Source organism: Antechinus flavipes, chromosome 1 (assembly GCF_016432865.1).
Source record: "Antechinus flavipes isolate AdamAnt ecotype Samford, QLD, Australia chromosome 1, AdamAnt_v2, whole genome shotgun sequence".
Classification (NCBI taxonomy): Eukaryota; Metazoa; Chordata; class Mammalia; order Dasyuromorphia; family Dasyuridae; genus Antechinus; species Antechinus flavipes.
The window spans coordinates 516,351,620-516,423,708 of record NC_067398.1 but is presented as its reverse complement, the minus strand read 5'-3'; the positions used below and the strand labels follow the sequence as shown (position 1 = coordinate 516,423,708).

The 72,089-nt window shown below is 32.8% G+C and overlaps 1 pseudogene; it reads left to right on the top strand.

Moving 5' to 3' along the window:
• The first annotated feature begins 38,042 nt into the window (after window positions 1–38,042).
• Window positions 38,043–59,229, top strand: LOC127547017 (insulin receptor substrate 1-like; annotated as a pseudogene).
• The last annotated feature ends 12,860 nt before the right edge of the window (window positions 59,230–72,089 follow it).

The following is a 72,089-nucleotide window of genomic DNA, read 5'->3' as shown; positions in this document are numbered from 1 at the left end:
CAATTTTACTAATCTCTGCTCTTATTTTCAGAATTTCATATTTTTTATTTAATTTTTTAAAATTAGTTTTTTCTAGCTTTTTTAATTGCTTACCCAATTCCTTTGTCTTCTCTTTCTCTATTTTATGCAAGTAAGCATCTAGAGATATAAAACTTCCCCTAAGAACTGCTTTGGTTATATCCCATAATTTTGGTATGCTGTCTCATTATTGTCATTCTCTTGGACAAAATTATTGCTTATGTCTATGATTTGTTGTTTCACCCACTGAATCTTTAGGATTAGATTATTTAATTTCCAATTAATATTTGGTTGATTTTTTCCTGTCCCTTTATTATATGGAATTTTTATTGCATCATAATCTGAAAAAGATGCATTCACTACTTCTGCCCTCCTGCATTTTATTTTGAGGATTCTTTGCTCTAATACATGGTCAATTTTTGTGTAGGTGTCATGTGCCATTGAAAAAAAATTATATTCCTTCTTATCTCCATTCAATTTCCTCCAAAGATCTATCATACCTAATTTTCTTAAAATTCTATTTACCTTCTTAATTCCTTTCTTATGTATTTTGTGGTTTGATTTATCTAGTTCTGAGAGAACAAGATTGAAATCCCCCATTAGTAAAGGGGGGGGGTTAATTTTTCTTGCAGCTCTCTTAACTTTTCTTCTAGGAACTTGGATGCTACACCACTTGGTGCTCATCTGTTTTGTATTGATATTACTTCATTATCTATGTCCCCTATAGCAAAATATAATTTTCTTCCTTATCTATTTTAATAGATCTGTTTTTTTTAAACTTTTGTTTTATCTTAGATCAGGATTACTATCCCTTTTTCAGCTCAAGTTTCAGCTCAGAATCAAAACAGATTCAGTTCCAGCTCTGTATGTATCACTGCTTTTAATATGTTTCTTGTAAACAACATATTGTAGGATTCTGGCTTTTACTCCAGTCTGCTTTCCATTTCCATTTTATGGGAGAGTTAATCCCATTCACAATCACAGATAAAATTACTAGCTCTATCTTCTGTGGTTCTTTTTCATTTTTCTCTTTCCCCCATTTCCCTCTCATCAATGTTTTTGCTTTGACCACCACCTCCCTCAATCTGTACTCCCTTTTTACAACCTCTCCAACCTCTTTTATCTCATTCTGCTTCTACTTCTGTTCTGTCTTCTATTAGTTCTCCCTTTCTTTTCCCCTTTCTCTTTCTACTTCCCTATAGGATGAGACAAATTTCTCTGTGATCTAAATATGTCTCATATTCTCTTTTGAGCTAAATTCGATAAGGGTAAGATTCACTCAATGCTCATCCTGCTTACTTTTCTCCACATCTCTAATAAGTCTTTGCTTACTCTTCATATTACATAATTTACACAATTTTATCTCCTCTCCCCTCTTCTTCCAGTATAGTCTTTTTTTTTCCATTTATAGCTTCTTTTCTATATCATCACAGTAAGGTCAAAATTTAGCTACACCATCTAAGTGTACCCCTAATAAATATACAGTTCTCAAGAGTTAAACATATCATCTTCCCATATAGACATGTAAATATTTTAATCTTTAAAAAACAAAGATTTTTTTTCTTGCTTTTTTACCTTTTTATGCTTCTCTGAAGTTCTGATTTTAAAGATCAAATTTTCTGTTTATCTCTGGTCTTTTCATCAAAAATAAATGAAAATCCCCTATTTCATTGGATGTCCACCTTTTCCCCTGAAAGTGAATGCTTAATTTTGCTGGGTAGTTGATTACTGGCTGCAGTTCAAGTTCCTTGTCCTCTTAAAATTGTATTATAGCCCTTTCAAGTGGAAGCTTTTAGGTCCTCAATAATCCTGATTGTAGCTCCTCAATATTGAATTGTTTCTTTCTGGCTACTTACATTATTTTCACCTCAATATTATAATTCTGTAATTTAGCTACAATATTCTTTGAAGTTTTCACTTTGGGGTCTCTTTCAGGAGATGCCTTTTGAAAGATTTAAATGGCTATTTTACTCTTTGGTTCCAGGACATTAGGGCAGTTGTCCTTGATTTCATGAAATATGTTGTCTAGATTGACTTTTCATCATGTTTTTCAGGTAGTTCAGTAATTCTTAGATTGTCTTTCTTGGACCTATTTTTCCAGGCCAGTTGTTTTTCTAATAAGTTATTTTACATTTTCTTCTATTTTATTTTCATTTAAAAAAATTTTTTTTTGATGATTCTTATCTCATTGAGTTGTTTTCTTCCATTTGTTCAATTCTAATTTTCAGTGAATAATTTTCTTTAATTAGCCTTTAAACCTTATTTTGTATTTGGCCAATTTAATTTTTAAATGAGTTTTTTGTTCATTGTTGTTTTTTTTTTTTTTTCCATTTCTGAAATTCTCTTTTTCAAAGAGTTGATTTCATTTTCCATTTTTCCATAACTATTAAGGAATGATTTTCTTCAAATAATTTTTCTGTGTTTCCTTTTCCAGAGCTCTTATTTCCTTTCACCATTTCTTTTCTAACTCACTTTTAAGATTCTTTTTGAATTCTTCCAAGAGAACCTTGGAAGATGGAAATCAATTTATATCACTCTTTGAGGTTTCACCTGGATATTATTTGTTTTTAGTGTTCTCAGAATTTGAGATCTGTTCTCTGTATTTATAAAAGTTATCTATGGTCAGAGTTCTTTTTGCTTTTTTGCTCATTTTTAAAGGTTGAGGTCTGATCTTAGAACAAAGGGGAAATTATTTCAAGCTTCCTCTACAAGCAACAGTGGCTTTTAGCTGCCTTGGGGCTGGTGTGGCTGGCTTTCTTCCTGTGCTGAGTGGGTGTGGCCTAGTCCCATGTTTTCCAGTGTTTCAGAAGCTCACTATTTGCCTTCTGTATTTGCATTGGATGTCTCAGAGCTAGTGTGCTGATCCACTGGCTTCTAAACCAGGATGGAGTAGCCATTGTTGCTGTATTTTGGCTAAGAGCCTTCCAGTAGATTTTCAAATAGTGCAGATGCCACAGCACTCTGAGTCCCTGTGCTATATCTGTTTTGCTTGCCTCCTCCCATGCCCAATTGAAACAGATCTTGTCTGAAGTTGTTCCAAATATCTTCTGCTAGAAATTTGTTTCACTTCAATTACTTGCAGTTTCTGTCACTTCAAAATCCATTCAGAGGCTTGATCTTATGTTGATCTGAAGGAAGCCAAGAAGAACTCAGACAAAGGCCTGTCTACTCTCTATCATCTTAGCTCTATTCCCAAGCCATTACTCTTGATAGCAATGTTCTTGTTTGTGCATAAATTGCTCACAAAGGTTTCCTGAATTTAAAAATATTTGTTACTGTATGAAAATGAAGGAAAATATTTATGACCAATATTTCCTAGTATATGTTCTGTATAAATACAAAATGTATAATCAATGCAGCACTGTCACTTTTAAGTATTGAGTACATTAAGATACATATGCATAACTTAATTCAACTTCAAACTATAGTTTTAACTGGGAATTTGTAAGAGTTTATTCTAAATGAGATAATTGCTTTATTCCCTATGCAAAAAAAGGAATGAAGGTGCTGAATATTCTCAACTGAAGGAATATTCAATAATTCTTGCCTTTTAAACCACAAACCTTAGTTTGCCATTTCAATTTTAAAATATCTTTGTCATATTCTGGCTAAAATTTAGGATAGATATGAATCAACAACAACAGTCACAACCACAACATATTATCACAAAATTATAGTGGGTTTTGTTCTTGTTCCCGTTTGTAAACCACTGACGTAAATTACATACAAATTTTACACATTAAAGCAGTCTCTGGCATTGGAAACATACAATTTCTTAAATACTATAAGCAATTTGTGACCACACTGATCTCTGCAATATTGCAGATTTAAATCTCTCTGTACCTAATCATCCTTTGAAATTTTCATCCATTTACCCTAGAAATTTTCCATTTAGGATCCATCCAACATAGAAGGCTTCTTTAATTTATACCAACATCATATGAGTACTGCTGGAACTCTCTAGTTGTTCACTTTCATTTCTCTGGCTTTAACTTGATCAGACCAACTTTCTTTCTTTCATAAAATGTTTTGAACCTTTAAAAAGCTTACCATTTAATGCACATGAATAATAAAAATAAAAATAATCCACCAAAATGTTAAATTAAATATTTATGGCATTTTATGTTTTGCAAAATATTTTACTTATCTCATGTAATCCTTTGAAAAATCCACTGAGTTAAGAACAATTATTATTCCCATTTTTGTAGATGAGAAAATTGAGTTTCAGAGATATTAAATGTCTTGCCCATGTCTCCACATCTAAGGGCTTCCTGGTTTCAAGTTTAGTATTCTATTCACTTCTTCTCTTTATGGAAACCTCTATAATAAAGGTTCATTTATCTATCTATCTATTTATTTTTACCCATTTCTATTTAAAACTTTTTTTTACATTTGTTTTTAATTTTTTTTTTAGCTTTAGCTTCTCTCCTTTATTCTCACCTATAATTAAGAGACCACATGTGCATTCATGCTTCCATAAGTATTCAGATACAACCAATGCATTCTCTAAGTAAGGATTGGATTTTTCATAAGGCCTTCAAAGTATTCCTGGATTATTGTATTGCTGAGAATAGCAAATCATTTATAGTTGGTCATCCCAGAACATTGCTATTACTTTGTATAAAATTCCATCACATATACTGCACTTTATTGAGCCATTCTTTAATTGTTAGGCATCCACTCAATTTCCCATTTTTTGACCTGCAAAGAGAACTGCTATGAATAGTTTTGTACATACAAGTCATTTTCCTTTTTTTATACAATTTTTTGATGACACCTCATTTTCCTACTTTCTTTTGGAATAACAGATTGGCTGTATGTTGTGATTGTAATTTGAGTGTTTCTATACTTCTTAAGTACTGAAACATTCAAGAGATAGTGAATGAATACTCTTTCCAAATATTATACTGTTGGAATACACAGGAGCCACCTTACAGTGGCTGCTGGAGATCCAATCCAGACCTGCAGAATGGATTTCCTCTTGTGAGAGGATGATACAAGGAGATTGAGAGACAGTTGCTGTTGTCTGATCTCTGACTGAGAGGCTGTTGCATTGTCTGACCTCCTTCCTCTTCCCTCTGCCTCCAATTTATCTCATTCCCAGTTCACAACACTTGTCAGCAGAGGCTGCCTTGCAACTCCTTCAGATGTTATGATCCACAGCTGTGGAGGCTCTGAGAGAATTGACCTGCTCCTTAACATTATACTTTATACAAATTTTTTTTTTCTCCTAAAAAACTAAACAATTAGTACTTTTGAACAGTACTCTCAAAGGTGTTACATTCATGAATGGTCACACAACAATGTTTTGCTACTTCCAAATTGTTAATAAGGATAGAGCAGAAACATTCTATAATGAACAAAAGAAACAGGTTGAGAGTCAGAAAGCCTCTGTAGGCATGTAGGTGCAATAGTAGATTAATAGGCCTGGGATCAGGAAGACAAGTTCAAATTCAGCTTCTGACATTTACTGCCTGTGAGATTCTGAGCTATGTCATTTAATCTCTCTTTCTTCAGTTTACTTAGCTATAAAATAGAAATAATAATGCCATCTACCTTGCAGAGTTTTGTGAGAATATAAAGAGATATTTCAACTTTTAGAAGGCCATGCAAAAATGGGAAATATTTTAGCATAGGCCTAGCTATAGTGATGGATATGGTGGTGGCCAGGGTAGCTGAGTTCAAAGAAGCTTACATCAAGTGGTGAAATTTTTAGCTTTCATAACTCAGATAGACTATCTACAAAGACATAAAGAGTTATGACCTGCAGCCACAATGAAATACACATACAAACACACACACACAGGCAAAAAGATCATAGGTATAGAACTAAATGGAACCTTATGCCTTCATTTAATAGATGAGGAAAGTGAAATCAAATGAAATGGCTTGCTTTAAATCACACAGATGTGCTCTGGGCTTGGAATAGTGCTTGTCTAAAGTCAAGTCCAGCACTCATGACAACATACCATAGATTTATGAGATATTATAATAAATATTTTATGCAGATAACATGATTATGTAGTTTGTCTTCTTTCCTATGTAGTTTTGGCTGAGCACTATCCTGTTCATATTTACTTTTTCCAAAGCAGAAAGATGGAAACTGAAAATATACATTATTATATTTTGAAGGAACATGGCTGAGTAGTTAAAATTAATCAAGCATTTAGGGATGTATATAGATATAACTGTATAAGCACATATAGTTATATGTGTATATTTAACATATGGATATATAGGCTTGTATGTGTATATACATTTTTATATACACATTTGAATAGATCTGTATACATACATATACAAACACATATATGGTGGGTGATGAGAGAATTTCAATTTTCTAGGATAGAAGTATCATATTAGTGCCACAGGGCACCTGCCATCTACAAAAATTCTGAGCTGCTTGAATTAGATTAAAATATAATTGGAAAATAATTAACAAAATAAATAAAATTACAATAAAATATAGATAATTTTAGATTTAAAATGAAATTAAAATATACCTCCAGGGATCATTATATATGGATTCTTGCATAGTTCTCATTTCTATTTGAATTTGCCTTTATTAGTCTAGAGTGATAGTTTTTTAAGAATCACAAAAACAACCCCTCAAACAAAATATCACTTCATTGAAGTGGCTCAAATAGTCATTAGAATTTCAACTCCTTAAGAGCAGAGATTACTTCATTCTTTGTATTTATATCTCTAGTGCACAGCAGTGTCTGAGACATTATAGTCATAGATTTCAGACTTTTTTTTAAATTTGTATACTTAAATATGAGCAAATACTTCTTATGCATATCTAGCACAAGACTTTTAGTTCATTTGACTGGTTTACTTACTTCACCATGGACAGTTTTCCTATATTTATGTAATATTGAGAATAAGCAAAACAGAAAAAAAAGGGCTGAAAAAAGCAAATATCTTATTATAAAAATTGTGATGCCATGAAGGAGAAGACCTGTGGAAAGAGCCTGAATTTGTACATAAAAGTCCTAGTGGAGATGTCAAAACTCATTATCATCTGTGATTTTTCTTCCTATTCAGTGAATTCCAAAGGAACCTGTGGTGCTCTGGTTCTAACCTCAGGGCACTGAGAATAAAGGGCAGAGATCATTCAGAAAGCAGTCATAGTTATTGGAAAAGACTATGCTTGAATATATAGACTTATAGTAAATGCTCTAATCTGCTGCTTATCTCTTGAATATCAATGGACAACTTCAATCAAAATTACAGCACCTTTCCTTAGAAAGGCATTTGTACTCTGGTCTTTGTCCATTAATCAGTAGTTAGAGGTTCTGCTCCTTTCTAGCTTTTGAGTAATATTTGGTATGTGAGTGGGAGGAAGGGGATTTGTGGAGGAGGTTGCAAGCACTGAGTATATGTGTTTTTAAATTATCCTTGCAATAAAGACACTGTTATTGAGACCTCCAGCCATGGCAAAAGGAAAGTCATCCCTAAGGAAAAAACTTCAATTTTAAGAGAGGCCTACTCCTGAAATGTCATCCTCTTCACAATAAACTTTTGACAGCAGGTTCAACAATTTTAAACATAATATAAGGGGGCAATTCAGGGAGAAGCAACTGTAATTCTGCTAACTTCTACTCACCCACACATTTATAGGAGAGTGGGGTTTAAGTTATCAAAAGCTTCCAAAAACTTTACTAAAACAACAACTTTAATTCAATGTGAAGACAAGCCCATCTTTCAACCCATTTATCCAGCTGAAATTTTTTAAGGATAACCAATTGTCTTGTTTGACATTGAGATGCATACTTTTGAAATTCAAGAGTAACATGGAGTCTTCTCTGGGGAATCCCAAATATCCTTATTGGGGATGAAGAGAATATTTTTTTTTTTTTTTGTTTCAAAGGGTTTCTCCTAAAGCAAATATCTCACCTTCAAAATGTGATGTTGTTGGAAGTCAGAGCCACAATATATATAATAAGATTACTACAAGACCCTCCATTTTCCCCTTGTGTGTGGTAAGTTTTGACCAATCTGAATTAATCTAAATACAGAATTTAAAAAGCAGGTGTGCTGTGGCACAGCTGTAAATTTCAATTTAAATGCCAGTATGATACAGTCTATAATCTAGCTAAAAAAAGGATCATATATCCAGCTGCAACTGCCTAAAATGTTCTCTCAATCTCTTTTTTAAACACACATTTTTGAATCAATTCAGTTCTTTCATCTTGTTACTTTCAGTTTGCTCTGAAAATCTCATTTTTTTAGTAAGCAACCCCAATTCAGAAATCAAAAGGTCAACATCTTGAACAAACCTTTCTGGATTTTTTTCCCATCAGATTTTGACATTTTTATTATCTTTCTTCTTATCTCAATATAGAAGTGAGTCTCCCAATTGGTGTAGTGAGGTGTGGAGTACATGGCAAGCTATGATCAAGTGAATACTAATTTTTTCCAAAATAAATTCAAAGACATTAATACATTTTGGCCTTATATGTTTTGTGTGGCCTTTTATCATAACCCTCAAATACATTATGCATGTAATTCGTAATTTTGCCTTCCTTCATGAATCTATCATGATTTTTTTCAGTTCATCTTGACAGATTTTTTGAGGAACAAAGTTTTATCCAGAGTCATTTGTGGAAGGTAATGTCTTGAAAATTAGGAAAGCTATTTTATTTAAAGTGAGGAAAAATACATGTTTTTGTATGATTTTTCAAGGCTATACAAAGGAACACAGTATTTTGTATAATTAAATTCAACAAACATCTATTAAATACTCTGTATTGAAACAAACTAAAACATAAAATTGAAACAAAACAAAAAACTTAAATAATATATACTTTCAAGGTACTTCTACTAAATGATTATCACACATATTAAATATATTAGAAATTTGGTGCTTTTTTTTTTTTTTTGCCTTTTACCCAAACTGTTATTATGTAAATGTCTTATATGTCCATGGTTATTTGCATGGTATCTCTCTCATTAGAATAGCAAGTTCTTGAGGAGAATGACCATAGTTTTGCTTTTCTTTGGAATACTAGTTCTTAATATAGTGCCTAAATGATCATAAGTTCTGAATAAATGTTTTTTTTTTTTGATTGACTGAAATCATCACCATTTTTCTTCTGTTTCAATAGCCAGTGAAATTATTACCCAGTAATTATTGAGTACTACTGGGAGAAAAAACAGAATAATTTAGACTTAACCAATATAAAGGCAGGTTATATATTTCAAGTAGGCAGTTGATACTCCCTAGGGATTCTTATATTAAACTCGTTATTACTTGCCAAAATCTGAAGTTACTCTTTTGAATCTGTATCTTCTCAATCCCACAAATCAACCCCAATGTACATTTACTCTCATTATCTCTTACATCACTGTTCAAATTACAACCATCCTGTGTTTCTCTTTACCTTGGGTTTCTTTTTACTTTAAAATATGTATTTTTCCATATTTATTTGTCTCAATTTCCTATCACATATTACCAGATTGATATTATTTATATTCATTATTGAAACAAATTATCACTGACAAGATGCTGTATGTGCTTACATCCACAATACCCTTAATTATGCTTCTTATACTGACCTTTCCCATGCTTCATAGACATTTAACAATGCTTGGAGAAATAATGATCTTTTTCTATTTTATTTTTAAATTGTGGATTCTAAGTAAGGAAAAGGCTTAAGACTGATAATGTATTATATAGTTTCTTAAATGTTATCTAGACTAACTTTTTTTATATCACAGTGAGTTGGTTATGTAGAAAGAATGAAGCAAAACAGATAAGAAGCCTGTGTGGTGAATCAATGAAAAATTAAAAATTAAATCAAATCCCATTGTTATTGGAAAGGATGATGCAATCTATTGTAGTTTTGATTGACACAAATTCACATGATCCATAGTTACAAGTTTTTCTTCTCTGTCACCATTTCTTACTGCTATAGTCTTAGATGTTATACCTACCCTTTCAGTATTCATATCCTCCTCTACCCTCTCTTTCATTCTGCTGTTTGGAATCTGAGTTCTATTGTTAACTACTTGACCTTCCTATTAAATCTTTTCTTCTTGTTGTAATCACATAAAACTGGATTTCCCTCAGGGAGAAGGAGAGGAAATTATCCCTGACTTCCTTGTCTAGTATTTTATGTGCATCACTTATTCATTTTCCCTACCAATACACTTCAAGCATAGAAACTGGTCAAAAGACGGTTAAATGGAGATATACTTCTTTGTCCCCATTATTCCATATATACCCCTCCCACTGTCATTCACCAACCTTTACTTTGACATTCTCTTTCCTTCCCTTTTTCTCTGTTTCTCTCCCTCTCTTCTTTTTTTCTCTCTCCCTTCATCATCCCTGTTTCTCCTTCCTTCTCTCCTTTCTCTTTCTCTCTCTGATTGTTTCTCTCTGTCTGTCTCTTTCTGTGTGTCTCTGTGTCTCTGTTTCTTTCTCCCCTACACACACACACACACACACACACACACACAAAATTATATAATTATAGATAGATACATATTACCATAGTCTTATTATCCAGATATCCGTTTTCTATTGGCATCTAATTCATTTGCTTTGTAATAATAATAGGTTCAACATCTGTATAAGTTTTTCTTTGCACCCTAGTTTATGACTATGTACAAGGTGAATTCACTTTATATATTGATATTTCCAATTTCCCCATTGTGTTAAATGAATTGCATTATTCTCTTTATTAGTAAAGATAAACACATTGGGCTTTAGAAAATATGATTTTGGGTGGTTATATCTCTAGAAAATCCAACCTTGGGCTAGCCTTATCTGGGGATTTTTTTGCTAAGTATATGATGACTTGAGTGCTAAAAAAAATTCAGATGTACTATTTAAGCCTTTGTTCTATTAATCTAGAAACTCTGTCACAAGAGGAAATAAGGTTAATCTCATGATTTATTATTAGTGAATCTATGCCTGTTTTAAATTATTGCCATTTCCCTTTTTCAATGATAATCAAATTCTTCTGTAATAACATGACCTGAAATTTTACCTTAAATTCCACATGCATGTACTGGCATTTATTTTAAATGTAATTTTGGTAGAAGATTCTGGTAAATTGGCAGAGGTCAGAAAAATTCATGCTATTCTTATTTCCCACACAAACAAATAATTTTACACCTCAGGGAGAATATAGACTGGTGAAAAACAAAGAAGACTTGGGGCAGAAAAAAGATTCTTTTGGGACACCCCAGAAGACCAACAGAAAGTTCTCAGTTAACCCGTCTGAAGTACAAACATCTCCTGGCTAGCCTCGTTGAAATTCCCAGTAGGAATCCTGGGGCTCATAGGTTTTGTCTGAAGCTCTTGCCCTGGGTGAGAAAGAACCATCATATTGAGTGCAAAAGTAGGGACACTGCTATCTGCAGGCACTTGTAAGAGTATGGAGCTTTTGGTTTGGGATTCCAGGTTAGAAGGAAGAGCTGAAGTGAAGGTATCATTACCCTCACCCCAGGGTTAGAAGTGCTTATACCAATAGTTCTCATTAAATAAATAAGTTAGAAAAGAAGAAAGAACTCAATTACAGAAACTCCTTGGGAATGGAGAAGACCAGGTTCATGTTCAGAGAACCGTGAAGTTTAAAAAAAGGACCTTTTCTATCCCAAAGAGTAACCTTAAAAAGTCACTTGGCCAAAAATCAAAGAAAGAAAAAATAAGAGTAATTGGACTAAATGGAAGCTTGAAAAGAACCTTGATAATACAAGAAAAAACACCCATCACCATCTCATCATAGAGATTATTTGTGGAAAACAAATCATTGTAAAATTTTCCAACTCTCAGATCAAAGAGGAAAGAAGAAAAAAAAAAAAGAAAAAATCAACATGCTGGAGTTATAATTAAAAAGTACAGTATTTATCAGTAGCCATAATAAAAGATCACAAGTCCTGGAATAATATATGCTGGCAATTGGAGGAACTAGGTCTGTGGCCAAAAATATCATATGTAATGAAATTATCAATAATATTAAATTTTTAAAAGGACATTCAAAGAACTTGTCAATTTTCAGAACTTTTTCCCAAACACAAAATTAATAGAAATTTTAACATATAAGAGTCAATATCAAAGATTAATTCCAAGGAACTCAATATAAACAAATTATTTATATATGACTTATATGTAAGATTGTTATCACTAATTAGGAAGCTCAAAAGCTAGATTGAGGCAGAGTTGAGTCTATGTGAATGAAAAACCAAACTGTCTAGAAAAAGTAAAAATAGTAATTATGTTATACAGATGGATTATAGTGAAAGAACTGACCAGAGGAACAATGGGAGGGAGGAGGGCACATAGTTCTCAAAATCTAATCACATCAGGAACTGATTAAATAGCGAACATTATATATATACCATTGAGCTATATGCTATATATACCTCCAAAAATCTATAAAGAAATAAAGGGAGAAAGGAAAAGGATAAAGTGAGATACAGAAGAATGCACAGATATATGGTATTGGGGACAAGGTATGTAGATTAATGGGCCAGGAATAAAGGACAAAGTGGGATATAGAAGAGTCTGTAAAGTTATGGAAGTGGGACAAGGTGTCCTAATTAATGAGAAATGGATAAAGTCAGGAAAGGATGGGCATAGGATAAGGTGGGGTACAGAAGGGTGTTTAGATTAAGTATGGAGACTGATGGGAATAACATAGAGAGGGAAGAAAAGGTTGGAGGAAGAAGATAAAAAAAAAGATTCATGGGTGGAAAAAGGTTAAATAATAGCAAGGCAAATAAGGAAAAGAATTAAAGCAGAAATTACCAAGGACAAGAAAAAATAGATATACACAAACACAATACCAAGGTTCAAGAATAATTTTTTTTACAAAAAAGTAGGACTAGTAATCATTGATCTTGGACAAAGTCAGACCTTTCTTTAAAGATTTAATCAAGAGAAAAATCTATGTTATATGTCAGCAACATTAATATTGCTTAGGTGCATGTTTACATATGAGTAAATGCATATGTATATGTGTGTGTGAGTACATGTAGGTATGTTTGTAGGTGTGTGTATGTGTGTATGTAGATATATGTCTATTTGTGGCATTGTGGGTGGGGATGAATGTATGTGTTTCTGTGTGTGTGTGTGTGTGTGTGTGTGTGTGTGTGTGTGTGTGTAAATATATCTGTGCTTAATTGTAGCCTGTTTAGGAGAGATGGGGGAATGAAAGGGGAAAAAAAGAATAAAGTAAAAAGTATATAGCAAATAATAAAAGAATAAACTACAAGAAAACAAAAGAAAAATGGACCTTCATGAATATGATCTTTTTATTATTATGCATGATTTCTTGGATTGTATCAAATGCTTTTTCTGCATCTATTGAGCGAATCATATGGTTTTTAATTTGTTTATTGATATAGTCAATTATGCTAATAGTTTAAAAAACATAAAATTAAGGAGTGAGAAAGAGGGTTTCATTAAAGAATGGGAAAAAAGAGCAGAATAAAAAGAAAATTTCATATAAAAGCCGCACAGAAGCAAAAGAGTTTATAATGGAAGGGATTATGGGAATGTGGTGGGCAATTATGGAACCTTACTCTCATTTAAATTGATCCAGAACCCAACAATATATTGTTTACCAGAAAGCTTTTTCACTATTAGCTCAGAAAGAGTATTCATAGGTGTGAGTTGACATAGATGAGATTTGAATATTTTGGATATTTATCTAAAAAACAAAATTAATGGATGAGATAGAGGAATGCACTGGAAAAGAAGGATAGGAAGATTTAGAATGGGGTAAAATATCTGACATAAAATAGGTGTGAAAGAACTTTTATAATGGAGGGGAAAATGGTGGATATGGTGATGGAAAGTGTGAACCTTACTCTTACCTTAATTGAGTAACAGATAGAATAACACAAACAATGAATTGGATAAGCTACCAAGGAAACTAGGAATAGAAGAGGGCAAGAGAAGGAAGGGGGTGATAGAAGACATTTTGGGTAAATTAAAAACTAGAAGCAAAAGACTTTTGAGAAGGTACATGCTGAAAGGGAAGAGAAAGAGGGAAGGAAGGAGAGAAAGAAAGACAGAGACAGAGTCAGAAGCAGAAGAGAGCTACAGAGAGATATAGAGAGAATAGAATAAACAATTTGAAATAAAAAAATTCATAATAATCGTAACAAAAATATTATATCAGATATATAATAGAATATAAGAATTAGTGGGTCAAAGGACAAATCATATAAACACTTGATAATTTTATTAAAGAGAATATTACAACAATGAGACAATATTCCAAAATTTGTAGATGCAATCAAAGAAGTACTTAGGAGAAAGTTTTCATTTTTAAAAGCTTATATCAATAAAATAGAGGGGAGAAAAAGAGATCAACAAATTCAGTGTGTAATTTTAAAAAAAAGTAGAGAGAGAACAAATTAAAAATCCTTAATAGCAAATAGCTTATCCTTAGCAAATCCTTAAAATCAAAGAAGAGATTATTATTGAACTTGAAAGCAAGAAACCATTGAAGTAATAAATAAAAGTAGGAGCGGCTTTTATGATAGAGATAATACACTGGTTAATTTGATTAAAAAAATAAAAGAACTAATTATTCTGAATCAAAGGAGAAAATTGTGAATTCTCCACCAATGAAGATAAAATCCGAGCAATTATTATGATATATATATGATATATTATGCTCAAATTTATGTATGTATGTGTATAAATAAATATTTATGTATGTAAGTATATGCGTGGGTTGTGGGTATGAATTTAGATGGAATGAATGAATATATACAAAAATATATATTGCTCAGAATAAAGGAAGAGGAAATAGAATACTTACAATACTCTTATCTTATAAGAATATAAAAATAAACTGAATAAACCAAAAATGAATTCCCTAAGACAAAATTCCCAGGACCAGATGGATTCTAGGGGATTCTACCAGACATCAAAAGTACACCTAATTTCAATACTATCCAAATGATTTTTGGGGAAAAAAAGTAAAATAGTAGCCCTAACATTTTTTAATGACACAAATATTGTAATGAACACTTAATAAAGAGGGACAAAAGAAGAATAAGAAATTTAGAACAATTTTCCTTAATGAACATTAATGAAAAGTTTTAAATCACTACCAAGGAGATTATAATAATATATCATAAGAATCATATATTATCACAAGATGAGATTATATACTACAAGTGCAGGACTGATTCAATATTGAGAAAATGATCAACTTAATTGATGATATCAACAGAAAAAAGCAAACAAAATTCATGATTTTTGCAGAAAAAGATTTGATTCTTATTAAAAAGCAGTAAGAAAATATCAATAAGTGGAAATTTCTTTAAAATGGCATATTTTGTTCATCTAAAATCCTTAGCAAACTTTAAATATAATGGTGATAAGATAGAGAAGCCTTTCCAGTAAAATCAGCGTGAAGTAATGGTGTCTATTATCACTATTACTATTCAATATTGTACCAAAAATGTTAGCTACAACAATAAGAGGACAATAAAACATCATATAAATTAGAATAGTAAATTAGTAAACAAAACTGTCATTTTTTTGCAGATGATTTGAATGTATAGTTAAAGAACACTAGAGAATCAAACAACTAATTTAAACAATGAACACCTTTAGTTTAATTGCAGGATATAAAATAAACCCATATAAATAATTAGCATTTCTATATATTAGCAACAAAGTTCAGCCAGATGAGATAGAAAGAAAAATTCCATTTAAAATAACTGTGAAAATCATTATATACTTGAGATCTGCTTTCCAAGACAAGCTATATGACTGCAATTAGAAAATTATTTCCACATAAATAAGGTCACATTTTAACAATTGGATAAATAATCATTGTTAGAGTGAGACGATATAATATAAATGACAATTCTTTCCTAAATTAATCTATTCACTGTTATACCAATCAAACTACCAAAAATTATTTTCTAGAGTCAGAATAAATAATTAAAAAAACTTTTTTTTGGAAAAATATAATATCAAGAATATCAAGTGGAAAAAAAAATGTGAAAGAACATGGCTTAGTAGGACAAAATCTAGAACTGTGTTACAAAATGAAAATCTTCAAAAAAAAAAATCTGGCACTAGATAAGAAATGAAGTTGCAGAGCAATGGAATACATTAGATACACACAATAAAGCAAAAAAAAAATGATCATAGTAATCTAATGTTTGATAAATATCATGACCCAAACTTTTGAGGCAGGAACTCTCTTTTTAACAAACTTATTGGGAAAACTCTAAAGGAGTTGAGTAAAAAATTGATATGCACCAATATTCACACTGCATAACAAGATAAGATCAAAATAGGTACATGATTTAGATATAAATGGTGATTACATAAGAAAAACAATTTTACCTTTTATACCCATGAATAGGGTAAGATTTTATGACTAAAGTAGAGATGGAGAATATTACATGATATAAAATGAGAAATTTTGATTACATGAAATTAAAGTTTTTATATAAAGAAAACTAATACATCTAATATTATACAGGAAGCAGGAAATGAGAAAAATTGATAGCACATTATTTTATAAAGCCTTCAATTATCAATATATAGAGAACTGAGTCAAATTCAAAAAAAGATTCATTTACCAATTTGCAAATGGTCAAAGGATAAGAAGATTTTGTTTGCAGAAAAAGTCAAAGCTATTCATAGTCAAATAAAATATTCTAAATCACTATTGTTTTGAGAAAGGTAAATTAAAACAACTCTAAGAACCTTTGAGATTATACTATGGGAAATGATAAATGATGGAGAGGATGAAGAAAAAAATTACATAAATATGTTGGTGCAATAGTGGACTGATCCTACTCTTACAGAATAAAATTTGGAACTAATCCTAAAGGACTATGAAACTACATACCCTTTGACTTAGCAATGACATTACTAGGTCAATTTTTTCAAAAAGATCAAAGAAAAAAATAACCTATATGTGCAAAAATATTTATGGTGGCTCTTTTTATAGTGGCAATTGCAAATTGCAGGGATGGTCATCAGTTGGAAAATGGATGAAAAAGTTGCAGTATATAATTGTTACAGAATGCTACTGTGCTAAAGGGAATGGTTTCAGAAAAACATGGGAAGATTTATATGAACTGATGAAAAGTGAAGCAAGTAGAAAGCATGTTGAAGTATACTTTTTAAATTTTATTTTTCTAATCTTTATCATTCTTTTCTCTAATATGGATAATAGGAAATGTTTTGTATGATTTCACATGTATAACCTATATTACATTGCTTGCTTCCTTAAGGAGAAGTAAGGGTATGGAAGGAGGGAAAGGATTTGGAATCCAAAATTTACAAAGAAAATGTTAATGTCTTTCATATAATTGAGAAAAATCTTACAAAAAGTGGGGGGAAAGAAACTTGAGTCAAGCCTTGAACATTAATGATTTTTTTCTTTTGACTAAGGCAACTGTGGTTAAGTAACTTGTCCAGGGTCACACAGCTAGGATGTGTTAAGTGTCTGAGGCCTGATTTGAACTCAGGTCCTCCTGACTTAAGGGTTGGTGTTCTATCCACTGTACCACCTAGCTGTCCCCATTAATGATCTTTTAATTATTTTTCTCTCTCCTCTCCAATTCATAGTTGGAAAAACAGAAGGAAATGAAAACTCCATCACTGAAAACTTCTCTGCACTAAATATCATGTAACATTCTGCATTCTACCTTGACTACTTTTCTGGTTTCTGATCATTCTCTTAAGTTTTCTTTTCTCTGATCCTTCAATTAAATATCTTTGAAAAAGTATAGAAGAAAAAATTCTTTTCACTTTAAACCTGCATGACTGTAATTTCCACAAAGACAACATGCTTAATTCCACTTCTTCCTATTAAATGCAATTAATATTATATAACACTGACAGAAAAAAAAAAAAAAATTCAGTCCTTACCTGTGAATACTGGATGAAGAACAGTGTCAGGGCTCATATCAGACCTTCAGCACCATCTCATCTGAATAACTAGCTCATTGTGATTTTTTTTCCATACTCTTTTATTTTATCCATTGTAACTCTTATCTTTGGGGTAACTCATCAATCACATTCAGTTTAAATGAAAAAGGCAGTTCTTGAACTGCCCAGAAAAATAATTTTCATTTAATATCCATAGTTAACCAATATACGGAACATGAAATTTTATTCTCCAAATCTTCAAGAGACAGACAGACTAAAAAAGCAAAACCAATGAGGGGACACTTAAAAAGTTGAACAAGACACTGAATTTGTTCTCTTCTCTTTTTTCATATTCATTTTCCCCTCTAACATTTGATAGCAGCCCCAGTTAAGGGAAATCACTGGGGTTTTCCAGTGTTTATAAAATTCAGAATCATTCTTTTGATTAATTTTTTACCCTTCATTGTTCTCTTCTTCACAGGTTTCTGCATTTTTATTCATTTTGACATTGATATCCCTTTACAGTATTTCCTTATTGCCCCCACCCACAACCTGCATCCATCTGCTTCCTCTTGGACATCTAAAAGTCCTAGAGGTATTTCAAATTCAATTCATTATTTTTCCTTCTAAATCCGTGCTACTCCCTCCTTTTAATTGCACTGTCACAGTGAAAAGCACCAACATCAGTTACCCAGGCTGACCAATTTTCTGTCACACTCAATCCTCACTCTCACTTGCCCTATATATCTACTTTTAGGCTAAATTTTGTCATTCTAACTCTCCATCTCATGTCTTCATCTTTCCTTTTAGATGTGAACCACTATGTCAGGCTCTCATCAGTCCTTGCATAGACTAATGAAACAACCTTCCAACTGGTCTGTCTCCTTCAAGTCCTTTTGAATTTCAATCTGTCATTCATTCAACAGTCAAAGTAATTTTTACATATTGTAAGCCTGATAGTATAACCCATCTTCCACTTAAGGAGCTCAAATGCCTCTCCATAATCTTCAAGATAAAAAATAAACTCTTATTTTTGACATTTGTAGCTAAACCTTGGTGTTTCCTACCTTCCTATGCTTCGTAGATGTTATATTCAGAGATACTGACCTGTTTATACCTCTTTGAGCATGACACTGTCTCTCCTCTTTATTACTCTTCATGGGCTGTATTCCATGCCTGGAATGCTCTGTCTCATCACTCATGCCTCTTATTATCCCTGGTTTCTTTCACTACTTAACTTAAATTTAACTTTCTTCATGTTGATATATTTCTTCCCTGATCAGAATGCATGCTCTTTATGAACAAGGACTATATTTTTATTTGTCTTTATCTTATTTCTTTCTATAATTGGAACAATGCCTAACATTATTAAAGTATTTAATAAATATTTGTTGATCAATAACTAGCATTTACATAGCACTTACTATGTGCCATATACTATGTTAAGCACTTTAAAATTATTATCCTATTTAATCTCTACAACAACTATGGGAGGTAGGTGTCATTATTATGCTCATTTTGTAGATGGTGGATGCAGTTGAGGAAGCTGAGGCAAATGGGTTAAGTGACTTGTCCAGTTACACAGAAAGAAATCATCTGAGACTGAATATATATATATATATATATAAGATTGTCATTTTTCCTCTTATTTTCTTCTTATCTATTCTAATTTTTTTTTAATGTTACATAACCTTTCAACATATATTTCTGGGACAGGAGTAGTCCATGAACCTAAAGATTCTTTTCAAATGTCTTCTTAACCCACTGTGCTATTTTTAATTTTGTCTTAACTTCAGCAGTGATAAAAATATTCCTAAACTCTCCAAGTCTTAAATGTTTTGAGCAAAATATAATCTTTCAGTTCAATCCTATATCATTTGACAAGTGTAGCTAGTGATTACTGTTGGCCAATTTTGTGATCACTATGGCATAATATTGTATTATTCACTATTGAATAAGGATTTTGGTTCTTAGAAGCATTTTTAGACCACCATTGCCACCCAAAAGAGCAATGACAAAATAAAGGCAAGATAAGTAAGTGACTTGCATAAAATCATAGAGAAACTTGGGTATAGAGTCAGAAGAAGCTGAGGAGTTTAGCAGATGAGGTATCTAGCTATCTACAAACATACACATCTATGCATATATGTGTGTGTGTAGATATATATGTACATATGTATGTGTGTTTATTTATTTACATATATGTAAGCAAATAAATACACACATACATATGTACATATATAGGGAACATAAAAATCACTACTATATAATTATTTTGAGTAAAGTTAGTTACAATTTAAAATGCCATATATAAATTTCAGTTATAATCATCATTCAAATTTTCCTAATCTTGGATTTAGTAACTTGTTTCACTTTTTTCCCCCTTAAGTACACCAAGCTGTTTGCTTTTCCAAAATTCTTTAGGCAGATATTATATTTAGTATTTCTTTTGAATCCTTCATATTAAATACTATATTCAAAGGTGCCATGTAGTTGTTATTCAATAAAGGCTAAGAACAAAATGACTTGATTTTGTACTGGATAAAATTAAAAAAAAAACCACACAGAGAAGGAACCTATAATTTCAAAGTTGTTTATTTTGGAATGAAATTAAATTTCAGTGTAATAATTGTGTTTATTTTTGTTTCAGATTGCTCATATTATATCATTCTTATCAATTACATGTAAAATATTTAATTTTAAAAATTGAGTTCCAAATTTTGTCCTGCATTCCCCATCACATTTATAAAAGAGAAACAATTTGACATAGATTAGACAAATGAAATTATACAAAGCATATTTCCATATTCACCTTGTTGCAAAAGAAAACGCAAATCAAAAATACAAACAAAATAAAAGAAGAAAATGAAAAATAAAATTAAAAAATTTATGCTTCAATTTCCTTTCATATTCTATTAGATCTTTATTACAAGTAGCAATTGTTCATCACAAATCCTTCAGAATTGTCTTGGATCATTGTATTGGTTAGAATTGCTGTTGACAGTTGAACATTGTATGATATTTCTGTTACTGTGTATGATATTTTCCTATTTCTGCTCTCTTTACTTTGTATCAATTCACATAACTCTACCCAGATATTTCTGAAACTAATCTGCTCTTCATTTCTTTTAACACAATAGCATTTCATAATAATCATATATCATGGCTTTTTCAGCCATTCTCCAATTTGATGGTTATCCCTATAATTTCTTATTCCCTATCATACTAAAAAAAGAGTTTTATAGATATATTTGTACAAATTGGCCTTTTTCCCCCCTTTGATGTCTCTGGAATATAGGCTTAAGAGTGTATTGATGTGTTAAAGTAAATGCATGGTTTTATAGTCATTTGATCACAGTTTCAAATTGTTTTCCAGAATGGTTATCATAACTCCACCAAAAGTGCATTAGTATCCAAATTTTTCCACATCCTGTCCAGTATTTGCCATTATTCTTTTCTATCATATAAAGCAATCTGATAGGTTGATAAGCATGGTGCTTTATAGCTGTTTTAATTCATATCTCTCTAATTAATAGTGATTTAGAACACTTTCCCATGTAACTATAGATCACTTTGATTTGTTTTTCTGAATGCTGCCTATTCATATCTTTTAAATTTTTATCAACTGGATGTGTGTGTGAATTCTATTCTTAAAAATTTTACTCAGTCTTCTATATATTTGATAAATGAGGCTTTTAGGAGAGTAATTTGCTATTAATTCCCTCACTCCACCTCAGTTTTCTGCTTTAATTCTAATCTTTACTTCATTGGTTTTCTTTGTATACAAAAGCTTTTAAATTTAATGTAATGAAAATTATCTATTTTATACAATATAGTGTTCTCTATCTCTTAGTCATAAATTTCTTCCTTAGCCAGAAATCTTAGAAGTAAAATTTTCATGCTCCCTTAATTTTCTTCTGATGTGTCCCTTTACATCTAAATCTTCTAGCCATTTTGATCTTATCTTGGCATATGATGTGAGTTGTTGTTCTCTTCTTAGTTTTATAACATTGCTTTATAGTTTTCCAAGTAACTTTTGTCAAACAGTGAATTCTTTTTTCCTAAACTATGGATCTTTGGATTTATCAAACACATTAGATTAGTACTGTCATTTTCTGTTGTATGTTGTGTACCTAATATATTCCCTGACTCACTACACCATTTCTTAGCCAGCATCAGATTATTCTGATGATTACTGCTTTGAAACACAGTTTGAGATCTAGTGCTAAGCCATCTTTCTTCACAATTTTCATTAACTGATTTCTTGATATTCTTGACTTTTTGTTCTTTTAGATAAATACTGTTGTAGTTCTATATTATATGTTGCTTAGTTTAATTGGTTTGGTACTGAAGAAATAAATTAATTTAGGTATAAATGTCATTTTTGTTATATTGACTTAGTTATTAATTATTAATTTTGCTGCTACAAAAAACCTACTACAAAATTTTTTGCACATTTGGATCTTATGATTTCTTTGGGATACAAACCTAGTAATGGTACTGCTGGCTCAAAATGTATGTACAGTATTATAGCCTTTGGGGATTGTTCAGCATTACTTTCTACAATAGTTGTATCATTTCATAACTCCAAAAACAATGCACTACTGTACCAATTTTCCCACATCTACTCCAATATTTATCATTATCTTTTTCCGTCCTCTTAGCCAATCTGAGAGGTGTGAAGTGGTATCTCAGAATTGTAATAATTTACATTTCTCTATTCAATAGTGCCTTGGAGCATTTTTTCGATATAATTATAGATGGTTTTAATTTCATCAGCTGGAAATTGTCTATTCACGTCCTTTAATCATTTATCAATTGGGAAATGATTTGCATTCTTATAAATTTGATACAGTACTTTATATGTTTTAGAAATGAGACCCTTATCAGAAATATTGGATATAAAGACATTTTCCCAGCTTTTTATTTTCCTTTTAATCTTGTTTTTTTGAATTTTGTTTGTGCAATTTTTTTTTTTAAATTCAATGTAAAGAAAGTTGTCCACTTTGGCTTTTTTAAATGTTCTCTAGTCCTTCTTTGGTCATAAGATTTTCCCTTCTCCAAAGATCTGATAGGTAAATAATTCCTTGCTCTCCTAATTTTTTCATCCTTTATATCCAAATCACGAACCCATTTGAAGTTGTTTAGAAGTTTAGTTTAGAAGAAGTTTTAATCTTTTTTCTTATGACTAAAACTACCATTTCTAGTACAATGTTGAATAATAGTAAGCATAATGGGGTATGAGATGTAGGTCTATGCTGAGTTTCTGACACATTATTTTCCAGTTTTCCAACCAGTTTTTGTCAAATAGTGAGCTCATATTCCACAAGCTGGAGTTTGGGAATTTGGGAGTTATCAAATACTAGATTACTATGGCATTGATTATTGTGTCAGTTATGTCTAATCTGTTTTACTGATCTACTACTTTATTTCTTAGCCACTAATATATGGTTTTGCTTATTGTTGCTTTAAAACATAGTTTTAGATTAGACACTGCTAAGACATCCTCCTTTGTATTTTTTTTTCATTAATTCCCTTAGTTCTATAAAATGTTTTGGCATTTTGATTGATATGGCATTGAGCAAGTAGATAAATTTAGGCAGAATTGTCATTTAAATTGTATTAGCTTGGCCTAACCATGAACAATTGATATTTTTTCAATTGTTTAGCTCTCTTTTTATTTGTGTGAGAAGAGTTTTGTAATTGTGTTCATATAGTTCTTGAATTTATCTTGGCAGATAGACGCCTAAGTATTTTTTTTTTTATCTACAATAATTTTCAATGGAATTTCTCTTCTGTCTCTTGCTGAAGGGATTGTCTGTAACATATAAAAATGTTGAAAGTCTGTGTGGGTTTATTTTATATCCTGCATTGATAATGTTGTGAATTGTTTTAGGTAGTTTTTAGATGATTTTCTAAGATTCTCTCAGTTCATTATCAGATCATCTGTTTTAGTTTTATTTCCTCATTGCTTATTCTTATTCCTTTAATTTTTTTTTATTATGACTAAAGCTACCATTTCTAGTACAATGTTGAATAATAGTAAGCATAATGAGCATCCTTGTTTCCCCCCTGTTCTTTTTGGGAATGCATCCAGTTTCTCTCCATTAAAAATAATACTTGCTGTTGATTTTAGAAGGAAAGTTCACTTTATACCTACATTCCCTAGTGTTTTCAATAGTATTGGATGCTAAATTTTGTCAAAAGCTTTTTCTGCATCTATTGAGGTTATCGTGATTTCTGTTGTTTTTGTTATTGATATTACAGTAATAGTTTTGCTGATATTGAACTAGCCCTGAAATTCTGATATAAATCCCATATGGTCAGAGTGTAGTTTTCTGCTAATAAATTTTTGCTAAAATAATTTCTGCTAATAATTTACTTAATATTTTTGAATGGATATTCATTAGTAGATCTTTAATTTTCTTTCTCTGTTTTGGTTTTTCCTAATTTAGGTATCAGTACTACTACATTTGTGTCATAGAAGGAATTTGGCAGAACTCCTTGTTTACTTATTTTTCCAAATAGCTGACATAGTATTTGAATTAATTTTTCTTTAAATATTTGGTAAAATTCCCTTATGAATCCATCTGGCCTGGAAATTTTATCTTAGGGAGTTCATTACTGACATGTTCAATTTTTTTCTAAATAATACTATTTAAGTCATTTATTTCCTCTTCTATTAATCTGGGCAATTTATTTGTAAATATTCATCCATTTTGGCTAGATTTTCAGACTTGCTGACATACAATTAGGGAAAATAGCTTGTAATTATTGCTTTAATTTCTTTTTCATTGGTAGTAAATTCACCCTTTTCATTTTTGATGCTTGTGATTTGGGTTTTTTCTTTTGTTTTTCTTATCAAATTAAACAATAGTCTATATATTAAGTTGTTTTTTGTTTCAATAAAATGACTTAGTTTTACTTATTAGTTCAAAGGTTTTCTTAATTTCAATTTTTTAATCTCTCCTTTGATTTTCAGAATTTCTAATTTGACACTTAATTGGTGGGGGTTAATTTATTTTTTTCTAGCTTTTTAGTTGCATGTCTAATTCATTGATCTTCTCTTTCTCTATTTTATTCATGTAGCTATTTAGAGATATACAATATTCCCTAAGAATAGCTGCATTTCATAGGTTGTTAACTCATTATTGTCATTCTCTTGGATGAAATTGTGTATTCTTTCTTTTTTTTTTTTAATTTTTTATTTAATAATTACATTATATTGACACTCATTTCTGTTCCGATTTTTTTTTTTCCCCTCCCTCCCTCCACCCCCTCCCCTAGATGGCAAGCAGTCCTTTATATGTTGGATATGTTGCAGTATATCCTAGATACAATATATATTTGCAGAACCGAACAGTTCTCTTGTTGCGTAGGGAGAATTGGATTCAGAAGGTATAAATAATCCGGGAAGAAAAACAAAAATGCAGATAGTTCACATTCGTTTCCCAGTGTTCTTTCTTTGGGTGTAGCTTTCTGTGATTTGTTGTTTGAACCACTCAATTTTTAAAATTAGATTATTTAATTTCCAATTGGTTGTTAGTCTATCTTTTCCTGTTCCCTTATTAAATACAGTTTTTATTCATTGTGGTCTGAAAAGGAATCATTTACTATTTGTAACTATCTTCATTTGATTATGAGGGTTTTATGCTCCAACACATGGTAAATTTTTCTGTAGGTGCTATGTATTGTGGGGGGGGTGGGAGGGGGAGGAAGTATATTCCTTTCTGTCCCTCTTCAGTTTTCTCTAAAGCTCTATGATATCTAGGTTTTTATTATCTACCATTGTTTCTTTTTTATTTTGTGGTTAGATTTATCTGCTTCTAAGAGGAAAAGGTTGAGTGTAATGGGCTGAGGCTTGGGTTGGTGTACTGAGGTCCCAAGCACGTGAGGCTAAATAGTAATTGGACCATACTCTATTAATATATATGCTTGGAGAAAGAATGGCCCCGCCCACTCTTTGTGCAAGTCCTGATGTGTTGTATAGGAAATGATATTTTTGATGGGTGAGGGCAAGGGAGTGGAAAGGGAAGCAGGAGAGACTGCTGGCTGGCTTCCTGTCTCAGCTGCCCATATTGCTATCGCAATCCTTATTCACCTCTTCATTTCAATAAAGATTGAAGATTTTTCCCTTAACCTGAATTCCTGACTCCGGCTGATTTTAAATACGTGGTCATCACAGTTGAGGTCCCTCACTAATATAGGCTGGCTATCTATTTCTTCCTGTAACTGATTTAAAATCTCTAGGAATTTGATTACTGTAACACTTGGTGCAAACACATTTATAATAGCTACTACTTCATTATTTAAGGTACCCTTTATTAAGATGTACTCTCCCCCTCTCTGTCTCTCTCTCCATCTCTCTCTTTTACTCTCTTTCATTTTTTTTTTTTTTGGCTGAGGCATTTGGAGTTAAGTGACTTGTCCAGGGTCACACAGCCAGGAAGTATTAGGTGCCTGAAGCCAGATTTGAGTTTAGGTCCTCCTGACTTCAGAGTTGGTGCTCTATCCTCTGTGCCAACTAGATTCCCTGTTCCTTCTCTCTTTTAATAAGATCTAATTTTTTTTTTTTGCTTTATCTCTAATCAGAATTGCTATCCCTGATTTTTTTTTTACTTCAGTTGAAGCATAATGTATTGTGTTCTAGCCTTTTACTTTTATTCTCTATGTGTCTCTTGTGTCAAATGTATTTCTTGTAAACAATATATTATAGGATTCAGCTTTTTAAACCACTCTTCCATTTACTTCATTTTTATGGAAGAATTCATCCCTTTCACATTAACAGTTATGATTCCCAGCTTTGCATTTGCCTCCATCCTAAATTCTCCCCCTGTATATATTTTTGTTTTTTCTTTCTACCCTCTCCTGAGAGGTTTTTTTTTTTTTTTTTGGTTTGTTTGTTTGTTTTGTTTTTGTTTTTGTTTTTTGTTTCCCCATCACTTCCACCACAATCTTATCTCCTTTGGTCCCTTCCCCTTCTTTTAGTAGGGCTTTTTTAACCCGCTCTATCCATTTTTTCTTCTATCAAAGCTTCCCCCCTTTTCTTATCTTTTTTTTCTAGTGTTTCTGCCTTTCCTTTTATCCTGCCCCTCCCTTTTCTTTCCTCTTTCTCCTCCTACTTCTTTATAGGATTAAATAAATTTCTATATCCAACTAAATGATTAAGTTATTCCCCTTTTAGGAGAAACTGGTCAATTCAAGCTTCCGACAATGCTCACCCTGCTCCTGTCTTTCCCTTGAGTGTAATAGTTCTTCCCTTTCCTCTTTTATTTTTTTTTCCATTACAGATCTTTTCCCACCCCCTAATGTCTGTTTTTTTGATATCATCACATCAGAGTCCATTCACTACCATACTCTCCATCTATGTGATTCCTCCCTCTGTCTGCTCCAGTGACAGATACAGTTCTCAAGAATTGCAGATATAATTTTCCTATTTAGGGATGTAAACAATTTAACTTTTAAATAATATATATTTTCCCTGTTTAACCTTGTTTGTCTTGATTCTTGTCTTTGCAGATTATATTTTCTGTTTATTGCTGTTTTTTTCAATAGAAATGATTGAAAATCTGTTGGAATCTTTGCAAACTGCTAACTCATTAGAGTTGATAGATTATTGATCTGATCTTACAAGAAGATGTTTTGGGCCAGAACCTGAAACAAGGTACTAAGTAGAATTAATTGATACAATGCTAGTGTTTACACTTTTACTCATTGGAATTCATAAGTATGGGAGATTCACAAAGTTAACTATGTAACTTTGTGAATTCAAACCTCCCTTGAAACTCTTAGGGCCAGAGAACACTCTGGGAAGAAACCCATAATCCCTCTCTCTCGCATCCCACAATCCCTCTCTCTCGAAGGAGCATAAATAGAGCTTCAATGGGCCAGTCAAAAGAGGTTTTTCAGAGTGAAGAAGCTACGAGTAGGGAATTCAGCTGAATTACATGGAAAGGGGAGCGTCAAGTCAGAAGATTAGGAATCGAGAGTGGAACTGAATTTAGATTGAGAGGGGAGCATCAAGTGAGTTCAGCCAGAAGCCCTCTCTGAGTGAGGAGTTTTACTTCGGAACATTGACTGGGGTAGGAGAGGAGCACTCTAGGAGACTGAAAGCCAGAAGCCCTCTCTCAGAGGCAAGACAGATTCAACTTGGTGCTGGCTCTGGAGGCTGAAGAAAACAGAGGCAGAAGCAAAGGACAAAGCTGCAAGAGCTCTTGGAACCAAGCAGACAGATAGGCCTCTAAGCTAATGGGGCTGTATTGGAGGCAATAAAAGATCTGAACTTTTATCACCTGGCTGCATTTTGGGTTTTATTTTCAACTGCAACTAAGGCTGCCTCCAGAAAACCTCTCCCGAGAAACCAAACTCCCCCAGAGAAAACCTTTATATTATTTTAAAGAAGAAAAAGAACATCACAAAAGTCTCTTAAAGTTTTCTTTGATGTGACAAAGAATCTGAAGGGATAATTAGAATTGGGAGATGGATGAACAAGTAAGGTAAACAAATTTAATGGATTATTATTTTGTTGATCCCAAAGCAGCTTAATGATTAGTCATGATTCTAGAGGACTAGTGAAGCAACATGCTACTTATACTTCTGGAAGAGAAATGTAGGATTCAAGATACACAATGGGATAATTTATTATTTTTTTTTCTTTTTAGATTTGACCAAAGTGGAAATCAGTTTTGATTGACTTTACATGTTTGCAATGAATTTTATTTTTGTTGTATTCTCCTTTGGATGGGAGAGTAAGTTGGGAGACTAAGAGGATGATTTGGCTGATTAAAATGAATTTTGAATCACATCATCAATGTTTACTTACTTGTATACCATTCAAAGATCATTTAAACTCTTTCCCTCAACTGCAATGTAGGGTCTATAATACCTATAATTCTGAAATTGCAGGGTTATTATGAGGCTTGCCTAATATGTTCAACTCTATGAAAGCATAAAATACCATTTTTAATATTTGTCTGGTTTCATCTATAAAACAGGCAACTAATAAGTCCAAATAATTTCTTTGATATCCATTTTTCTATTCCCTTTGAATTGCCAAATGACAAATTTCTTTGCATGGCTCTATGTTCTGAATTCCTCAACTTTTCTACTCTCATTTGCTTCTTTTTAGTAATCAACTACTAATATATACTCTATTATTCTGTTTTAATACACATTTAAATGTTTTACTTCTCATGTTTCTATGAAGTATGTATAAATTTTATTCATCTTGCATTAGAAAGGATAGAGCTGAGATATAGTTGTGCTGAAATCATTCCTTGCTTGATTGTTGAGAGTCAATTAATAGTGGCTCCAGTATGAGCATTTGTTCCTCAGAAATCAAGAAATCGGGACTTGATTTATTGAATGTCCACATTTCAGAAAGTATTGACAATGCAGATTAAAATTATACACATAGAGAGCAATCCATTTTTCTCCCCAAGAGATGGCTATTGAACATTTACCGGCACGTACTAAAATATAAGTTTCTTAAGTGTTTCCTGCTGTTTTCCCAAAAGGGTAAATATGAGTTTTGTTTCATCTATTTCTCATCTCCTTGCTCTTGTTATATTTTTCCACTTGAATTTAAGAACCAAATCCAAGTGATATCAGCCAGCCAGGCCTTTGCAAAACAACATAAATGTATAAGCCTAATTCAGGCTCCTAACTCCTCCATTTTGGGCCATTTTTCCTATCATTTAAAATTTAAAAATATTCTTCTTATTCTTTTTTTTTCTTGTAATTTATTTTCATCACTTCACTTAATGACAAATTTTCATATTAGTTTTTGTGCATCTAGACATTCTGCTCTAGTGTTACCATTAGAAATTGTTAAACTTCAGGGAAGGACAACCAAACATCTCTGCAGCAACTGGCATAGAAGATGACAGATTAAGAGAAAGAGACCCTGAAAAGCCAGCCCTATGGTTAGAGAGACTTCCATGGTAGTTAGGGGAAGGAGTGAGGAGGAGGATACAAGAACAGATATTGCATAGGAACCTGTCAAAAAGCAGGACATGAATCAGGCTGAAGAGAAGTTCATCTTATTATCCTATCTGGCAGCTTTTGATTTAAACTGATCATTTTTTTACTAGATAAGTAGTATGTTCTGTTGTTTCTACCAACTTAAAAACAACAAGTAATATGATGTACCCTCTAAACTTGGCACCATGGGACAAAATTCTCATCACTTTTATGTAAGTACAATTCAGTTCTATTCTCAGAAATTACCATGAAGGTTATGAATTCTACAACTCTTTGACAGAAAACAAAACTTAGCAGTAAGAAAAAACATATGACAGTGATTTTTGAAGCAACATTTAAGAACAAAACCCATGGACATTATTTCTAACTACATACTAATCTCTGTAGTTTAGGAAGACAACTTCTTCCCTCCCCCTATAACCATATGGAGTATAAAGGGTTAGATTTTCCAGCTAAAAGATATTGATTAGCTATATGTGTCTTATGTTTGTAACAATTTCCAGGAACATTTGTGGAATAAGAGGAAAAGTATGTGATGCAATTTAGTATCACTTAAAATAGGGAATTTGTCTCATCTCTCTACAAAAAATCTCTTCTGTAAGCCAAAATCTCATCAGCTCTGGACCAACTCTGCTTGTTAAAGAAAGATGAGTTGTTTGTTACCACTCACAAATGAGGAGTAAAATTGAATCAAACTGTTCTACTATATCTTGAGGATGGTGGAAATTACCACTGCCTCCCTTTAAACAGAGAATTCCATTTTTGTAAAATAGACAATTTTTAATAATGAAATCCAAAAATTAAAGTTATAACTAAGCCTTGTGATTGAAGATAGGTTTTTATTTTTTGTTTAATCCTTTGGTATTACCTCTTTCTATGTATTTGCTGCTACCAAGGCTTTTTAGTCTAACCTAATGTTTCCTAGGATTGTTAATTCAGGCATACTTTTAGATTACATGAATAGACATGCCCACTGTATTCATTTAAGTCCTCTAAAGTTTAATCCTCATCTTTTGTCATCTTACATACACCATAGGGTGCTTTCTTGCTTTTCACATTGAATAGCTTCTTTTGAATTCTAAAGACCAAATTCGTTATGAAGTGGCAGACATATCCCTTTCTTTAATAGGGATTTTTATAATACAGTGTATCCTTTAAAATAAAATATCCCCGAGAATAGCAACAGTCAGATTTATGTTTTCAAAGTCCTTTTTTAATGAGTGTAGTTGATTCCCTATATATTTAGTGAGAAAGGAAAATGAAATTAACTGAAAAAGGAGAGACACCTATGGAAAAGAATGAATTTTAAGAGGCCTTTAAAATACTAGGTCATTTTGTATAACTTGAAGGAATATAACTGGCAAATTAACAAAGGCCCATTTTGCATGCAAAATGTAGATTAAGAATGTGCCCTTTTATACTCCATTCACTTTATGCATGTATATGTGTGCATGTGTGTATTTAACCTATTGCACTGAGAGGTTTTTAAAAAGAAATGAACAATGAACTTTTATTCTCAAGTACATTTTTGGCTGAATATAGAAATAGCTAACAGTGCTGTCACCATTTATTAACCAGATTTACTGACATGGGAATACCCCAATCTTGTCTTTGCTGGATTACTGTCATTGATTTGCTCAGTGATGCTTAGGTGAGATGTACACGGTAATGATTTGGTGAAGTATATTTTTATAAGTCGTTCAGCTCAAAGATTCTGCCATCATCAAAGGGTTTATTGATTAGTAAAGATAGCAGTATTGTTAAAACACCTATTTAATTTGCTTTAAGGCTTAACAATTCAGAAACTGCTAATGACAGCATGATCAAAAATAGCACTGGTATTTTATGTATTTATATGAGGTTAGCAGTTTTCCACCATTCCTTAGGTCACCTTCCCTCCTTTATTAAGAATCTGGGGGTAGCTAGGTGGTATAGTAGATGGAGTACAAGTCCTGAAGTCAGGAGGATGTGAATTCAAATCTCATCTCAGATACTTAACACTTCCTAGCTATCTGACCTTAGGCAAGTCACTTGACCCCAATTGCCTCAGGAAAAAAAAAAAAGAATCTAGAACTTTGACCACAGTGTTCATATTGCAGTATAGAAACTCCAACTTCTCTTGAACTAGGTATACCAATACAGTAGGATATACTGCTAGGATCTTAGACCTTTCACTTCTGTGTATAGATACCTATTTATTTTCTGGAGCTGGCTCACTCTGCAATTAGCTGTCATTCTTGGAGGTCTAGATTCTTAGAGAAGAATCATCACCATGAAGTCCTAGCTATAACCCCAATGAGGAGAATTACATTAAATAAACATTTTATATATATGTATATATATACACAGACACACATACATATTCCACATTCCATATATATGTGCATGTGTATGTATGTATATATATATATATATATATATATACATACATACACATGCACACATATATATTCTACATATTGTTAAGCTTAATTATCTTAGAGAACAATAAGGTATCATAATTTGTTTAACTATTTCCTATTATTGAAATCTTACTTTTTCCCCCTAAAAAGCCCCAGATTTGGCTTTTACTAGACCCCCACTATTGGCTTTCTGTGGAAAGCATTCCTTTTTGTAGTTGGGCTATCTCTCATCTGGTTTTACCCAAGAAAGAACTAAATATAATATTATACACATATCAGGTTACATTGAATATAGACACTGCACATACTAGGTGCTGCATTTACATAAACAGGGATCCACAATAATGACACATTTGACTCTTAAACAAAACCATTAACTTGATAACGGAAAAGAAATATTTAGAACATTATATGTGCTTAATATATTAAAGTAAACATATGAATAGTAAAATCCTTCATATTCCCTATATAAACCTGGGTCATTCTCCCATCAATTTCCTTAGTATTTGCAAGCACACATTTACAGAAACATAGCAGGGAAGCTTATGACAGAGGAAAAAACTTTCTTGAAAATAATTCACAGTTCTAGTCTAAGGACTTTGATATCATTGGTCCACTCAGAAACACTATACAATGTGAAAATACTATCTGCTAATCCTCACCATTCTCTAAGTAGCCAGAAATGAATTTCTTCTCTCCTTAAATGTAGGATTTATACATTCTTTCAATTTGCAATCAACCTTTAAGCTAGAGAACTATAAGGCTAAACTGGACTATAGAAATCAAAAGGGTAAGTGTAAATATTAAGAAGACTGGAAAAGTGGGGAGGGCTTTGGATGTCAAACAAAGAATTTTTATTTCATTATGGAGATGATAGAGAACTACTGGGGTTTATTTAAGGGGGTTAATGGTGACATGGTTAGATTTGCATTGAGTAACTAAAAGGTGGATGGTACTTTCCACAAAAAGAGAAAAGATAAGAAGAGGAGAAGGACTTGAAAAAAGATAAGATGTTGAACTTTAACTTGTTGAATTTAAGAAAGTTATATGCCCATCTAGTTCAATATGTCAGTAGGAGATATGACACTAGAGGTCAGTAGAAAGATAAGTTGATTTGAGCATCATTAGTATAGAGTTGAAAATTGAATCCACAGGTATCAATGTGAACATCAAATGAAATAATATATTTAGGCTTTCCTATACAAGACTAGCTTTTCTTTTTTTGAGGGTGATGATTGTGGTGGGTAGTGATGATAGATAATGTGTTTTTTATTAATTATGCTATGTGTTTTATGCTATTTGTTATGAGAAATTCATCATTAAAAAAAATGCTGCAACCAATTTATTACAACCTACTTTTCTAGAGAGTAAAGAAAACCAAATATTAGGGAGATAGAGATGAATGGATTAAAAGCGACCCGTATTTTTCATGGGCCAGACCTTCTGGAACCTCAAGGAAAATGAATAGAAACTATGAAAAGTTAATTTAAGATTGTTTTATACTCGGGAGCATTGTAGGAAACAAGATAAGGTAGTCCTTTTTATCAAGTAAACCAGAGTGAGAGTACATTAGGCAATTAAAAGTCAATAGAGTCATTGAGATATTCAAAAAGGGAGGGGAAAAAGTCACTGATTTTTCTGCCTAATGTCTTGGAAGAAATTTGGAAGGCCAGCAAAGGCATAAGGGTCCTTCTCAAACTAGAATTCTCAAGCCAAGAGCTAATGATATTATGAACAAGATTCTGGAAAATTGGTTTCTCAACTTTGCCAAGTTGAATCAGGCTTGGCAAGAACACAAAAGGCTTGATTCAGCATCTAGCTCATACAGAATTAGACCAGCATAATCAGGGATGTGATCTGGAAGGAATTCAAAGAAGAAAGTGTTTGAAGAACCAGGAGGATTAAAAAGGAGACCTGTTTTATTTTTTGTGGTCTTATCTTTTAATTATTTGAAAACCCTATAAAAGGATTTTTTAAAAATCTCAAAGAAAGCATCTAATTCTGATTTAATAATAACAGATATTGATGATAATGGTTCCATATTCTATCTCATTTGAGTCTTAGAACAATCCTATAAGAAAGGTATTATTCATATGATTGTATCCATTTTATGGATGAAAGAAACTGATCCTTGAAGTAATTACTGAATTGCTTTTGTCTCAAAGGTACTCAGAATCAGAATTTTAAAATTTTAAAATATATTCACCTAACTCTAAATCCAGTAATTTAGGTAATAACTCTTATAGGCAATTGAGTTATGTAGTGAATAGAATGTTGGACCAGGAATCAGGAAGAGCTTGAGTTTAATTCTTCCCTCAGAATCTAATTGTGAGCAATGTCCCTGTAGATTCTTAGTAAGTTATTTAACCTTTCCCAGCCTAAATTTCCTTATCTATAAAATGAGAATAATAATAACACCTAGTGCTTGAGGTTGTTTTGAGGATCAAGGGAGATAATATATAAAGCATTTCATAAATTCTAAAGAACTATATAAGTTCTAGTAATTGTTATTACTATTTTTTTATTTTTAATTTCAGGAAATAAAAAAAGAAGGCAAAGGTTAGATATTTTTTCTCATACAAAATAAAATGAGAAGCCCAGTTAAAATGGAAGGGATGCTTACATCAAAAAGCCAAACCTAGGGTTCCTGAAGTCTAAGACTTGTTGATGAAAGAAAAGTATTATTTTAATAATGTGAAATGGTTAAACAAATTATAGTACTTTATTGTTTTCTAAGATAACTAAAGTGAACCAATATATGGACTATAAAATCTTGAAAATAATTTTAGAAAATAAGTTCACAAAGTAAACACAAACAAATGTCCTGGATGAAATCTTTGGAGTACTTATCTATGAAAGAAAAATGAATGCAAATAAATGGATTAGGAATATTAAGAGAGACTTTGGGAGAATGACTGAAAAAATATTACATTTCTGCATTGAACTGATTTATTTACACAAGTAGATTTATCCAAATGTAGAATCTATTTATTAACCACATATTAAACATATACCCATAGCAGCAATAAACTTTTAAAGATTTTTATATGCAAACAAACAACTTGAGGGAATTTATATATATGTAAATATAGATCAGATAACTATTTTAAGGTCAAAGAAGACACATATTTGTATACTACATATTTCACAAATTATTCCATTATGAAACAAAAAATTTGAACCATAGTACAAAATGTTCTTAATCTGGATAAAAGCTAAATCAAATGTATAAATATTAATTGAGGGACTGAGTATAATTAGCTTGGGAAAGGCTTAGGGAGCCCATAGTTATTGTTTTCAAGTATCTGAAAATTGTCAGGTAGAAATAGGTACAAATTTGCTTTCTTTGGCCTCACATGCAAAAATCAGGAGCCATGCAGAGAAGCTACAGAAAAATAGATTTAGATACAATGTGAGGGACATCTTAAAACCATCTAAAAGTATGAATGATTGCTACTAGAGATAGTTGTTTATCTCATACTTAAGTTAGATAAAATATGAACAACTGCTTGTCTGGGATATTGTTGAGGGATTTTTTTTTTTTTTTTAAGGCATGAACTGAACTAGATGATCAATCACTGAGAATTATTTTAATTCTGAGATTCTGTGCTCCTGGAGATTTTTACTACAGGTACTTGTATGTTATCCTAATAATGCTCAAACTTGTATTTATAAATTCAATTGAATTCAATGATCCTCTATTAATAGCTGTACATGTAGAATAATAAGTTAATTCATAAGGGAAGGAAAAGAAAATGTAAGATGTAGTCTTTGATCTCATGGAGATTTTAGTCCAGTAGGCTCTATCACATGTAATAAATAAATAAATGAAATAATCAGATGATAACTCTCCTTTCTATATGTTAAACTTGCAAGGTAGGTAGAGCAAATACCATTAATTCCAATTGCCTAAGGGGGAAAAATGTAGGGAAAGATCAAAAAGGAGCAATTATCTCATAAAATGAGATTAAAAAAGGAAATAAAAAATAGGTACCAAAAAAAAAAAAAAAAAAAAAAAAAGCAAGAAGCTAGTAGGGAGCACTAACAACTGCTTAAGGAGGGAAGGCAATTAGTGCTAAAACCTTACTTTCATTGGGAATGGGTTAAAGAGGAAACATATAATATCTAGAAGAGCATAAAAGTCTTCCAAACTCAGAAATAAGAGTGCAATGGAATAAGTTGAAGGAAAGGATAAGGGAGGAATTCTTGGAGGACTGGATAGGTTGAGAAAAAGGAAGGTAAGATAGCAAGTAGCTAGAGGATTGAAAATGAGTCGAGACAAAATGAAAAGGACAAAGAGGAAAATATAAGGAGAAAAATATACAATTAATTATAGCTTAAAATGAAAGTGAGATGATTTCACCCATAAAATGAAAATTGATAGAAAATTAAAAATTTGAATTTAACAATATATTGCTTTTAGGAAATGTTATAAAAATGAGAAATATACACACAAAAATAAAATAAAGCTCAGAAATAGAATTTATAATATAAAAAGCAGACATAGAAATCATGCTTCAGACAAAGTTAAGACTGAAAGATTTAATCAAAAGGGGAAAAAATTATTCTGCGTGTCATTTATATTATTCAGTATTGTCTTACACCATTTAAAATAAGTAGCCTAAAATATCTGATATTATACCCGCCAAAACAGACACAGGAACTATATGAATATAACATAAAGACTTTTCATATAAATTAATTTAGATTTAAATAATTGAAGCAATATTTATTATCCATAGGGAGATATAGCCAATGTATTTTTATGACAATTTAACCAATCTATTTAGATAAATGCCATCCCAATTAAACTACCAGAAATAATCTTACTGAATTATATATAAAAAAAAGAACAAAATTAATTTAGAAGAACAAAAAGAAAGGAAATACAAAGAAACCAGGTGGGGAGAAAAAGATGTAAAGAAAGTAGATTCAGTAGCATCAGGTTTAAGTCATATTACACAGTGAGAGCGTTGTTGAAGTATAAAATGGATAATTTTGATTTATAGTAAAAAGTTTTTATATAAATAAAATCTATGTAGTCAAGTATAGAAGGAATGCAGAAAAATGGGGAAAAAACAAGCAAATGATCTTTCACAGTATAGGATTCAGATAGGATATGATTGATTAGGAATATTGCTATATCTTTAAAAATAATAAATTGGTTGCTTTAGAAAAACATAGAAAGACTTTGATATGTGAAAGAAGATGCTATCCACATCCAGAGAAATAGATAACAAGTGCATGTCAAATATTAAAATTATCAAAGTACATATGTATATATGTTTGCAGAAAATGCATATGCACAATACATCACAATATATTCATATACACATACATATATGTTCTTGTGTATATAAATACATACACATACATATCTACCCATATTTATATATAATTATAGACACATGTTAAATATATACATATGTGTGCATATACGTGTGTGTGTGTGAGTGTGTGGAGAGTGGGGACATAGAGGGTAGTTTATGATCCTGTGTCCTCTGCATCCAGTGTTCTGGCCATTGTCCAGGGCTGAGGGTTACCAAGAGTTCTAGGTGTTCTTCTGCCTTAGCTGATTTGGCCTGGGCTCCCACTGTTGCTTCTCATAGCACTCCCTCTGTTCTTGCCCGGGTGGCTTTTCCTGCTGAGCATAACAGCTGCTCTGTGCCCCTTCTAATACTATTCTTTTGGGACTTGAGAGATTATATGTTGCAGCCACATCATTTTGTAGGAATTGCTCTCAGATCTGCTTGTATAATGTCAGCATCATGGCCTCCAATCTGACAATCCTGCCCACTGCAGGCGACATTGAGGAGAAATTGCTCATGGTCAAGGGCAACAGCAGTGGCAGCCATGCTGGGCAGTACACCTGTCCAACCTCAGATCTCTTCTGGTCAAATAAGACAACAACTAAGTGCAAGGAGTTCGAAATGAGGGTTAACTAGTGAAGCATTTTTTTCTCTCTGAAATGAATTGAATAGCAAATTTAATAAGTATTGAAACAGAGTAGTTCTTAGATATCATTGTATATGTATATGTGTGTAAATATGTATACATATATGTCTATATACACACATACAGGTATGTGTGTGTGTGTGTGTATATATATGTGTATATATATATATATAATATATATACATATATATATATTATATATATATGTAACTGCTCTTGGTTATAGTCTTTCATGGATTAGTGGGAGGGAGGGGGAAGGGGAAAATGAAATAAAAAGTTCCCACAAGAGAATAAAAGAAAACCTTGGACAATTTTTTAAAAAAGTGTAATGATTATTATATAGATTTTCTTGAAATTAAAAAGTAGTCATTTGTATCGATTCTTCTCATGTTCTATTATATACATGGCAAATTTTCTTCTTTCCTTATCTTGTACTTGTTTTAAATAAGTTTCAAATCCTTAAAAATCCCTGAAAATATGTCAGTTATCATTAACACAAGGTGATGATGATGACGATAAGGATGATGAGGATGATAGTGATGATTGCAGTAATTGTAACAGCTGGGCTAGTGGTTGTAATATTTAATTCTTTTGCCACAGTGATTCATGAAAAAGGTAAAAAATATAAAGTATTTCACGATTCTGTGTGGCTTTAAGGCATATTCTAGAAATGGAGCTAAAGGTGTGGAATACCCACATTTTTTCCAATAGTCTTTACTATTCAATGTGACAGTAAGATGTAAAGAACGATGAATGGATCCATTATAATATAAGTGGAGTAGATCTTGAGAAAATCAGTGGAGAAATCTATAGAGAGTGATGAGAAGCTCAGTAAATTTCTTAAGGTGTGAAAATAATTCTTATGGGAGAAAAAGAAAACAGATATCTAAAGAGACCAATATGAATACATAGGAACTTCAAGTGAAATACTTAGATTTACAAAAAAAGAAAAGAAAAAGAAAAAAAGTTAAAAAAAAAAAAAAGAAAAAAGTATAGAAGATGGATTTAAGAGGATTAAGACAAGAGAGAACTAAGACTGGCAAGGAATGCTGAGGGCAAAAAAAGCGAATTCTTTAAATTTTTAGAGGCAACTGGTTGTATATTGGAGAATGTTGGGCCTAAATTCAGGAAATCCTGAGTTTAAATCTGGCCTTCAACACTTACTAACTAGCTGAATGACTCTGAGTATGTAACTTGACAGTTCTATCCCTCAGTTATTTTATCTATTAACTAGGAGTAATAATAGCACCTAATTCACATGTTTGCTGAGGATTAAATGAGATATTTATAAAAATCACTTAGCAGAGTATTTGACACATAGGACATATATAGCAAAGTACTATATAAATGCTGATTCCCTGTTCTCTTTCCTCTATATTGTAAGTACTAATAAATAATGGGACTGAAGCAAAGACAAGATGTTTGAGCAAGAGGAAGACATATAGATAAGCTCTCTTCTACTGCAATTCCAAACTGAAAATTCACCAGTAATTTGAATTAACTAGTAAGCTGAAGAAGAAAAAAAATCAAAAATATTCAAGGAAAATATAATGTTCCTACATTATACTGAGAACTAGGACAGGAAAAGACCCAGAATTCAATACAAAGAGACTTAGAGTTATGCAAGCACATGGAGAGGTGAACACTGGCATCTATACTTTTCATTCTGTAGTTCACTGTCATGAATACAAGACTGATTTAGGTGACCTAAGTAAAGGGGCAAGATATAGTTGAAGGCCTAGGTTTTGTACAGAGCAAGAATCAAATTCCATCATCTGCTACATGGGTTGGATACTCAGAATTGATCAGAATCTCACTTCAAGTTTCCTGCTTATCTGAAAGCTGCAATGAAATAATTCAAAAAGGAATCCCATATCAAAGAGGAACTTGTTCTGCCATTGAGCCAGTAGAACTTTTCAGTTTACTGTGTAGTCAACTCTGGTAGTAGTCTAATGGAATTCCAAATGGGACAAGTCTACAGACCTGTTGTCTAGACCCAGTATTTCCTGAAACCTTCACAGCCTGACCCTAAAATAAATTCTGAACTCATGAAGTATGCTGAAAAAATGATCAATAACAAAAAATTCCATCATAAAAACTTTATTTTGGTGACATGGACACTCAAGAGACAAATCCAGAAAAAGAGAAGGCTTCCAAGAGGTAAATAAACAAAATCTAAAAGAAAAACACAACTCAAGCACAAATCCAACAAAGATTTCTGAAAGACATGAAAGGTTAGGAAATGAAAAAGAGTGAAAAGTAAAAAGTTTTTTTTTTTTTTAGAAATGAAATAACAGTGCTAAAGGGGAAAATGGAAAATTTTCCATTGGAAGAATAATTTACAAAGGTAATTAATAGCTTGGAACAAGATGTACAAAACTGTCCCCAATCAAGAAATTCCTTAAAAAATAGAATGATTCTTATGACTCTTAATGACAAAGAGAAAAATTAAAAGAAATTTAAAAAAAATAAGAAAATGTAAGGTATGTTGTTTTTTAAATGGTCCTAAAATTGATTCTGTGTGTGTGTGTGTGTGTGTGTGTGTGTGTGTGTGTGTGAAGGAGAGAGACAGATAGACAGAAGACAGAAACACAGAGAGAGAGAGAAAGAGAAAGTGGGTTAAGAATCATTGGATTACCTGGAAGTTATGACAAAGAAAAAGATCATAGACATAATACTATAAGAACCAATAGAAGAAATGTACACAATGACAACAATAATTTAAAAAAAATCAAATTCAAAAGTTTTTAGCAATTCTGATTAGCAAATGATTAACAACAATTCCAAAGTATTCATTATGAAAAATGTTATCCATCTCTTCATAGGTGAAGGACTCAAGAGTACAAAATAAGGCCTTTTTGTTGTTTTAACATAAGTCATGTAGGAATTTTATTTTTTTAAATTACTTTACGTGTAACAGGAATTTTGTTTTTCTTCTCAATTGAGGAGGGAAATATGAGGCAAAGAAGGCATATTTTTTGTTGATTAAATATTTTATTTTATAAAAAGAATAAGCTTTCTGCTTAAGTGGTTGTGATGATAATTACAAACTTTGAAGAAAAAAATTTGAAGTTCAATTCTTTTGTTGGCTTGTTTGTTTGTTTTTACTTTGAAGGAAATTATTCTTAGATTGGAAAGGTCAGAAAAAAATGGCAAAAGGGGAGATAATATTAATATAGACATGGTAATAAGTTTACAATTCCTAGTGACCTTTAAGAATTTAATTTATTGGGTTCATAGGAATTATTTTCTAGGATATTGAATGAGCACACATAGTTAGAAATCTTTGAAAGATTGTGGTTTGGGAGAAAACTGGAATCATAGAAAGATAACAGAATGAGAGCAATATTAGAAGCTTCTCTTCCCACCATAAAAATTAATACTAGTAAGTGGCCTCAATGCAGTTATCTTTATTTTTTAAAGTATCTTCCTACCTAAAAATGTGCTTTTCATAATGATTCTTTAAGATAATTCCAATCATCCTGGGATATCATGCAGTTTCTGAGAATTATTGGAATTTGAAACTTAATTTTCTCAATGCTCTTTGTCCTGTAACCTTATATAATATTCACTTTACTAAAATGAAGGGCGCACTCAAAAGGACTGGACAAATAAAAACCTTTGTTAAGGAATAAATATTATCTTCCTATTCTTGAACGCCTATGCCCTTCCCCCAAATTATTGTCATCACTACTGTTATAGAAAAATAGTATATCAAATAAAATATTAAATTGATTATTATCCAACAACAACAAAAAAAACTTTTGGGAAAGTTCACCTTGTAGGTTAATACACTTAATTGTAATATCTTTCCATTATGTGAAACTAGAGGATGACTCAAATGTCATTCTCACAAAATATTGACTAGTTACTTAGGGATGATTTTTTTTTTCCTTAAAGTCAAAGCTAATAAAATTTAAGCAAGTTACTAAATGACTTCTACATGTATTTGTTGACCAGAAATTTAATATTATGGCCCATTATTAAATTAAATAGCAGAATTGAATATTTTATCTTGATCTCATATTTAAAAATGAGCAAGATGTCTATAACAAAGATGTATATATCATTTTATTTTTCCTAGGATATTTTGTTAAAATGCATGTTTTCCTTTAAGGAACCTGGAAAAATGAATCCATTTCCTCTCGGCATATTTATTTTAGCTCTGGGTCTACTTTTCATTCAATTGAACCTAGTCCAAAATCCAGTCTGCCAGAAATAAGCACTTGAGTTTAAAAAACAAAGCAAAACAAAAGACCTGAATATTGTATAGCAATATGTTAAGCAGATGTGAAATGTCATCATGAATACTTACCTACAACTACTTCATTCCAAAATCTAAAGAAAAAAAAGTATAGTAAAACTTTATTAGACCAGAAACAAACTAAACTCCAATTGTAGAATTCTTTTAAAGGACAATATTACCAGTTTTATATATTATTTCAAGTATTAGTTAATTTGGTAAATATCTATTAAACAAGTACGTTCAAAGTGCATGTTGAATTCTGGGATACAATATTAAAGGTGACACAATCCATACTTCAAGAAGTTTATAATATAAAAAACAAATTGATAAAATAAATAGAAACATTTTTGGTGAGGGAAAAAATTTCTGCAGAAACTAGGAATAAAAGCTTGTCCCTGATGCCAAATGCAAGAGGTTTCCTTTATTTATTGTGTTTTAATCTGTTGATGAGGTCTTTAACTTAAGTCAAATAAATATAAAATAGGAAAATGATTGTATTTGTATCTGAGTCACTATAATGAAAAGGAAAAATCAGATTTCTCTTTAACTAGTCTACTTTCATAACTGTGCCAATGGAAGAATGGGGAAGCATGGAAAAATCAAGGAGGTCATCTTTAACCTTTGTCAGAAGGAAGAAGGAGAATTGTGAAGCAGTCACAGGCCATATTTCTAAATTTGTGCCCAGGTCATAGTTGGCTCTCAGTAGTTATCTCATGTGGACATGGATATTTCTGGAATATATTTTGCCGAACTGATTCTATAAGACAGAAGAGATTCACATATTTTAAAGTGAAATAGGGGTCTTGCTAAAATGATTCTGGTTTCTCACTGCGAATATTTTGAGCAGGGAAGCATCAATTAGCTTGAATGTAGCATGAAAACTTTGTCAGATATAAGGTTTACATTAAAGCATCAGAATATGATAACAATAGAATATGATGAAGTAGGACATACTGAAGACAAAAAAGGCTTTAAATATTAAGTTAAATAGATTCCAAATTGAAGTTTAGCAATGAAAATCAACAAAGTGAAGATAATACCTATAATGGTTAGGAGATTTGATGAAAGACTTTTTTGATGGCATTTCCATTTATTTATTTTATATATTAATTATTTTTTAAAATAAAAAAACAATTTTATTATTTGATTTTTACATCCAGAATCTATAGGAAAACTATACAACAATCAATATCCGTAACTGTGAAAATAAAGTACATTAAAAAAAAGGATGAACAAATTTTGAATATGTAATATTTTGCATCATTATTGTAAAATATTACCTGCCACCAATTTTGGGTCTTTTCCCAAAGTCCCTCTTCATTGTCTATTTTTTTTTCTATCTTTGCCAAATCCTTAAGATTTTTTTTTAACTAGAAAAAGAGGTGTTTCTTTCATAAAACAAAGATGGCACTTATGAGAAATATCAGGATAGCCATAAACCAGACATTATGAACTAATAAAAAAAACCCCAAAATCAAAAGCAAAGCAACACTTACTTAAGTCTCATTCCTAATAAGTGCCAAATAGCATGCTTAGCACTGAAGATAACCACTAGAAGACAGTCTATGGTTAGGTTTACACTTGGTATATGGGGAAGGGAGAGAACAGTCTCTTATAAAAGTGTTCAGTTGCTGGCAAGGGAAAAGACTTAAATTTTAAATCCTAAAAAATATTAAGAATGCATCAGGGTGGCAAATTTCATGGCCCAGGCAGGCATCTTTAGATTGCAGTAGGTTGGATTTCAGTATTGGGAAACTATAGAGCAGAGAAGCAAGGTAGTTACTAAAAGTCAGGGTAGCAGAGAAATAACTTCTTGTGCCCCTTCTCTTCTATTATTGTTGTATGCATCATTGACACCCATAGTATTAGGGTTTGATAATTGTTGTGGGTAGCCATAACAACTTTCCGAGCCTGCAGTCTGTCAATCATAGTCACAGCACTATGATTGTGTTTCCAACTCAACTCCATTCTTTCCACAAATTTGGTGGAAGAAGAAAGTCACTCTGTACTTCAGAGAATGTTTATTCATTCACTTTTAGTGGTACATTTTTGAAGACAGATGAGAAGTAGCCAATGAAAGGTAAGGGATTGCATATGATAAAAGAAAGATGGAATGATTGGTGGAAGAGTAAGATAAGGAAAACTGGCAGGGATAATAGCATTAAAATGGAGATTTTAATCTCCTAATTCTATAGAATTAGATTGAGGATTGATTTCTCAGCAATATTGCAAAAGCACTGTTTTCAGTTATGCTACTGTTCAATCAATGAATTACTAACATTTATTAAGTGCTTATTAATTAACAGGGGAAACATTAAAATTGAGAGGTGGGAGAAAGTTTTCAGTAAAAGATGGGATTTTAGTTGGGACTTAAAGGAAACTGGGGAGGTCAATAGGTATAGCAGAAGAGAGTGTGTTCCAGGTATGGAGGACAGCTGAAAAAAATGACCCAAACTGGGGATTGGAGTATCCTGGTCATTGTACAGCCAGGAGGCCCGTGTCACTGGATTGAAAAGTCAAGATGTAAGGCAACTGGAAAAGTAGGTGGGGGTAGCTAGAAAAAGCTGAATACCAAACAGGGCATTTTGTATTTTATCCTGAAGGGAATAGGATTAATTGAAAGTTGTTAAGAAGGGGTGAGGGGTTTATCTAATCATATCCAAGTTCTAGGAAAATCACTTTAGTGGTTGAATGAAAAATGTCTTGGAATAGAAAAGAGACTAGAATCAGGTAGACCCAAAAGCAGTCTATTAGAATATGTTAGGCATGCAACCATATGGATGTACAGTACAGCAGTGGCAATGTCAAAGGAGAAAAAAATTGTATTTGAGAAATGTTGAATATGTAAAATAGATAGAAGATAACAACATTATTAAATATGGAGGATAAGAGAAAATGAGGAGTCCACAATGGGTCCTAGCTTGTAAGCCTGTGGGACTGGAAGAATAGTATCTTTTACAATAATAGATAAGGTTTGAAGGGGAAAAGTTTAAGGTGAAAGAAAATGAGTTTGGTTTGAGACATTCAGAGTTTAAGATGTCTATCATACTTCCAGTTTTATATTTCTGAAAGACAGTTGGTGATGTGAGATTAAAGTACTGCAAATAGTTTTGGGGAATGATAAGTAGAGTTGAGAATCATCAGCACAGAAATGGTAATTAAATCCATGGGGAATTATGAACTTACCAAATGAAGTTGTATAGAAGGAGAAGAGAAGGCCCAGGATCAACTCTGAGAGACACCTATGGTTAAAGGGAATGATTTGGAGGTAGATGTAGCAAAGGAGACAGAGAAAGAATGGTTGGTTGGGTAGAATAAAAACCAGGAATGAGTAATGACTCAAAAATCTATAGAGAAGAAAACATCAAGGAGAAAAAAACAAAGAGATTAAAGGATACAGAGAAGTCAAGAAGAATGAGAGAAAAAAGGATTCTATGTATTGCTGAATATTGGATTCGACTAGTAATTAGTAACTTTGGAAAGAGAAGTTTCCATTGAATGAGAAGTTTGGAAGCTAATTGTAAGGTGACTTCATTTATAATCAATTTCCTTTTTGGTTATGGGTGTATTGAGACTACCACCATTCTTTTTGTACTCAATTAATCCTTTGTTAGAGTTCCTAGGTGGTACAGTGGAGAGTGCTAAGCCTGGAGTAAAGATAAGTCATCTTTCCAAGTTCAAATCTGGTCTAGCTGTGTGATTCTGGACAAGTCATTTAACACTGTTCGCCTCCATTTCCTCACCTGTAGAATGAGTTGAAAAGGAAATGGCAAACCGCAAATATCTTTGACAAGAAAATTACAAGTGAGGTCATAAAGAATTGGACATGACTGAAAAATGACTGAACTACAAAAAAAAAAAAAAATCTCTTTGTTAAGGGTTTGAGATCCTAGGCTACTGATTCAGCTTATCTTAACTACAGACCTGTCATGGAAATTCTCTTCTCCTGCTGCTGCTGCTGCTGCTCCTCATCCCCATTCCTATTAGTCAAATCAACACAATCATTTCTGGAAATGTTGGCCTCTGATTCCCATAACCATTTCATCTGTCTTTTCTTTCCAAAGCACTTCTATTCAGTAATCATTTTCCTAAGTGTTCTTTTTTCTATTAGAATGTAAATTCCTTGACAGCAAGAATTCTTTGCTTGCTTCTATTTGAATCCTTAATCCTTAGCTACATATTAAGTGCTTATTAATAGAATTTAACAATAAATAAATGATGAAAAATTAGCATATGTATAAATACTAAAATCATATAAATACATATCTGAATAGAATTTTTTTAATTATTTAAAATATTATGTTGCAACAGCCTAACAGATATTATTTGATTAAAGAGCATGTACAATTTTGGGCATGCTTCCAAATTTTTCTCCAGAATGACTGGACCAGTTCACAATTCCCATTAACAGCACATTAGTGTGCCTATATTATCACTACTCCAGCATTTGTCATTTTCTTTTTTTGTCATGTTGGCCAATCCGATAAATGTGAAGTGATCACCAGAATTGTTTTAATTTGCATTTCTCTAATCAATAGTAACTGAGAGCATTTTTTCATATGACCATAGCTTCAATTTCTTTTTTCAAAAATTGTCTATTTATATTCTTTGTCCATATAACAACTGGGGAATAACTGTTATCGTCATAAATTTTGCTCAATTCCCTATATATCTGAGAAATAAAGACTTTACTAAACTTGCTATAAATTTTTTCCAGTACTTGTTTTCCTTCTAATTTGGGGTACATTTGTTTTATTTATGCACCCCCTTTTTAATTAAATGTCACAATTACTGGTTTATTTTCCATGATTTTCTTTTATCTTTTGTTTGGTCATAACCTTAACTATTCCCTTAACCACTGATCTGATGGTAAAATTCACCATGCTCCCCTAATTTGCTTAAAATATCTTCTTTTATGTATAAACCATTTGCCCATTTTAACCCCACATTAGTATAGAATATTCTGTGAAACTACTTTCCAGTTTTCAAAGCAATTTTTGTTGAAGAGTGAATTCTTACTCCAAAACCTTGGGTCATTGGGTTTACAAAACATCAGATTACTAGGGTTAATTACTGTTGTATATTCCATTCTATTTCTTAGAAAGTATAAAATTCTTTAATTTTGATTAAGATGGGAAAGTGACTATCTGGATACAAGATTTTATGTTCCCTCACCTTCTTATCACAGTGTCTATTGCAAAAATACAAATTTAGGATATAATTAAATTTTATGCCATCTAATTAACAATCATTAAAAATGTAAGCAATTGGTAAGAAAAAAATATATTAAAAACAATAACAACTATATTATAATGATTGCTGACTACCATTGCATGGAACAATAAAATAATTGGGAGCAGAGTGAGGGGTACATTCATTTTTCAAGTAGTTTCTTTGCTAAACCACAATCCAAGCACTTTCTGCTAAATTCTTATAATATTCCCAGCTATGAGCCAGAAAAAAGAAAAGGTTCCACAGTTTGTATAAATTTTAGAGGCATTTTTTGCAAAGTATCTGTCTTCTTTATCATCTGCTGCTACTGTCTGCTGACACTTTTCAATTCAAATTTTCACTTTTCTATCCATCACATCTCCAGACAGATTTTGTCACAAGTACTACAGTTGAAAACTCTACCCTCTTATCCCAATATTGTGGTAGATTCCTATTTTTCTGAACTTGGAATTAATACAATGCCAAGATTTTTTAGTACCTTGGTCTGCCTCATGAAATTAGGACTTAACAAAGATGCTGCTATACATAGAAATCAAAGAACTTGAATTTTCAAAAAAAATAATTAGGGAACTGTTAAATAGTGAAATGTCCCAACATAAAAGGTGAGCCTTTTATAATACAAGTCCATATACATTCTAAGCCTTAATATGTCTTTCAATCATTTGAATCATGTTCTACAATTTGTGATCCTATTTCTTTTCTTGGAAGATACTAGAATGCTTTGCCATTTCCTTCTCTGGCTCATTTAAAATTTTAAGGATGGAGGCAAACAAAGTCACCCAGCTAGTAACTGTGGGGCCAGATTTGAACTCACAAAGATAAATCTTCCTAATTCTGGGCCCAGCACTCAACTATCCACTAAATACCCTAAGTTCTAGTATCTTTATTTTTAAAATGGGAATGAAAATGTCTGAGCTCTGACCATTTTCTCTGACTCAGTAGAAATACTTCTGAAATTAGGATTTATGTTCAATTGGTGTCAATGTGTATGTGTATACATACATACATATGTGTGTATGTGCATATAATAGGGGGTATTTACAAAACCAGAGTAGTTACTATTGAACTGAGCATTTACTCTGGCTCATTTTAGTGAGATACTGAGTGGGAGATACTGAAGGACCTAGAATGTTAAGTGATACAGCAACAATTTCTTAGTTTTTATTTTCAATAGAGTTTTGAGAAAAATTGGTTGGTAATTGAATCATGAGAAACCCTAACTAATCTTTGGTGAAATATTCATTTTGGCTCACTACATAGACTGTTTTCTAGTCTAGGAGATTAGGAGCATCTTCTGATTATATACATACACATATACATACATAAACATACATAATATATATATATATATATATTCATATATGTATACACACATATATTTGCATTGTTTGGATCAGTGATTTGAGAACAGGAATTTATTTTGAAAATTTGTATTATGCCAGGCATTGTGCTAAGCAGTCTTTAAGTTATTATTTCAGTTGATATCATCGATGTAAAGAATATCCAAGGAGGACATTTCCTCTGCCAATATAGATTGCCCGCTATTGCATAATTGATAGTCCTAAAGAATTCTCTATAATGTAGAAAACATGAATCTGCCCTGGTTCAAAGAGTCACTATACATCAGAGGCAGTCCTTGAATTCATACCTTCCTGATTGATGATTGCTTTCCATTCATTATGCTAACATATATAAAGTTTTAAATTCTTCCATTTCAGAGGCTAAGTGATCTGCTTTCCATTAAAGAAGGGATACTGGATATATGAGTATATTAAGCAATGATTTCTTTTTTATTTTTGGGGGGAGGACATGGTAATTGCTGATCATGATGTTGACTAGTGAATCCATTGGTGTGGAGAGCTCCTTGTTTGAGAATTCCCTTCTCCAATTGAGATTAACAATTCATCAGAGATTTAAAGACTCTGGGGCTGTTTACAATGATGAGAAATTAGACAATTTGGTCATGACCCTAAACCTAGTAGGTACTGGAGGCAGAAATGAAAGCCACATCTTCCTGACTTTATAGCAAGCCCTGTATTTATAATGCTATACTTCAAATAATATTTGCTAATGTATCAAAATGGAATTTTTAACAAATATAATGTAGGTACTAACCCTTTTCAGTCATTTTAAGTATGCAGCACCATAGTAGAAATCAATCTGCAAAAAAAAAAAAAAATGACTAAATACTGTAATTTTATGCTACTATAAATGTTATCAGCAGTACCATGATAACAAATCTGTCACAATCTGGTGAAATGGGAAGCAACATTTCCTGTTATAGGAAACAATTATGCCCATACAAAATATAATCTCATTCATTTTGAGTAAGGATTTTAGTTTTCTCTTCATATGTCATTCCTCCTTACAGGCAATGGGAGTTCTCTACTCCAAGGGGAATCAAGGTCCTTAAGAATTTTGCCTCTGGCACTTAACTGAAGCAGTTGCTATAAAATGTGGTTCTTGAGTTCTGTTCATTTTTAAAAAAATGGGTACGTTAAACAAGCCCTAAAACACAGGCAACTGCTGCCTTCCCCATGGTAAAATAGATGATTATTGCTTCAATTGGGAGCTGATGTAATAACGCACAAAGTCATCTTCCTTTGCTGCAGCAAATGTCAAATATTTCCCCCTGTGTTGATAAAAGTGTGATTGGAACTTGAATTTCTCTTCCCAGTTCTATAGTTCCAAATAATTGCTTTGCTATTTTCGACAATAGATGCAGCACAATGATTTTGACAGGAACCTAGCAGCAGCAGTATTGAATATTGAAATTAATTAGTATTCAATAGACAATGTATACAGTAATCCCTGGAAGCAGGTGGTAATGAACATCAAGCTTAATCACACACACATTAGAGACACCTTGTATCATTTTACTGTAAAGTCATAAAGACAAATCCAGGCCTCAGTTGGTTGATAGATTCTAAAGATAAGGAACATTTTGAAGAGGTAAGCCAGAGTACTGAAGGACAAAATACATTTCCTTGTACAGTGGGTAGCACGCTTACTATTTTTTTTTTTAACAGTTATGTCTGAGAGTCTGAACTTGGAACAGGCACTTTATAAGAAGTATTCATTGTTCTCAAACCATCACATTTTGAAAACACACCCTTTGGTTCGGTGGCTATATTTTCAATTAATTGCAAACAGTGTTGATTTGTTCACAACAATGAGTGCTGTGTGGACATGAATAATGTCACATAACAATCTCAGCAAGCCGTCTGTTTTACTTCAGTCCTATAATCTCACCAGGTGCTGGCTAAGTTTCAAATCCAGTCAAAACATTTGCTCCAAGTAGGATTTTAAAAATTAACCTACTTTAGTTTATTCACAGCCTGATTAAACAGATAATTAAAAGTTACAGATGCATAGCACTACTAAATTACTGGAGCTTGAATGCACTTGTGAAGAAGATTATTAGTCTTTCAGGAACTGGCAAGGGTCTGAGCAACAACTGTGAGGGAGCCCTACTAAGGATCAGTGTTCTGTTGTTTTCAACATATTTTTTCCCTAAAAGCCATTCCTTTTAATTAATTTGAACAACAGCAGGAAACTTGGAATATTTGTCAAGTCTCTATAAGGCTATCAGCTTTATACTTTCAGAACAATTTGGCCACAACTCTCCACAGAAAGTCATATTGCACATTGTCTTTTCTTTTTTGAATTAATCCCAGAGGAAAGTCTATTTGCTTTAAAATCCCCTTGTAGTTTGAAGAACAACATCTATTGAGAAAAATTAAAGAATGGGGGTCATTAAATATTGTCCTGGAAATATTTCTGTTGGAAGATGACTGTTAAGAAGTTCAAATATACCTTGGTTTATACTAAAATATTCAATTATTAAAAAAAAATTGCTGCCTAGCATATTCTCCAGCATAAGGTCCAAAGTTCTATGAGAACATTAATAATTATTATTATAATTTACATAGAGCTTTACAATTTGTAAAGTATCTCCATAATTAGAATGTTTTCTCCTTATCTCAGGCTCCTGATTTCCCTCAGAAAGGAAGAAAGAATTTATTAAATATTTACTAGGTATTAGGCACTGTATCAAGTGCTGTACTCATTTGATGCTCCCAATAAATCTAAAATATAGTAATTATTATTATTATTATTATTACAATTGAAGAAACTAAAGTATACAAAGATTAAGTTACAAGTAGTAAATGTCTACTACTCAATTAGAACTCAGGTCTTTTTTTTCAGGCCCATCCCTAAATTCACTGTGCCATCTAGCTTTCTGAAGTTAAATTTTCACCTTCTATTAGAAGTCTTTTTCTATCCATCTTAATGGTACTTGTCCTTCTGTTGATTATTTCCAATTTATCATATATATGTCTTGTTTGTATATGAATATTTTCACATCATTTCCCACCAATTTGATTGTGAATTACTTTGAGATAAATAACTGTTATTTACATCTTTTTTGTTTGTTTAATCAATACAACACAGTGCTAAGGACAGTAAATATTTAGTAAATATTAGTTATCTGACTTACATTCATTATTCACCATATGTAATGCATTGTATTCATTACTAAGAATACATTTTTTTCATCTTTTTCCCCAAAGAACCTATAATCTATTGAAGAATGAGTAAATAAAATGATTTGAGGTGGGAAAGAGTATTAAAATCTATAGGCATTCAGCTAAGTTTCACATAGGAATTGGCTTCTAACTTGTGTTTTGAAGGAAGCAAAGGATTCTAAGAGACAGAAGTGAGGGTCCATTCTAGGTCTGGTGGCAGGAGGATGTTTGGCAAAGTAGGGAGACAGTAGTTAATTATGCAAAGTGGCAGGAAAAAAAAAAGATAAAATCCTGAATTTGGAAACATCAAGGAGGGCACTTCAGCTAAAATGCAAAGCTTTGTGACAAAGAAATAGGGAATATCTCTATAGGGAGCCTAAAACATTGTTAAGGACTTTAAATGATAAATAGAGCAATTTGCATTTATCTTCAAGAGATGACAGAGCAGCTTATTGTTCTTTAACAGAGTCACATCAGAAGCTTGTGAGGAAGGACTAGAAACCATCTCTTTCTAGTTCTGAACCACATTTCTATCCAGTACAACTGTATATTAGAGTAAGAGTTCAAACATAATTTGGGGATAAGGAAAGGACCAACAATAAACAAACTACCAGGGAAGATATAAAATCTCACTTTCCCAAGGAAATGGTACCTGAAATAGACATCTAGCTGCTTCAGAGCAATGACTTTATTTTTTATTTCTGGGTACCCATCTAGCAATATCCTTCGTACATAGAAGGGTACTTGAATAATGATTATAGATGGATTGATTCAGGTAAACCCTGAAGGAGCCAATGAATGTTAAGGCAGAGATGAGCAAGATAGATCAGAGAGAAGAAAAATTGGGAGCAAGGAAACTTAGAGGCAATTGCAATATTTTAAATAGGAAATAAGAAGTGAAGAGAGTAGACAGACATGAAGGAAGATAAAGATAGATTCAACAAGACTTGACAACTGATTGTGTATGAGAAATGAGGGAGAAGGAAAACTCAAGAAAAATTACAAGGTTATAAGCTTCAATGGCTGGAAGGATGGTGTTACCTTCAAAATAAATTAGGGGTGGATATTTTTTAGCAGAGGAAATTTGTTCTATTTTTCACATGCAAAATTTGAGACACCTATGGAACTTCCATGTAGATCAGTTGAGCAGCTTTTTGGCATCATACACCTATTGCTAGGGAGAGAGGTTAGGGCTGGATATGTTGATGTGAGTTATTGGTATTGTAATAGTAATTAAACACATGAAAGATGCCTTAGAAGAGAGGAGGACCCTAGACCAGAGGGACATCTGTGGTTATACTAAAGCAGAGATAATTATTCATCAAAAAATGTCAAGAGGATATATGGCTAGACTAAAAATTAAAGAGTGCTCCTTGATTATGTCACCGCTTGGTAGACCATTTGGGAAAACAGGATTAAATATCAGAACATTAATGAGTGAATAGAGAATCAGAGCAAGAGTTTTGGATGATTCTGAGGAATATTTCATTAAGCTATGTCAGTCTGATGAATTATCTTCTTCCACTCTAAAGATTTCTGTCCAAAAAGCCAATAGTCTGGAATCAAAGAAGTCTTGTCCTTCTAAAATACTGAAAATTCAAATTTTTAACATCCCATATTTATCCTTTTAGCTCAACTTGTGCTTATATTTTCCTTTTCTCATAATCTTTTTCAGCTCTCACTAGATTTCAAGATGTATGAAGAATGGACAAGGAAGAAATATCTGCAAAATAGTGGTCTTTGATGGGGCATGTATACCATGAAAAAATCAACTCCATAGGGCTATCCAAACCTATCTATACTTTAGAATGCTGTACAAAATATAGAAAAAATACATTTCCAGTCACCTAGGACACTCTGGGATGAAGGAGGAAGAGAATCTTTCTTTTTTAATTATAACTTTTTATTGACAGAATGTATGCCTGGGTAATTTTTTACATTATCCCTTAAACTCACTTCTGTTCTGTCTTTTCCCTTCCCTTCCCTCCCTCCACCCCCTCCCCTAGATGGCAAGTAGTCTTATCCATGTTAAATATGTTATAGTATATCCTAAATACAATATATGTGTGCAGAACGGAACTCTTGTTGCACAAGAAGAATTGGATTCAGAAGGTAAAATTAACCCGGGAAGAAACAATAAAAATGCAAATAGTTTACACTCATTTCTCAGTGTTCCTTCTCTGGGTGTAGCTGCTTCTGTTCATCATTGATCAATTGGAACTGAGTTAGATCTTCTCTTTGTTGAAGATATCCACTTCCATCAGAATACATGGAAGAATAGAATCTTACTGTGTGATAACATGATGTAAAGGAGTCTGAGTTGAAAGGTAGAGGTGAAAGAATGTGTCACCTGGGAATTGACCTAACTCATTCATACTGCAGAAGCCCATATTGCTACTTGATCTAGCACTGTTTCTGCCAATTGTATTATGCTAAAGGTGATTTATGTTAAAACCTTAAAACTCTGTAAGGAATATGAAAAAAGTAACACAGTTTCCTCAGAAACCACACAAAGCCATATCTCTGAAGCTCAAGACAGATTGGAAAAACTTCAACAATGGTTAGTCCCACTAGAGTCAAAAGGAGGTTCAGCCTAACTAACACAGACTGTGAGAAAGCTGGTGAGAGGTCTTTCCTAATAATAGGAAATTAGCAACTAAGACCCTCAGTCCTGGTTTGGTAGAGGAGCAAATCAATGAGGCAGCTTCCAGTTCCAGTTCAGAAGACAAACTGAGAAACCAGGCTGTTTCCTGAAAAGAGGAAACAAAACCCTACAAGCACAAAGGGCTCCTGTGCTCAAAATCAAGGCTCAGAGCTGCACAGGAAGATTGGGATAGCATGCCCTTTACCCCAGGAACAGGGCTTAACAATAAAAGCAAAAAAAAAAAAAAAAAAAAAAAAAAAAAGAGGAAATAACCAAAGGAAAGAAAATGAGCAAGAAACAGAAAAGAACCTTGACCAAAGAAAGCTAATACAGTGACAGGGACTCAGATGAGGAAACAATGTCCACAGAAGAAATCTCAAAGAGAGAGGTAAATTAAATAATCTAATTCTAAAAAAAATGAGTGAGAAAAACAACAAATCATAGAAACAATCCATATTTCATCCAAAAGAATGACAATAATTAAACAACATGCCAAAAGCTATGGGATGAAGCCAAAGCAGTTCTTAGGAGAAATTTTATATCTCTAAATAGCTACAAGAATAAAATAGAGAAAGAAGAGATCAATGAATTGGGTATGTAATGAAAAAAGCTAGGAAAAGAACAAATTAAAAACCCCTAATTAAATACCAATTTAGAAATTCTGAAACTCAAAGGAGATATTAACATAATTGAAATTAAGAAACTATTGAACTAATAAACAAAATTAAGTCCTTTTTATGACAAAACAACAAAATACATAAAACTTTTGCTAATTTGATTAGAAAAAGGAAAGAAACCCAATTATAAACATCAAAAATGAAAAGGGTAAATTTACCACCAATGAAAAAGAAATTAAAGCAATAATTAAGAGCTATTTTGCCTAACTGTATGACAGCAAGTCTGACAATCTAACTGAAATGGATAAATATTTACTAAAATATAAATTGCCTAGAGTAACACAAGAGAAAATAAATTAAATAGTCACATTCTAGAAAAAGAAATTAAACTAGCCTTTAATTTCCTAAGAAAAAAATTCTAGGCAGATGGATTCACAAGTAAATTCTACCAAATATTTAAAGAACAATTAATTCTAATACTGGGTAAACTATTTGGAAAAACAGGTAAAGATGGAGTGCTGACAATTTCCTTCTATGACACAAATATGGTACTGATGCCTAAACCAGGAAGAGCAAAAACAGAGAAAGAAAATTATAGACCAATCTCCAAAACTAATCTTGATGCAAAAAATTTAAATAAAATATTAGCAAAGATAATACAGCAATTTATTAGCAGCATAATACACTATGGCCAAGTAGGATTTATACCAGAAGTGCAGGGTTGCTTCAAAATCAGGATAACTATTACCATAATCAACCATATCAATAACAAAACCAAAAGAAATAATGGGATAATCTCAATAGACACAGAAAAAGCTTTTGACAAAACATAGCACCCATTCCTATTAAAAACACTAGAGAGCATAGGGACAAAAAGAACTTTCCTTAAAATAATAACCTGAATCTACCTAACACCAACAGCTAGTATTATTTGTAATGGAAGGAAGCTGGGTATACTCCCAATTAGAACAGGAATGAAACAAGGATGTTCATTTTCACCACTCTTATTCAACATTGTACTAGAAGTGTTGGCATTAGGAATAAGAAAAGAAAAGGAAATTAGAGGAATTAGAATAGGCAATGAAGAAATCAAACTACCATTCTTTGAAATGATTATGATATTATACACAGAGAATCCCAGAAGATTATCGAAAAACCTACTGGAAACAATTCACAGCTTTAACTAAGTTGAAAGATATAAAACAAACTCACCAAAATCAACATTTCTATATATTACTGAACAAAGCAAGAGACCAAAAAGAGAAATTCCATTTAACATAACTGTAGGCAAAATAAATTACTTGGGGGTCAACCTACCAAGCCAAACTCAAGAAATATATGAACACAATTACGAAACTCTTCTCAAACAAATAAAGTCAGATTTAAACAATAAGAAAAATATCAATTGCTCATGCCAATATAATAAAAACGATAATTTTCCCAAAATTGTTCTCTTTATTCAATGCTATGCCAATCAAACTACCAAAATTATTTTTAGAACTAGAAAAAATGATAACAAAATTCATGTGGAAGAACAAATGGTCAATAATATGAAGAAAATTAATGAAAAAAAAAATGCAAAGGGTGGTTTCTTAGTGTGATGACCATGTTAGTACCCTGGATACTTTAAAATCAGCCGGAGTCAGGGTAAGCAAAAGTCCTTGATCTTTATTCTTTATCAAAGGGAGAGGAGAGAGAGTGGACACAGGAATCTCTTCTTTCTTCTACCACCAGGAGTCACCATTGTTTGTCCTACTCCACTCTTTATCTCCTCCCAATCTTCCTATACACCTACCATTGTTGTGCAGGCCATTTTCCAAGCAAATGCTAATAGAGTATTGTTCAATTGGTAATTAGCCTTAAGCACCTGCTTGTTCAAACCTCAGTGCATGAACTCAAGAGTTTCAGCCCTTTACATCTTAGCAGTACCAAACCTAAAACTATATTATAAAGCATCAATCATCAAAACCATTATGTTATGGGCCAGAACTCTGTACTTGAAACAAAGATTCTTACAAAGTACTAACTCACTGGAATTGATAAGACAGTGGTTATCTAGTTTAGCCTGGTGATGAATAGTTTTCTAGTTCAGTATGATTGATTTAATCTTACCGCAAATAATGGTTCCCTAGTGATATAATGATTGGTTTATACTCAGTATACTATAAATGACCTAATTATAATAGAGCATATAAGCTGGGACAAACTCAGCCAGGGTCAGACTCAGAGAAGACAGAGGACTGAAGGCTGGAGCACAAGCCCTCAGACTCAGAGCTTCACTCCATCTCACACCACCATGGTGGCTGGTCTGTTCTCCTGCATTTCCTCTACTGAGACCAAGCTAGCCCAGGCTCCAGGCAAGGAGACAATAAAGAATTTGGACTTTAACACCTGGCTACTCTCATGCTGATTACTCAGCTGAAATGAAGGCTGGTCTAGAGACCTCCAGAAAACCAACCAGAACACTACACCCTGTGGTACTGCCTAAGAAATAGAGTGGTTGATCCATGGAATAGATTAAATAGACATGACGCAATAACCAAAACCTCTAGTAATCTGGTATGTGACAAATCCCCAAACTCCAGTTTCTGTTCTTCATCCATGAATCCTGTCAGTTTATCATCCAGCAGCACCAGTGGCCATGAGTCAACCTCTGACTGCCTCTTCCCTAGGAGTTCTATTGCTTCAGTGTCTGGCTCACCCAGTTCAGGGGCTCCATCTCTTTTGATGAATGTAATTTTAGCCCTTGTGACTTCTGAAGTTCCTTCCATAGTGTCACCTCTGATTCTTTGGGTCACCAGCCAAGGGGGAAGAAGAACTGAGCAACTAGATTTGCATTGGAGGCAAAAACACACCCAACTTGACTACCCCCAAGGCCACCATAACCTATCCAGAAATGGCACTGGGCATCATTATATCTCAGGAGCTGGTCCAAATCCTGCCACTGTTGGAGATGAGGTAGTCACTGCTGTAGACCTGTAGAAGATTTTCCACAAGGTAACAAATTCAATAGGTACTTCTACTATTTCCCACCAGTAGACACCTTCTCAGTCCTCTGTAGCATCCGTTGAGGAGTACACAGAGATGTTGCCTTCCTACCAGCCCTGTTCAGCACCTGGCAGTGGAAACCAGAGGCAGCCTACTGCCACTCAGCCTTTGTACTTACCCATTTCAATCCTGAGGAGTGTCTGGAGATCCATCCCTTAGAGCATCAAGGTGGTCACCACCATCACTGGGTGGACACTCCAGTGCTACATACAGATGACACCTAATATCTATGTCTCCTGAGGGGCTTGGTGTCCAATGAATGAAAAAGTGGTGGAGATTACATGTCCATATACCTCAAGAGCATATAATCTACCCCCAAGCAAATCATTAATCCCTGCCAGGGCCATTCTGAAAGGGTAGATCCCAATCTAGCAGCTATCCCCTCAGACAGTGACTTGCACTTGATCTGGCAGCAGCAATGCTGCCAATTCTGAGAATAGCTATGGCAAGTTATGGACAAATGGGGTTGGTGGCCAATATTTCCATAAAAATGTTCACCCAAAGCTGTCTGTGGAGAGCATTGATGGTGAGTTACCTTGAACTAGTGTCTACATCAACATGTCCCATGCTGGGGAGTCTTCTACAAGCAACCCCTTGGATTGCTTCTCTGACCTAGGTGATCTACACAAAAAAGTCAACTACTCTTACTGCTCATTGCTGAGATCCTCCAAACACATGCAGTAGCAGCAGCATGGAAGAGAGCTTTCTCACCTGCGCTTCTCCCTCGGCTCCAACTCCCACCTCTACATCACCACAGCAGAGGTCTCATCCTCTTCCGCTAAGGGTGATAACCTGGGAGGAGGTGGAGGCACAGAAAGGGTCCCATGGCCACCTCCATCATCGGACAGTTCAGAATACCAGCTCAGGAAAGTAGATATGGTTGCACGGACCAAGAACTGCCTAAGTTGGCCCATTATAGATAAATCAATCTGCAGGCATTTATTAAATGAAATCACTTTACTAGGCATTAGGGGTATAAATACAAAGAATGAATGAAACAAACCCTACTTTCATGGAACTCACATTCTTTTTAAAATATATACATATATACATAGATAGTTTTCAACATTCATCCTTGAAAAATCTTGTATTCCATTTTTTTTTCTCCCTTCTTTCCCCTATCTCTTTTCTTAAATGTTAAACATGTGCACTTCATATATATATAATTTCCACAATTGTCATGCTACAAAAGAAAAATCAAATTGAAAAGGGAAAAAAAATAATGAGAAAAAAAACAAAAAGAAAGCAAACAACAACAAAAAAGGTGAAAATACCATATTATGATTCAAACTCAGTCTTCACACTTCTTTCTCTGGATTCAGATAATTCTCTCCATCAAAAGTCCATTGGAACTGGCCTTAATCACCTCACTTTTGAGAAGAGCTAAGTGGAAATTTTGTTCCACTAAAGGAAATCAATAGACACACACACACATAAACTCTCTCTCAACATATATATTATACATGTATACATATATGTATGTGCACACATAGTTTGTAACAAAAGTCTTTGGATAACTTTAAGCTTACAAATGTATGTGTATACTAATAAAAATAAGGTTTATTCAAAACAAAATTTTCTTGTTCTTTAATGGAAAAACTGCTTTTGTAGTGGGTAATTTTAAGAAAATACTCATTGAATTTCACTCATGGCTTATAAAACTAGATAGCTACCTTGCTGATGCTCTGATATGGTGCTAATAGAGAGAAAATTACACAGTGTTCAAATTGCTTAGTGGAAATAATTTTTTAATTGTATCAAGGAAATTAATTCAATTTCTGTCTTCAAAAGACAGAAGGTAATATAAATTGGAACCAGTACAATTATCTACTGATTACTTACTATGATGATGATCAAGGGCTTTAAGTGTTGTAAAAAGAATGATGATGGTAGCACCAAAATTCCTGGAAGCTGGATAGAATCCATACCTTTTAGTAGCATACAATGATACTTTTGGGTAAAATTTTCCTGAATTTGGTTTGAATAGAACATCTAGATAAGGTCCAGCTATTATAAAAACTGTCATAGAACAAAGATTTATCATGCCATGCATTGACTTGTGGTAGGAGAGGTTCTGAGTGGATCCTACAGATTTGCTGTAAAGGACATACTGGATGTTGGAGGCTTTCCTGGACAGTATAACCTATGACATGTCTGCAAAAACAGCCATTACTAGTAAATGGAGAAAATTTTGAAAGAGTGAATGTGGCCATACCTACCTTGCAAATTTTCTCTTTGTAGTTAAAATGTCTAATATGCTGTTAAGCCTTGGAAAAATTAATTAACTTTTCTGGGTCTGAGCATCTTCAAACAATAAAATGAGGAAATTGGAGAAGGAAATTGAGGATGATTTGACAAAAGTAAAATCCTAAAATTTAAGCTATGTGACTCCACCTTGGAAAATGTGTGGCCTTCCCCTGCCGCAGGGCCATAAGCCCATGGGCTGAGAACCACTCCCAAGCACAAAGGTACATTTTTGATGACCAGAAAGTATACAGCACTTCAGAATAAAACACAGAAGAGCAAATATCCTCTAGAATACATGGGGTGGAAATTTTGTTAAATAAAATTGACTTTCATGACAAACAGCAAAGCAAATATCGGAAAAACTGGAGGGAGAAAGAAGTTTGTTAAATATCCACACTGCATTAGATAGTCAGTCTGGGTATCAGGTATCCTAGAGGGGAACAGATGGGAGCCATAGGAAGAAAGGAAGTTGATGCACTAAGTGACTAGGAGTGCTCTTAACCTAACTGCCTCTAACTTTGTGTGAACTCAGGGAAATCATTGAAGATTGCAGAATGAAGAGCAGAAAAGTATCACAGAGGCCATCTAGTCCAATATCTTTTCATTTTACGATGAGGAACCTTAGGCTCAGAGAAGGGGGAAATACCTTCTTCAAGGTCACACAAGTAGTATCAGAGCAAGGATTCAAAACACAGACATCTGAAGCCAAATTAATTTCTGCCCCTAGTGCAAATGGTGTCTATTCTCTGACTCTGATATTTAGTGATTCTAATAAAAAGCGATTCCAAATCACTGAAGTGCTACCTTGAATATATACAGGGATGTGCCAAAAGTCTTAGTGCAGTTTTAAGCCTTTATAGATTAAAATTGTACTCAGACTTTTGGAACACCCTATACATCACTTAGGGTAGGAGAAGTATTTGAGGAAGTCTTGTTTGTCAAAGTTATGGGAGGGAGATGAAATCCCCTTGAAAGTTACATTCTGCATCAGGATAAAATTACACTGCAAACAATTACATATGTAAGCTACTCCAAAACTTGATAACTTTTTGATTATAGTAAAGTCATTTAATTTCTCTGAGCCACAGTTTCCCCAGCTGTTAAAATGGAAATAATAATATCTGGAGTATTTCCATTTCAGGATTGTTTAGAATGGTTCTCAAAGTCTGGTGCAGAGCATCCTGGGAATTTCTGAAATCCTTTCAGAGAGTCTACAAATTCATAATTAGTTTTTATTTTTAATGTGATCAATATCTATAACTATAAATCACATAAACAAAAACTCTTTGTTCAGATCCTCAATCATTTTTAATAGAATAACGATATTGAGAACAAAAGTTTGAGAACCACTGGTTTAGAGAATAAAATGAGATAATACTTGAAAAGCACTTCATAAACTTCAAATGCTAATAAATTATTGATGATGATGATGATGAGGAGGAGGAGGAGGTCATCCTCATTTTGTCTAATGGTATTCAGATAGAAATTATCCTGGAAGATGTTGCTATCTTGCTATTATAATTTTGCATTTATGTTCTGTGGAACATTGTAGAAATGGATTAAATGACTAGATTTTGTAAATAAATAAAATAGTGGGTTATAATGTAGGTTTATTTAATAAATTTTGAGGATGGCTATAGAAGAGATACAAAGATAATGAGGATAAAGTTTTTATGACCCTTTCTCTTCATGATCTTGATTTCTTCTGCTAGCACTAGAAGGAACAGACATGTCAAATGACTTTGAAATAAAAATAATATCATATTGAAATTTTTGAAAGGAACTAAAATATGATAAAAGACTGACAGAGTAGGTAAAAGTTAGATTGTGGAAAACTTTCAATACTAAATTTCCTGGGAGGGTTTTCATTCTGTTCTTGAACAAATGTTGAACTGGGGACCACGTATGTGATTAATATGATTACTTACTAGAACAAGGCTCCTGTTGTGTTCATAATCACTTGAAGTTGTGTTCATAATCACAGATGATAGCTGTCTGCATGGTCATCCTGTGGGTTCTGAAATCCCTGAAAAGCAGCCTGCAAATCATCCTTTGAAGGGAATTCCAGATGGTCAGGCATGTAAAAGCGATGTAAACTCAAGGGTATGAGGATCTATCTAAATCACTGATATGGAGCAGGTTCACATAAGTTTGTGTATGCTGTTTATTTGTCTATGATTTAACTCTGGCCTACTCATTCTTCCTTCAGTTAAAAAAAATTCTGTCAAGCTGTTACTATGTGCTAGTCATCATGTAAAATTCTGAAGATATAAAGAAAATAAATCACAGGCTAAAGAATTTGTTGTAATCTATTAACAATGACAAGTCCAAAAATTTGTAAATAGGGAAGTGGTATGTGCACACTTTTATCTTAGAAAAAGTATTTTCCAAATTGTGCATAAAATAAATCACAAAACAGAATAGACTAAAAACATGGAGACCAAATAGGATGGTATTATATTTATCCAGATCATAGATAATTAGGGCAGTTGAATTTGATGGTAACTATTTGCATTAATGAAAGATTGGTGGATGGTAGCATCTGATAGCAACTGATTAGTTGTGAAAAGGGAGTAGAGAAGAGGTGGAGGAGACTTCAAAATTATAGAAAAGCCTAAAAGTAGAGTAGTTTTAAGGGAAGAGCTTATTCTGTTTCGATGTTTACAGCTTAAAGTGTCTATACAAAGTAGACATGGAATGACATAAATATCAATACATATGTATAGATACATATATAAATATATATTAGGGAGCTATTCAGGATATGTGCACATATATATTTGCACATATGCATATATATGTTCATACGTACATACATACATGGAAACACATGTAAGAAGAGACATCAAGCAAGCAGTGAACTATGTATGAATGGAATATAAGAAATAGAAAAAGAGCTTGGAAGTCATATTCAGAAAGATGATAATTGAACCATGGGAGTTGATTAAGTGCCCCCAAAATAGCAAAGAAGCAAGAGAAGAAGGTTCAGAAGAGACCCCCAAAAACTATCTGGGAGGGTAAGTTTAATGAATTAAGTAAGGACATAAAGTAGGAAGTGCTAGCCAGGACTGGCATCCAGGTTTTTTGACTCTAAAAACAGTGTAGCTTGGTTCACTGAAGAAAATAAAAAGTCAGAGAGATAGAAGGAGAACCAGGAGAAAGCAATATTATAGCATAAGAGTGAAGATCATCTAACAAGTATGAAAAAGAAATAGAACTCTATATTGAATCATTCAATATATTACTCAAGGACATTAAACTAGATCCCAGAGTCCTTGAAAGCTATTACATAAATTAATGTAAAACTCCACAGAAGGTATTTGTGCACTTGTTGAGGAAATTTAGCACTCTGAGATTTTTATAATATAGTCAGACAACTCAGAATCTAAGTATTTCACTTGCAGAAGTGGAGATGAGATAGACTTGCCAGCCAATCTCCTGGGAGGGAATTGCACAAGCTAGGGTATGAGTGGAGATGAAATGAGGTGAACCTTAGACAAGAAGAAAATAAGAACTGGACGGCTAGAAGAGAACCTATAGGACATAGCCAGATCTTTTCGGCTTATCCCTAGATCGTATTCTGTAGTTTCATTCTAGTTCATCCAATGACTTTCAAGGATTTTTCATAGCTATGTAATGTCCTTAACTGATTAATTCAAAGGAACCTTCTTTTTTAAATTTGTATCTCTGATTCACTTATTCAATCAAGAAGCTCTAGCTTATCCCCTCCATAATATGGCTAATATAGTAAATAACCTTTTCCACATTAAATCAAAGACTTCTCTACCATTTGTTTCTGTCTAGCAATAATAAGCAAAATCCACAGAAATATTAAGGTGATTGTGAAGAGTCAGCTCAGGTATGAACTTTGTCCTGCTTCCCCTATGTATTAATGCTTTCTTGGGGTTCTGAAAATATATTTACTTCTTTATGTTTTTTATTTCTTCCTAACCAAACAAAACCTCCTTAAAGACAATTATTTTTAATTTTTTCTTTATATCCTTAGAAATTAGAATGAGGTCTAACTCCCAGTAGGCATTTTATAAAGGTTTATTGAATTTCAGTTAACAACTTCCTCATCTATCTAAAATTAAAAAAAGCTTTTAGCTCCTATTATCTAAGGGAAAAAAATGATGAAGATCTTCACAGTAGCAGCCAAAACATGTAATGTTGTAAAACTCTTTCACCAGGGAGGTGGCAACTCATATTTTAGAGATGAAGGGACACTGTAGTTATCAATCATATCCTGCTAAACATTTACTAATCTTTTTATTTAGGATAATTTTTAAAATAAACTCTGTGTTGGGAGAAGATTGGATAATATAGAGAATTTAAACTGCATTTTTTTCCTTCCCCCCTTTCCATTTGAAACACTAACAATAAATCTCCTTGATTTTTCAAAAGTTCACAAACTATTGGATATGATTTATAGCATAAAAATATTTTTGCCAGATAATGTAGAAAATATGATGGGCAATATGTACAATTGACATGCATTGGTTCCCCCAAACTATAAGTAGTTAATTAGAAGGCAAATAAAATACAACTAAAGCAAAACAAAAATAGAAAGATGAAGCAGTGGTTCATCTTTTGACAAATGGGAATGGGGATCAGGAAATTATCAGTTCTGATGTTGAGTGGATCTGTGTACATGAGAAATACTAATGAGTGGATGAATGAAATGAAATGGAATGAATTTCGAACAGCATCTAAAAACATGGTTATAAAGTTCTAGGTCAAATATATCCCTCCTCCCCCCCCCCCCGCCCCGAATTCTTCTTTCTCTGTCCTCCCCCACTTTTTTTTTTTTTTTTTGCTTTCTTATAGGTTATTTTTTGTTCTCTGCTGTTCATTTTTTTCTTTATTCCCTTTCTTCCCTCACAACTCCCAAGCAGACTATTGTTAAGCTATGTTCACTCACACAATCACACAAACACCTATATTTACACTTGTACCCATACGTACATGCACACATACATGCATGTATGCATATATGCACATGCATATACATATCTATCTCTATCATTTTTCTCTATGCTCTCTCCATCCACATTATTTCTAGTTAGAAAACTAGAGATCCTTGCTAACTCTTCTACTTTACTTTTACTTGCTAACTTACCTTGCTATTACTAACCTCCCCGTCCAAGAATCTTCTATATCCTTCCTCCTCACCTTTTTTTTCTTCCTCTGCTATCCCATCAAGATAACACATAACCAAGTACAATTTATACCAGGAATGCAGGGCTGGTTCAATATTGGCAAAACTAGTAGCATAACTTATTCTATCAATAGCTAACAAAAATCATGCAACTATCTCAACATATGCAGAAAAAGCATTTGACAAATCCAACACCAATTCCTATTAAAAACACTAGAGAGCATAGAAATAAATGGAGTTCTCTTTAAAATGAACAGCAGCATTCACTTAAAACTGTCACCAAACATCATATGTAATATGTAATGGGTATAAACTAGAACCATTCTTAGTAAGATCAGGGATGAAATAAGTTGCCCACTATCACCATTGCTATTCAATATTGCATTAGAAATATTAGCTTTAGCAATATGAGAAGAAAAAGAAATGAAAGAATTAGAATAGATAATGAGGAAACCAAGTAACCATGTTTTGCAGATGATATAATGGTTTACTTTGAAAATCAACCAAAAAGCTTCTAGAAACAATTCACAATTTTGGCAAAGTTTCAAGAAACAAAATATATCCATATACATCACCAGCATTTGTATATATTACCAACAAAGCCCAGCAGCATGAAATACAAAAAGAAATTCCATTTAAAATACCTGTAGATAATATAAAATATTTGGGAGTCTACCTACAAAGGCAATGTCGGAACTACATGAACACAATTACAAAACACTTTCCACACAAATAAAGTCAGATCTAAGCAACTGGAAAAATATCTAATGCTTATGGGTAGGCCAAGTTAATATTACAAAAATGATAATTCTATCTAAATTAATCTACTTATTCAGTGCCATATCAATCAAATGTCCTAAAATTATTTTATTGAGCTAGAAAAAATAATAACAAAGTTTATTATGCAATAACAAAACATCAAGAATTTCACTGGAATTAATGAAAAAAATGCATATGGATTTATCCTAGCTGTACTAGACCTAAAACTATATTATAAAGCAGCAGTCATCAAAACCATTTGGTACTGGTTAAGAAATAGATAGTCGATCAATGGAATATTTTAGGTTCACAAGACACAAAACTCAAACATTATTGTAATCTACTGTTTGATAAACTCAAAGACTCTAGCTTCTAGAGTAAGAATTCAGTATCTGACAAAAATTTCTGGGAAAATTGGAAATTAGTATGACAGAAACTAGGCATTCATCCACACTAAACACCTTATAACAAAATAAGGTAGAAATAGGTTCATGATTTAGACATAAAGAATGATGCTATAAGCAAATTAGAAGAACAAAAGATAGTCTAAGTCTCAGATCTGTGGAGAAGGAAGGAATTTCTTTAGAGTACATTATGGAATGTAAAATGGATAATTTTGATTAAAAGTTTTTGTACAAACATAATGCAGACAAGATTAGTGTGGAAGCAGTAAATTGGGAAAACTGTTTATCCAAGGGTTCTGATAAAGGCCTCATTCTAAAATATATAGAAGATTGACTGAAATTCGTAAGAATTCAACTCATTCCCTAATTGATAAATTGTCAAATGATATGCACAGACAATTTTCACATGAAGAAATTAAAACCATTTATAGTTACATAAAAATTCTCTAAATCCCTGTTGATCAGAGAAAGACAAATTAAGACAACTCTGAGGTACCACTCACACCTCTCAGATTGGTTAAGATGACAGAAAAAGATAATGATGAATGTTGAAGGGGACGTGGAAAAACTAGAACACTAATACATTTTTGGTGGAGTTGTAAACTAATCCAACTATTTTGGAGAACAATATGGAATTATGCCCAAAGGGCTATCAAACTGTGCATACCCTTTGATATAGCAGTGTTTCCACTGGGCTTGTATCCTCAAGAGATCATAAAAAGGGAAAAAAGGACCCACATGTGCAGAAATGTTTGTGGCAGCCCTTTTTGTAGTGGTTAGAAACTGGAAACTGAGTGGATGCCCATCAGTTGGAGAATGGCTGAATAAGTTGTGGTATATGAATGTTATATTGTTGAAGAAATGATCAGCAGCATGATTTTAAAGAGGCCCAGAGAGACTTACAGGAACTGATGCTGAGTGAAGTGAGTAGAACCAAAAGAAAATTGTACACAGCAACAATAAGATTATATAGTGATCTGTGAGAACTACATTCAATGAGTAACATCTATTAAAATCTACTGTTCAGTAGAACCAAAAGAACATTAAATATTGTATCAGCAATATTGTTTTAAAAACTACTCTGAGTGAATGTCATTTTGACTATTATAAATGTCCAAATTAACCATAAAGGACATATAAAGAACAATGAACAATGCTATCCATGTCCAGAGAGAGAACTGATAAATAGAAACATGTACATAATTGTTTTACATACATACATACATATACATATATATTGTGTCCCTAATGATAGCTATATCTAGAACAGGATGGGGGAGGGGAAAATTAAATTGATGACTTTATTATATATTTAAAATGAATAGTAACTTGTACCTAATAGATTTGTAGATATATGTGTAATCATCTTTTTTTAATCATTACGTTATGGTAATGTTTGTTCTATTCCATAAATTAAAAATAAAATGTTTTACAAATCTTACTAGTTCTAGGCACTGTTGAACAATCAGAATATAAATTTAAAATGTGAGAAAATAACTTCAAAGAGAATATGTATTATTATATTTGAAAATTGTTTCATGACCTGAGGATAAAACTGGAAGGAATATGGCGGATTTCTCATCAATCAACCAATAAAAATTTATCAAACATTTACTATGGGCTAGGCACTATGGTTGGTACTGGAAAAAGAAGCAAAAGACAATTTTTACATTCAAGGAGCTTACAGTCTAATGGGAAAAAACAATATGCAAATAAAACAAGCTTCAGATGGCATAAGTAGGAAATAATTAACAGGAGGGAAGTCCCTGTAATTAAAAGAATTAGAGAAAGTTTCCTGTAGAATGTGGGATTTGAGTTTGAGGGAAGTGAAGAAAAAAAGGGAAAAAAGTTACATGATGCATTTATTATATATTTAAAAGGAATAATAAGTTGCACAAAACAGTTTTACAGTGTTTTGTATAATCGTTTTTTCTATACTACTGTATTATGGAAATTTTTGTTTTATTTCTTATGTTTAGAATAAAAATATTTTTTTTTTTTGAAAAAGGAAGTCAGGGATGTCAGTAGTCAGAGGGGAAAGAGAGCATCCTATGTATGGGGAAAAGTCAGACAAAATGCATGGAGCTGAGAGATGGAGTCTCTTCCTTATGGGATAGCCAAGAGGGTAGTGTCAATGGATGGAAGACATAAGTTGGGAATTAAGATATAAATGTGAATTTTATCAATAAGATATAAATTAAGATATAAAAACTTGGAGGGGCTTAGGTTATGAAGAACTTTGAATGTTAAGAGAGCATTTCAATCAAGAAAACAATAGAAAGTAGAAAAAGAAATAATAGACAACCAAATATTCTGGGATGGGGATGGGTGGAGAAGGAAGGACAGTCTGGGAAATTGCAAAGAGCTGGGAAGGGTGAAAAGTAAGGTGAGCTATACATCTTTATAAAGTGAAATGAAAATAATGTCAGACTTCAAGATCATGGGAAAGAAGGTTAGATAGATGACTTAAGTAAGACTTAACAGTACCAATGCAGCTAGGCAGTGGGGGTAAGATCAGGGTCAATCTAGGGGACATAGCACATAGAAAAATAGTGAAATTTATAATCATAAATATGCAAGCAGGTATAAGATTAAAGCAATTACCAAGGTTTGGCAATGTAGCCATAAAGTACATATGGCTTGTATTTGGTCTATAATTACTATTGAATATACTGTATTATTATTCACAAAATAATGATAAAAGTTTAAAGTGGGGGCACATTTCTTGAATGGGAAATGGGGAAGTTCATTTCATACACTTCAAATAATGCCTGAACTGTTTTTACTGTATCACCTACCTAGTAATATCTACATGTGTGCCTTAGAATGAAATGATCCAGATCAATAGAAACTCTGAAAAAATCTCATGTGCGCAACAACAAGGCAAGGGAGGAATGACCTTTTTATTGGAAGCGGAGTGCTCTCAATAAGGAATCCCCCCTTCCAAAACACACTATAGTTCATCTTTTTCTGTCCTCCTGAATCACCACTCCCTCGCTTCTAATTAAGATAGCAAATTTATTTAGCCAGTAAAAAATAACAATAGCAAGAAGTAAGATAGCACTTATAGAATATTCCAAAGATCAAAGAGACATAACAGTTATTTGCAAACTATTTCATAAATTAACTCAAATCAGATTCTAAGACTACATGCTAAATCAAGAGAAGCCACTTAGATGTTATTTATTTTAAGCATCCTTTTGTTTTACTCACTGCCCATGGTCTGGAAGCCTTAGATAAACTTTAGATTCCTGAAGCAAAACTAGCAGAACACCAAGTTTGCTGATAACTTCGAGATGATTCAGATACCTTGATGAATGAAAATGAAGATGCAAAAATAAGAGTTCCTCTGTTTCCCACTGAATCCTATAAAACAAGATCATCCATTTCTGTACCATTCTTTTACTCTTAGATCTATCACATCTGCTAAAGGTCCAGGCTTCCTGAGTGCTCCCATTTCCATTCACAGTTATGTAACTGACTCTCTGTGCCTCTTTGCTACTCCATTCACTTCTCCATTCACTTCCGCACATTATCTGCCTCCCTCCACAGTCTCCATACTGTCTGCCCCTCTGCCCTCTCTCCCTTCTTCCCCAGAACCTGCCTCTTTGTCCACCTATTTTTTTGTGCCTTATTAAACTAACTGGTTTTACTCCCCATTTGTTTTCATTATGCTCTCTGGGAGACAGACATAAATAAAGAATGAGGCAAGTCTACTCCCAACTTGATTTACAGTGACCCCCTTGCTGTCCCATTCTTTTAATGCTAAATTAATTAATAATTCAATTAAGGACCTGCTGAGGCAACTTTATAGAGGTGCTTGAAGGCTCTTTGAGTTTACAAAACTTACCAGGGTACACTTGTTTGTATTTAGACCTGAAGTCAGATCTTTTTGACACTCAAATCAGTTTTTGACCTGCTACGTCACAGTCTTTTCATGCTAAATAACACATTAATACTGACTAGTATTAAATAATATTTAATATATATTTATATTAATATGTGCATATTAATATAATAAATAAAAACACTTAATATTGGCTAGTTCATTGAAAATGAATTACACTGTTCACATAAAAACAAATCTAATACCCCCAGTGTTATAGTAAGTGTGCAAAGGTTGTTAGCCTGCTGGTCTAATTCCTGACGTCTGTAACTGCAATGTGTGTGTGTGTGTGTGTGTGTGTGTGTGTGTGTATGTGTGTCGGGGGGAGATTGGGGTTAAGTGAGTCACCCAGAGTCACACAGCTAGGAAATATTAAATGTCTGGGGTCATATTTGAACTCGTCTTCCTGACTCCAGGGCTGGTGCTCTTTCTACTGCTCAATCTAGATGCCTCTGTTGCTACAACTTAGCTGACATTAAATCTACACCAATTGCAATAGTAAGCCTTTGGAAAGACTTCCCTCAGATTTACCCCATAGCAGCATCTATAGACATCCTCCTCTTCTGTGGCAGTGGTATCCTAATTTCCAGGCAAGACTATAGAACCAGTGGCAAGAGTAAGATATTCTTGGATGTCATAAAGTCCTTCCACTGTTCCAGTGACCCACTTGATTTGAAAGTTTCCTTGGGTCACAGAAAATAAAGACAAAACATTAGCACATTTAAAGCTGCAAAAGAGAATATTAGGTTTGGGCTAGAAGGACTAAGCTTTCTGCTATCAATAGCTGTTCCTAAAACAAAACAAAACAAAAAGCAAAACACACACACACACACACACACACACACACACACACACACACAACTACTAAAGAAACATTTCCCACCCTGCCTTTGCCCTTTTCAGAGCATTCAATTATTGCTTCTTACTATAGTAAGACGTTTTTTCCCTTCCTCATGCTTATCTTGTTTATGTCACCTCATTCTGCCTGAAGATTTAACTCAGTCTGCATTCTGTAATTACCAATCTCTAACCATTCTTCTGCCTCCCATTATTGGCTGCATTCATGGGTAGCAATCACTAATATTTATGA